The sequence below is a fragment of the Oncorhynchus nerka genome, linkage group LG15 (genome assembly GCF_034236695.1).
Source record: "Oncorhynchus nerka isolate Pitt River linkage group LG15, Oner_Uvic_2.0, whole genome shotgun sequence".
Lineage (NCBI taxonomy): Eukaryota > Metazoa > Chordata > Actinopteri > Salmoniformes > Salmonidae > Oncorhynchus > Oncorhynchus nerka.
This window is the reverse complement of record NC_088410.1, coordinates 7,708,479-7,770,419: the sequence shown is the minus strand read 5'-3', so window position 1 is coordinate 7,770,419 and position 61,941 is coordinate 7,708,479. Positions and strand designations below refer to the sequence as shown.

The window sequence follows — 61,941 nt, the reverse complement described above, 5'->3', positions numbered from 1 at the left end:
GTTGATTGATTGGACATGATTTGGAAAGGCACACACCTGTCTATATAAGGTCCCATAGTTGACAGTGCATGAGAGAGCAAAAAAAACAGCCATGAGCTCGAAGGAATTGTCCATAGAGCTCTGAGACAGGATTCTGTCGAGACATACATCTGGGGAAGAGTACCAAAACATTTCTGCAGCATTGAAGGTCCCCAAGAACACAGTGGCCTCATCATTCTTAAATGGAAGAAGTTTGGAACCACCAAGACTCTTCCTAGAGCTGGCCACCCGGCCAAACTGACAACCATCTCTGCTGCACTACACCAATCAGGCCTTTATGGTAGAATGGCCAGACAGGATGCCACTCCTCAGTAAAAGGCACATGACAGCCCGCTTGGAGTTGGCACCTAAAGGGCTCTCAGACCATGAGAAACAGGATTCTCTGGTCTGATGAAACCAAGATTGAACTCTTTGGCCTGAATGCCAATCGTCACGTCTGGAGGAAACCTGGCAGCATCCCTACGGTGAAGCATGGTGGTGGCAGCATCATGCTGTGGGGATGTTTGTCAGTGGCAGGGACTGGGAGACTAGTCAGGATCGAGGGACAGATGAACGGAGCAATGTATAGAGAGATCCTAATGAAAACCTGCTCCAGATCACTGAGGACTTCAGTCCGGGGTTGAAGGTTCACCTTCCAACAGGTCAACAACCCTAAGCACACAGCCAAGACAAAGCAGGAATGACAACGGGACAAGACTTTGAATGTCCTTGAGTAGCCCAGCTAGAGCCTGGACTTGAACCCTGTGCAGCAACGCTCCCCATCCAACCTGACAGAGATTGAGAGGATCGGCAGAGAAGAATGTGAGAAACTCCCAAAATACAGGTGTGCCAAACTTGTAGCGTCTTACCCAAGAAGACTCGAGGCTGTAATCGCTGCCAAAGGTGCTTCAACAAAGTACTGAATAAAGGGTCTGAATACTTATGTCAATGTATTATTTACGTTTTTTAGTTTTAATAAATGTGCAAAATTTTCTAGAAACCTGTTTTTGCTTTGTCATTATGGGGTATTATGTGTAAATTGATGTGGGAAAAGTCAAGGGGTCTGAATACTTTTACGAATGCTCTGTACACAATCCACGTCTCAATTGTCTCAAGGCATCAAATTTCATCTTTAACTTGTCTCCTCCCCTTCATCTACACAAGTGACATCAATAAGGGTTCATAGCTTTCACCTGGTTTCACCTGGATTTATTTCACCAGTCTATGTAGGCCATCATTGAAAAATAAGAATTTGTTCTCAACTGACTTGCCGAGTTAGATAAAGGTTACACGTGTCAAATTTCACCTGGATTTATTTCACCAGTTTTTGTCATGGAAAGAGCAGGTGTTCCTAATGTTTTGTACAATGGATTGGGTGGAGTAGAAGGACAGCAACACGCCATATAATTGAGTCTCCCATGAAATGGTACCCTATATACATTCTACAGACCCTACTGAGTATTCCCTAGTGCAGCGCCTAGAATAGTTTTCACTCTACCAGCCAATATGTATTTCATATACCGGCTCTGGGCTCGGGGGCCTGATGGGTGTCACACGTTTTCCCTATCCCTAGCGTTTAGACACTTTTCCCCTATCTCTAGCGTTTAGACACTTTTCCTAGCGTTTAGACACTTTTCCCCTATCCCTAGCGTTTAGACACTTTCCCCTGTCCCCCTGCCCCTAGCGTTTAGACACTTTTCCCCTATCCCTAGCGTTTAGACACTTTTCCCCTATCCCTAGCGTTTAGACACTTTCCCCCTATCCCTAGCGTTTAGACACTTTTCCCTTATCCCTAGCGTTTAGACACTTTTCCCCTATCCCTAGCGTTTAGACACTTTTCCCTTATCCCTAGCGTTTAGACACTTTTCCCTTATCCCTAGCGTTTAGACACTTTTCCCTTATCCCTAGCGTTTAGACACTTTTCCCCTATCCCTAGCGTTTAGACACTTTTCTCTATATCACAACTAAATACAGGTTATTGACACTTTTCTACTATTACATGGGGGGACTTTATTTTTTGAAAGTTTCCGAAATTCCGAGACCCGGAAGTACTTCATTGATGTTGCTGACGAGACGCTGATGTCGAGACGCAGGTGGATGATTGATTCTGCTTGCGCTTTCACTGGATCTCATCAACCAAACAAGTAGCCAAAGGAAATCAGTATCAAGTAGCCAAATGAAATCAGTATCAAGTAGCCTACTGCTAACATTTTAAATTTGAGCTTGTAAATTTGGTCTGTAAACTAACGCATTCCATGAATCGTTAGTGGTTGCCGCGGCCTGGCTTTGTTGTTATCCAAACTAGCCCTCCAATCCAACCCTTTTGTGTAGCTAGCTAGCTAACTAGATTCAGTCAGAGTTGAAGTGTGTCTTTTATTTTATATTTAGTCATCTATCATTGCATTGTGGGTAAAATGTCTAGCGAGGAATAAGCTAGCTGGCGACTAGCTAGGTAGTTAGTTAGCTAAATTATCTTGATCAACCGTTGCTAAACTAATTGCCTACCGGGTTGTGTTAATCCCTGTTGGACGGGATGAGTTGTTAGCTATTTTAGCTACATATATATTTTTGGAACTATCCCACGATCAAGGTTAGTGAAAATCCCCCAGAACTTGTTGAGGTCTCCTCTTTTAGATCCACATCTAGCCGACCATGTCTGAGCCGGGATCTGACTGTGGTGATCCGGCCCAGAGAAGCTCACAACAGGGTCCAGAGGTGGTGTCAGTGAAGCTGGAGGACTGCGGTCAAACACTGGAACTCAATGTGATTGTGAAAGAGGAGGAGGAGAGAGAAATCAAGGAGGAAGAAAACAGTGACTCGGGTGACTCCGGTAAATTCAAGCTAACCACATCTTTGTTTTAGAGTGCTATACAAATCAGGATCAATGAGTTAACCAGCTTTGATAAACAACCCCACATTACAGTTGATTTTCTGGTACATTAAGAAATCTAAATTTATGTGTGTTTTGGGTTGTTGAGTCAAATTAGACCAATATGAAGCTTCAAGTTATTTCTGAATATTTAGGCAAGTTTGTATTTATTATGGATCCCCATTAGCTGCTGCCTTGGCAAAATGAAGGCAGTTACACATTTTTAAAAACATTACAATACATTCATAAGAGATTTCACAACATATGACGTGTGTGCCCTCAGGCCTCTACTCCACTACCACATATCTACAACACAAAATACATGTGTACATGTGTGTAAGCGTGTGTCTATGATTGTTGCGTCACAGTCCCAGCTGTTCAATAGGGTGTATTTGTATCCGTTTTTAAAAATTATTTCAGTGAAATTCGGAACCGTTCCGTATTTTATCTAACGGGTGGCATCCATAAGCCTAAATATTGCTGTTACATCGCACAACCTTCAATGTTATGTCATAATTATGTAAAATTCCGGCAAATTAGTTTGCAACGAGCCAGGCGGCCCAAACTGTTGCATATACCCTGACTCTGTGTGCAATGAACGCAAGAGAAGTGACACAATTTCACCTGGTTAATATTGCCTGCTAACATTAATTTATTTTAAATATGGAGGTTTAAAAATATATACTTCTGTGTATTGATTTTAAGAAAGGCATTTATGTTTGGGTACATTCATGCAACGATTGTGCTTTTTTTCGCAAATGCACTTTTGTTAAATCATCCCCCATTTGGCGAAGTTGGCTGTCTTTGTTAGGAAGAAATGGTCTTCACACAGTTCGCAACGAGCCAGGCGGCCCAAACTGCTGCATATACCCTGACTGCTTGCACAGAACGCAAAAAGAGAAATGACACAATTTCCCTAGTTAATTAAAATAAATTCATATTAGCAGGCAATATTAACTAAATATGCAGGTTTAAAAATATATACTTGTGTTTTGATTTTAAGAAAGGCGTTGATGTTTAGGGTTAAGTACACATTGGTGCAATGACAGTGCTTTTTTTGCGAATGCCGTGCTGCCCTGTTCTGAGTCAATTGCAATTTTTCGAAGACCATTTTTGTGGCACCTGACCACATGACTGAACAGTATTCAGGGGCGATAAAACTAGGGCCTGTAGGACCTGCCTTGTTGATAGTGTTGTTAAGAAGGTAGAAACTAGGGCCTGTAGGACCTGCCTTGTTGATAGTGTTGTTAAGAAGGTAGACACTAGGGCCTGTAGGACCTGCCTTGTTGATAGTGTTGTTAAGAAGGTAGACACTAGGGCCTGTAGGGACCTGCCTTGTTGATAGAGTGCTGTTAAGAAGGTAGAAACTAGGGCCTGTAGGACCTGCCTTGTTGATAGTGTTGTTAAGAAGGTAGACACTAGGGCCTGTAGGACCTGCCTTGTTGATAGTGTTGTTAAGAATGAAGAGCAGTGCTTTATTATGGACAGACTTCTCCCCATCCTAGCTACTGTTGTATCAATGTGTTTTGACCAGGACAGTTTACAATCCAGGGTTACTCCATGCAGTTTAGTCTCCTCAACCTGCTCGATTTCCACACTATTCATTACAAGATTTAGTTGAGGTTTAGGATTTAGTGAACGATTTGTCCCAAATACAATGCTTTTGGTTTTTGATTCCTTGCCACCTATTCTGAAACTAACTGCAGCTCTATGTTAAGTGTTGCTGTCATTTCAGACGCTGTGGTAGCTGACGTGTACAGTGTTGAGTCACCCTCATACATAGACACACTGGCTTTACTCAAAGTCAATTAGACCATGCCAATATCAAGCTTAAAGTTATTTCTGAATATTTAGGCAAGTTAGCTGGCTTAACTCATTGATCCTGCTTTGTAGTATAAACCCTCAGGCTTCTGAATGTGGGAGGATGAGCGCCAAAACAAATGACTGTCCAGTAACTCACCAGTGTGCAATGCATTGTAATTTATCTCTGTGTGATGCAAAGCAACAAGCCCCTTGTAAAGTCTTTTTATTCATCTGTTAATATTACACACACTCCAGCTCACATCCCACCAAATTCATGTTGAAATCTGCATTTTTAAACCCAAAATCCTTTGTTCCTCTTTCTGTTTCTTACCCAATATGTGTTCATATTCTAACAGGAGAGAGCTCCAACCCAGACTCAGACATCAAGCCCAGTCCCATAGCATCAGGAAACCGCAGACAGAAGCCCCAACCCGGCTGTAGCGACAGTTTTATTTATCCAACTCGCCACAAATCACACCAACAAACTCCCAAAATAAATAAGACTTACCTTTGCCGTCAATGTGGGAAGAGTTTTCAGACACCAAGCAAGCTAAAGGCTCACCAGAGAATGCACAATGGAGAGAATCCTTACCCCTGCTCCCAGTGTGAGAAGAGCTTCAATCATTCAGGAAGACTTAAGGACCATCAAAGAGTACATACTGGGGAGAAGCCTTACCACTGCTCTCTTTGTGGGAAGAGTTTCAGTCAGTTAGGAAACCTGAAGACTCATCAGAAAAATCACAAGCCTTACCACTGCTCACAATGTGGGAAGAGTTTCAGTGAGAAAGTAAAACTTACGGGACATGAGAGAGTACACAGTGGAGATAAACCTTACCACTGTACCCAATGTGGGAAAAGCTTCAATTATTATTCAGTACTTAAGGAACATCAAAGAGTACATACAGGGGAGAAGCCTTACCACTGCACACTTTGTGGGAAGAGTTTCAGTTGGGCAACAAACATAAGGAATCATCAGTTAAGACACATTGGAGAGAAACCTACATGTACTCTCAATGTGATTGTCAAAGAGGAGGAGGGCGAACAGAGACACATTAAGGCAGAAGAGCGAGAAGTTGAGGTAGAGGAGAGAGAGGTGAAGGAAGAGGCTACATAAGCTAACTCCATAGGAATTGCATTGCGGGGGGGGGACAATGGATGGGGGCGGAACACAAAGTGCAGCTGGATATATACGACACAATCCCTTTCAAAAACGAAACATATTTGGTTGGTAGAGACAATGAATTATTTCCAACCTACTTTAACTGAGGAGACAGGTCCTACAGACAGGGCCTACAGACAGGGCCTACAGACAGGGCCTACAGACAGGGCCTACAGACAGGTCCTACAGACAGGGCCTACAGACAGGTCCTACAGACAGGGCCTACAGACAGGTCCTACAGACAGGTCCTGCAGCCCAATATTTCAACATTGTATTTTTCAATATTGGTCCTAAAAAGTTGTATTTGAAGCTATTTTCTTCCATAAGTAACTTATTGCATTTTCTTATTAGCACAATAAAAGGTGGCCATTGATTAAAATGGAATATTATGAATCTGTTATTGATGTTGAAATGCAGGCTTTTATGTTGAAGTTTTTTTTTATAGAAATGTTTTTTTTTTTTGTGTGTGTGAAATAAGGTGTCAAGAATGTGTATTTTAATTGACCTGCCTGATAAAGTTAAGGTAAATAAACTCATTATATGAGAGTGATGTCATTGTTTGTGCTGCTGGCAGAACAAAGGTCAAACTGTGGTTTGTAATGATTCTGTGAACTCGTAGATCAAATAGCCAAAAGTGTGATAGAACATGATTCAATAGATGCTCCACTGGGTCGAGCTGAGGCTCAATGTAAGATCAGAGACATGTTGGTAGATGTGTGGCAGAAGGGTTTGGATTCAGAGACCAAGGGCTGGCATTTATAATCCCTCCGAAGGAAGGTTGGAGGACCAAGATTCCAAGGTCAGACTAGGAAAGAAGAGGTGGCTCCCTCCAAAGGACGGTTGGTAGACCAAGATTCCAACCATGTTTTTAGAAATGTTTGCAAATTTAGTGAAAATGACATTTCAGATAAGCCTCCATTTTGTTTTACATGTTGAATGTCTCAGTAGTATAGGGCCAACACCGTGTGTAGCCTACTGAAAGAAGTAGACAAATGTTCACTCTGCTATCATTAATCAGATAGACTTCCATTTTGTTTTACATGTTGAATGTCGCACTAGTATAGGATCAAAACCGTGTAGCCTTCTAAAGTAGACAAATGTTGATTTGATATATTTGGTGATGTATACAGCTACATTTCAGATCCATTTTTTTGTACATTTCAACAGCAGTAGGACCAATATACCTTGTTTTATTAGGGCTCTAAAGCAATTCTAGTTGTGCCTTCCCCCCCATGGATTTAAAATGCCCCCTCAGGCGTGTCATCCTGGAGCCGTGCCTGGTTGCACCTCTACCCTGCTCCAAGGAGGAGGACAGATGATAACAGAAGGTCAGTGGAGCTCTGCAGCAGGCCTTAATGTTTTGTTTTTTCAAACCTGTTTTGGAATACTGACTGTCCAAACAGGAAGTTACAAGTGACGAAATCAGATTTGTGTGTGTTCAGACAGCAGTCATTGGCTGACATGGTTACGCTAGTTGTCATAACAGCAGGAGTGTGTGTGGAGTGGTGGAGGCTGATTGGTGATGGTGCTCCTGCTTCCTATCACTCAGAAGTTATGTACCAAGTCACGGTGACAACGCCTGCCATGGACGTTTCCAATGCTTTGAATGACCAAAATCATAGTGTAAGAAACACTTTTAAAGCCTCAAGGGATAAGATGATCTAACGTTCAAAACAACTCCTTTTTTTGGCTAGCCACTACAGTCAAATAGCTAGCCGCAGCAGTCAGCTAGCTAGCCACAGCAGTCCACTAGCTAGCCGAATCAGTCAGCTAGCCAGCCACAGCAGTCAGCTAGCCAGCCACAGCAGTCAGCTAGCCAGCCACAGCAGTCCACTAGCTAGCCACAACAGTCCACTAGCTAGCCGCAGCAGTCAGCTAGCTAGCCACAACAGTCCACTAGCTAGCCACAACAGACAGCTAGCTAGCCACAACAGTCCACTAGCTAGCCGCAGCAGTCAGCTAGCCAGCCACAGCAGTCCGCTAGCTAGCCGCAGCAGTCCACTAGCTAGCCACAACAGTCCACTAGCTAGCCACAACAGTCCACTAGCTAGCTACAGCAGTCCGCTAGCTAGCTATGTAGCTGTTTAGCTTTCTAGCACATTCACTCATTGTTTGTAAATAATCAAACAAGCTAGTTAGCTACCACATGTTCTTGTCAAACTGTCAATAGAGTAGATAAGTAACAGTCTAAAAACACTTGAGGGCAAATACATCTGATCTGTACGGTTCAGACACAAATCGCATTGCCAGGAATCAGATTTGTATCTGACTTCAAAACACCTTATGAAGGTGGTTTGAAATGTGGCTTGAATTATCAGATTCCATGTGCTTTTTTTGGCTGTTCAGACTGCAGGAAAAATAACAGATTCTAGTCGGATATGCAAAAAAAATTGGATTTCAGTCGCTTCAAACTGCCAATGTGAACAAGGCTTTAGACCAGCAGCAGCCAAACATAGTAGGGAAGTGAAGACACAGAGACAGCAACGGAGGAGTAGATGATGGAGACACCAGACAAGACACAGAGACAGCAACGGAGGAGTAGATGATGGAGACACCAGACAAGACACAGAGACAGCAACAGAGGAGTAGATGATGGAGACACCAGACAAGAGACAGCAACGGAGGAGTAGATGATGGAGACACCAGACAAGACACAGAGACAGCAACAGAGGAGTAGATGATGGAGACACCAGACAAGACAGAGACAGCAACGGAGGAGTAGATGATGGAGAGAGGCAACAGACAGCAACAGAGAAGACAGAGAAAGTGACAGAAGAGGGCAGATGGAGAGACACAGACAGCAACTGAGAAGACAGAGAAAGTGACAGAAGAGGGCAGATGGAGTGAGACACCAGAGAAGAGAACAGAGAAAGTGTCATAAGAGGGCAGATGGAGTGAGACACCAGAGAAGAGAACAGAGAAAGTGTCATAAGAGGGCAGATGGAGAGAGAATATAGGTGGGTTGAGTACAGTAACAGTATTACTTCAAGCTGCTCTATAGATTCTAATTACACTGAACAAAAATATGAATGAAACATGTAAAGTGTTGGTCCCGTGTTTCATGAGCCGAAGTAAAATATCCCAGACGTTTACCGCAATCAGATTGGCTCATTCGACAAGCCAGAGTCTATATTTGAAGTCTTTTTGGCAATATACTGTAGAGTAAAGAGGAGATAGTTTTCCAGAATAGAGAGACCCATAGTAGCTCCTGTAATTGGTCGTTTCTGCTGTGGCAGGTGGGAAGGTGCAAAATTACCTGAAAAAGATCTAATCTCTCAAAGTTAATCTCAAAGTGCACCAAATTCATGCATTTAGCTGTTGAAATTCCTTATTTTTCTTGTCGGGGTAGAATGCCTCCGGACTCCCCTACTGGCTTTGGGCTAAGACCCCAATGTCTTCAAATCCTATATATTTATTAAATTAACCTTTATATAACTAGGCAGGTCAGTTAAGAACAAATGATTATTTACAATGACGGCCTACCCCAGCCAAACCTGGGCCAATTGCACACCACCCTATGGGACTCCCAATCACGACCAGTTGTAATACAGCCTGGATTCGAACCAAGGTGTCTGTAGTGACACCTCTAGCACTGAGATGCAGTGCCTTAGACCACTGCGCCACTCAGGTGCTGCAAGAGGTTTCACTCTCTTCAACATCTGTCCACTTGGTAATACAGCATTATTCAATGCGTTTATATATTTTTTTATTTAACTAGGCAAGTCAGTTAAGAACAAATTCTAATTTACAATGATGGCCTACCGGGGAACAGTGGGTTAACTGCCTTTCGGTTACTGGCCCAACACTCTAACCACTAGGCTACCTGCGGTATGTGTTAATTGTAGGGGTGCCCATGAGGCTGGGCATCAGAAATGTGAGAGAGAGGCAGGTTGAGGTTTCCAGGGTTAGATTAGTGCAGAAGTTGTAATATGCTGAGGCAGTAAAGGAAGTAGAGGAAGATGGGTCAAGGGGAGGGATCCCGAGAGGAGTGGTGTGAGTAGTAGATCTGTAACAGTACAGAGGGAGGGATCCTGAGAGGAGTGTTATGTTTCAGTAAGATTGGATTTTTAGAATTTATAGCAGTGGTTATTAACTGTACTGCAGGGATGGAATATAAGTCGCAGAAAATTGAAGTTGTGGTGGCAGCTGCAGAGAAGTATTTGGTTGAATGACGTTTGACATCAGAAGAGTTACAGGGTGTGTTGAGTGGTGGTGTCCTTTCGGCTGTTGGCCTGAGCGATGACTACATAGATTTAGTGGAGTAGGGTGGTGGGTTTTTAATTAGTGTAGGGTTAGATGGTAGGGTATTTGTTCATTTATTAACTTTAAAAAAAGCAAACTATAAGGGTGTTTTACTCCAGTCTAGTAGGTGGCGGTAATGCAACATGTGTTGGATGCCACCCGCCGTTAAACCACATCGAAGAAGAAGACGATTCCGTCATACAGATGTGTATAGATATAGAATAATACATTGAACGATTCTAATCGCTCCCACAGGATCTCATAATTTGCATTTACAGCCAAACAATTACAGAAAAGTAACTGTTCAGGTATTTACATTTTTAAATGTGACCTTGTAGTTGGGTATGTAGACTAACGCATTCCATGAATCTGCAGTGGTTTCCGCGGCCTGTCTTTGTTATTGTTTTTCCCAGCAAGTTAGCCATTAGTCAGCTAGATAGTTCGCTAGTTACAACCTCCAATCTGTTACTATAGCTGATGTTAGTTAGTTAACTACAGTTCAGGATAACGGTTTAAGTGTGACTTGCTTTTGGTAGCCAGCTAACGTCTCATTGTGAGCAAAATGACTTAGCGAGGAATTAGCTAGCTAGCTAAATTAGCTGGACCAACCGTTGCTAATGGCTACCGATTTATGCTAAAAAAAATCCCTGTTGGACGTTATGTGTGGTTAGCTCGTTTAGCAAACGTTACATATTTGTGTTGTCTTTTCTGTAGCAATCACACGAAAGATCCATCTGTGAAAACCATCCTGAACTTGTTGAGGTCTCCTCTTTTAGATCCACCTCCAGCCGACCATGTCTGAGCCGGGTTCTGACTGTGGTGATCCGGCCCAGAGAAGCTCCCAACAGGGTCCAGAAGTGGTGTCAGTGAAGCTGGAGGACTGCGGTCAAACACTGGAACTCAATGTGATTGTGAAAGAGGAGGAGGAGAGAGAAATCAAGGAGGAAGAAAACAGTGACTCGGGTGAGTCCTGGCTGTCTTTTCCCACCAGCGCAGACTTTGATTATATCTATTTTATTGAGGAGACATCTACTTACTATGATTGAGAAATATGGTGGTGTCACCTACTTAAGATGGATGCACTAACTGCAAGTCGCTCTGGTTAAGCGCGTCTGCTGAAGGACTAAAATGGAAAATGTCCAGACTTACATCCTCTTTGACTTGAGTTCAGGCTGTGTTCCGTAGGGAGGGAGGACAAACATGATACTATTTTATATATTTATTTTGTGTTATATCACTGTGTGATTCAAAGCAACAAGCCCCTTGTAAAAGCCTTTCTTTCAATGTTCTGTTAATGTACCAGCCTCTGGCTGACATCCCTACATATTAAAGAGCAACTTAATGCAAAATCCACTTTCAATATTGACTAAAGAAAGTGTAAGTAGGATCATTTTGGTCATAAACTTTATTCCAAAACAGTTGTGAGATTTGTGTAACTGAGGTCATCATGACGTACATGAGGGTTGTGTTTGGATTCCAATCGTCCCCCACTAACACAACAGACCTGATCACTGACAACGATGAGACAGCCTGTAGGGAGGAGGTCAGAGACCTGACCGTATGGTGCAAGGACAACAACCTCTCCCTCAATGTGATCAAGACAAAGGAGATGATTGTGGACTACAGGAAAAAGGATGACCGAGCCACGCCCCCATTCTCATCGACGGGGCTGTGGTGGAGCAGGCTGAGAGCTTCAAGTTCCTTTGGCGTCCACATCACCAACAAACTAACATGGTCCAAGCACACCAAGACAGTCGTGAAGAGGGCACGACAAAACCTATTCCCCCACAGGAGACACAAAGATTTCAAATCAAAATCAAATAAAATTTTATTTGTCACATACACATGGTTAGCAGATGTTAATGCGAGTGTAGTGAAATGCTTGTGCTTCTAGTTCCGACAATGCAGTAATAACCAACAAGTAATCTAACTAACAATTCCAAAACTACTGTCTTATACACAGTGTAAGGGGATAAAGAATATGTACATAAGGATATATGAATGAGTGATGGTACAGAGCAGCATAGGCAAGATACAGTAGATGGTATCGAGTACAGTATATACATTTGAGATGAGTATGTAAACAAAGTGTCCGCCCCCCATCTAGCTTCAGAGTTTGTTCTGTTAGGTGACCTAAACTGGGATATGCTTAACACCCCGGCAGTCCTACAATGTAAGCTAGATGCCCTCAATCTCACTCAAATCATCAAGGAACCCACCAGGTACAACCCTAACTCTGTAAACAAGGGCACACTCATAGACGTCATCCTGACCAACTGGCCCTCCAAATACACCTCCGCTGTCTTCAACCAGGATCTCAGCGATCACTGCCTTATTGCCTGTATCCGCTACGGAGCCGCAGTCAAACAACATTTACATTTCATTTCACAACCACCCCTCATCACTGTCAAACGCTCCCTAAAACACTTCTGTGAGCAGGCCTTCCTAATCGACCTGGCCCGGGTATCCTGGAAGGACATTGACCTCATCCCGTCAGTTGAGGATGCCTGGTCATTCTTTAAAAGTAACTTCCTCACCATTTTAGATAAGCATGCTCCGTTCAAAAAATGCAGAACCAAGAACAGATACAGCCCTTGGTTCACTCCAGACCTGACTGCCCTCGACCAGCACAAAAACATCCTGTGGCGGACTGCAATAGCATCGAATAGCCCCCGTGATATGCAACTGTTCAGGGAAGTCAGGAACCAATACACGCAGTCAGTCAGGAAAGCTAAGGCCAGCTTCTTCAGGCAGAAGTTTGCATCCTGTAGCTCCAACTCCAAAAAGTTCTGGGACACTGTGAAGTCCATGGAGAACAAGAGCACCTCCTCCCAGCTGCCCACTGCACTGAGGCTAGGTAACACGGTCTCCACCGATAAATCCACGATTATCGAAAGCTTCAATAAGCACTTCTCAACGGCTGGCCATGCCTTCCGCCTGGCTACTCCAACCTCGGCCAACAGCTCCGCCCCCCCGCAGCTCCTCGCCCAAGCCTCTCCAGGTTCTCCTTTACCCAAATCCAGATAGCAGATGTTCTGAAAGAGCTGCAAAACCTAGACCCGTACAAATCAGCTGGGCTTGACAATCTGGACCCTCTATTTCTGAAACTATCTGCCGCCATTGTCGCAACCCCTATTACCAGCCTGTTCAACCTCTCTTTCATATCGTCTGAGATCCCCAAGGATTGAAAGCTGCCGCAGTCATCCCCCTCTTCAAAGGGGGAGACACCCTGGACCCAAACTGCTATAGACCTATATCCATCCTGCCCTGCCTATCTAAGGTCTTCGAAAGCCAAGTCAACAAACAGGTCACTGACCATCTCGAATCCCACCGTACCTTCTCCGCTGTGCAATCTGGTTTCCGAGCCGGTCACGGGTGCACCTCAGCCACGCTCAAGGTACTAAACGATATCATAACCGCCATCGATAAAAGACAGTACTGTGCAGCCGTCTTCATCGACCTCGCCAAGGCTTTCGACTCTGTCAATCACCATATTCTTATCGGCAGACTCAATAGCCTCGGTTTCTCGGATGACTGCCTTGCCTGGTTCACCAATTACTTTGCAGACAGAGTTCAGTGTGTCAAATCGGAGGGCATGCTGTCCGGTCCTCTGGCAGTCTCTATGGGGTGCCACAGGGTTCAATTCTCGGGCCGACTCTTTTCTCTGTATATATCAATGATGTTGCTCTTGCTGCGGGCGATTCCCTGATCCACCTCTACGCAGACGACACCATTCTATATACTTTCGGCCCATCATTGGACACTGTGCTATCTAACCTCCAAACGAGCTTCAATGCCATACAGCACTCCTTCCGTGGCCTCCAACTGCTCTTAAACGCGAGTAAAACCAAATGCATGCTTTTCAACCGATCGCTGCCTGCACCCGCATGCCCGACTAGCATCACCACCCTGGATGGTTCCGACCTTGAATATGTGGACATCTATAAGTATCTAGGTGTCTGGCTAGACTGCAAACTCTCCTTCCAGACTCACATCAAACATCTCCAATCGAAAATCAAATCAAGAGTCGGCTTTCTATTCTGCAACAAAGCCTCCTTCACTCACGCCGCCAAGCTTACCCTAGTAAAACTGACTATCCTACCGATCCTCGACTTCGGCTATGTCATCTACAAAATGGCTTCCAACACTCAGCAAACTGGATGCAGTCTATCACAGTGCCATCCGTTTTGTCACCAAAGCACCTTATACCACCCACCACTGCGACTTGTATGCTCTAGTCGGCTGGCCCTCGCTACATATTCGTCGCCAGACCCACTGGCTCCAGGTCATCTACAAGTCCATGCTAGGTAAAGCTCCGCCTTATCTCAGTTCACTGGTCACGATGGCAACACCCATCCGTAGCACGCGCTCCAGCAGGTGTATCTCACTGATCATCCCTAAAGCCAACACCTCATTTGGCCGCCTTTCGTTCCAGTACTCTGCTGCCTGTGACTGGAACGAACTGCAAAAATCGCTGAAGTTGGAGACTTTTATCTCCCTCACCAACTTCAAACATCAGCTATCCGAGCAGCTAACCGATCGCTGCAGCTGTACATAGTCTATTGGTAAATAGCCCACCCATTTTCACCTACCTCATTCCCATACTGTTTTTATACTGTTTTTTTTATTTTTTATTTATTTACTTTTCTGCTCTTTTGCACACCAATATCTACCTGTACATGACAATCTGATCATTTATCACTCCAGTGTTAATCTGCAAAATTGTATTATTCGCCTACCTCCTCATGCATTTTGCACACATTGTATATAGACTGCCCATTTTTTTTTTTTTTCTACTGTGTTATTGACTTGTTAATTGTTTACTCCATGTGTAACTCTGTGTTATCTGTTCACACTGCTATGCTTTATCTTGGCCAGGTCGCAGTTGCAAATGAGAACTTGTTCTCAACTAGCCTACCTGGTTAAATAAAGGTGAAAAAAAAAAAAAAAAAAAAAAAAAGGCATAGTTAAAGTGGCTAGTGATACATGTATTACATAAGGATGCAGTCGATGATATAGAGTACAATATATACGTATGCATATGAGATGAATAATGGTAGCTTTGTTTAAAGTGGCTAGTGATATATTTACATCATTTCCCATCAATTCCCATTTTAAAGTGGCTGGAGTTGTGTCAGTGTCAGTGTGTTGGCAGCAGCCACTCAATGTTAGTGGTGGCTGTTTAACAGTCTGATGGCCTTGAGATAGAAGCTGTTTTTCAGTCTCTCGGTCCCAGCTTTGATGCACCTGTACTGACCCCGCCTTCTGGATGATAGCGGGGTGAACAGGCAGTGGCTCGGGTGGTTGATGTCCTTGATAATCTTTATGGCCTTCCTGTAACATCGGGTGGTGTAGGTGTCCTGGAGGGCAGGTAGTTTGCCCCCGGTGATGCGTTGTGCAGACCTCACTACCCTCTGGAGAGCCTTACGGTTGAGGGCGGAGCAGTTGCCGTACCAGGCGGTGATACAGCCCGCCAGGATGCTCTCGATTGTGCATCTGTAGAATTTTGTGAGTGCTTTTGGTGACAAGCCGAATTTCTTCAGCCTCCTGAGGTTGAAGAGGCGCTGCTGCGCCTTCTTCACGATGCTATCTGTGTGAGTGGACCAATTCAGTTTGTCTGTGATGTGTATGCCGAGGAACTTAAAACTTGCTACCCTCTCCACTACTCTTCCATCGATGTGGATAGGGGGGTGTTCCCTCTGCTGTTTCCTGAAGTCCACAATCATCTCCTTAGTTTTGTTGACGTTGAGTGTGAGGTTATTTTCCTGACACCACACTCCGAGGGCCCTCACCTCCTCCCTGTAGGCCGTCTCGTCGTTGTTGGTAATCAAGCCTACCACTGTTGTGTCGTCCGCAAACTTGATGATTGAGTTGGAGGCGTGCGTGGCCACGCAGTCGTGGGTGAACAGGGTGTACAGGAGAGGGCTCAGAACGCACCCTTGTGGGGCCCCAGTGTTGAGGATCAGCGGGGAGGAGATGTTGTTGCCTACCCTCACCACCTGGAGGCGGCCCGTCAGGAAGTCCAGTACCCAGTTGCACAGGGCGGGGTCGAGACCCAGGGTCTCGAGCTTGATGACGAGCTTGGAGGGTACTATGGTGTTGAATGCCGAGCTGTAGTCGATGAACAGCATTCTCACATAGGTATTCCTCTTGTCCAAATGGGTTAGCCTTACAATGAATGCAGCCTCCAGATAAATGGTTTCCAGTTTGCAAAGAGTTAAATAAAGTTTGTTCAGAGCCATCGATGTGTCTGCTTGGGGGGGGATATAGACGAGAATTCTCTTGGTAGATAATGCTGTCTACATTTGATTGTGAGGAATTCTAAATCAGGTGAACAGAAGGATTTGAGTTCCTGTATGTTTCTTTCATCACACCATGTCTCGTTAGCCATGAGGCATACGCCCCCGCCCCTCTTCTTACCAGAAAGATGTTTGTTTCTGGTGGCGCGATGCGTGGAGAAACCCGTTGGCTGCACCGCCTCGGATAGCGTCTCTCCAGTGAGCCATGTTTCCGTGAAGCAAAGAACGTTACAGTCTCTGATGTCCCTCTGGAATGCTACCCTTGCTCGGATTTCATCAACCTTGTTGTCAAGAGACTGGACATTGGCAAGAAGAATTCTAGGGAGTGGTGCACGGTGTGCCCGTCTCCGGAGTCTGACCAGAAGACCGCCTCGTTTCCCTCTTTTTCGGAGTCGTTTTTTTGGGTCGCTGCATGGGATCCATTCCGTTGTCCTGTTTGAGAGGCAGAACACAGGATCCGCGTTGCGAAAAACATATTCTTGGTCGTACTGATGGTGAGTTGACGCTGATCTTATATTCAGTAGTTCTTCTCGACTGTATGTAATGAAACCTAAGATGACCTGGGGTACTAATGTAAGAAATAACACGTAAAAAAACAAAAAACTGCATAGTTTCCTAGGAACGCGAAGCGAGGCTGCCATCTCTGTCGGCGCCGGCATGGGTCATCAGATTTTTACAGCTACACCATCGAGAGCATCCTGACGGGTTGCATCCCTGCCTGGTATGGCAACTGCTCGGCCGCAAGGCACTACAGAGGGTAGTGCGTACAGCCCAGTACATCACCAGGGCCAAGTCTCCTGCCATCCAGGACCTCTATACCAGGCGGTGTCAGAGGAAGGACCTAAAAATTGTCAAAGACTCCAGCCTCCCTAGTCATAGACTGTTCTCTCTGCTACCGCACAGGAAGCAGTACCAGAGCGCCAAATCTAGGTTCAAGAGACGCCCATCAAAGTCCAGGACCAAGTTGCACAGGGCGGGATCGAGACCCAGGGTCTCGAGCTTAATGATGAGTTTGGAGGATACTATGGTGTTAAATGCTGAGCTGTAATCGATGAACAGCATTCTTACATAGGTATGTATTCCTCTTGTCCAGACGGGATAGGGCAGAGTGGTTGCGATTGCGTTGTCTGTGGACCTATTGGGGCGGTAAGCAAATTGGAGTGGGTCTAGGTTGTCAGGTAGGGTGGAGGTGATATGATCCTTGACTAGTCTCTCAAAGCACTTCATGATGAAAGAAGTGAGTGCTACAGGGTGATAGTCATCTAGTTCAGTTACCTTAGATTTCATGGGAACAGGAACAATGGTGGCCCTCTTGAAGCATGTGGACACAGCAGACTGGGATAGGGATTGATTGAATATGTCCGTAAACACAACAGCCAGCTGGTTTGCGCATGCCCTGAGGACGCGGCTGGGGATGCCGTCTGGGCTTTTAACACGTTTAAATGTTTTACTTACGTTGGCTGCGGTGAAGGAGAGCCCGCATGTTTTGGTAGTGGGCCGTGTCAGTGGCACTGTATTGTCCTCAAAGCGAGCAAAGAAGTTGTTTAGTTTGTCTGGGAGCAAGACATTGGTGTCCACGACGGGGCTGGTTTTCTTTTTGTAGTCCGTGATTGACTGTAGACCCTGCCACATACATTTCGTGTCTGAGCCGTTGAATTGCAACTCTACTTTGTTTCTATACTGACTCTTAGCTTGTTTGATTGCCTTGTGGAGGGAATAGCTACACTGTTTGTATTCAGTCATCTTTCCGGTCGCCTTGCCACGATTAAAAGCAGTGGTTCGCGCTTTCAGTTTTGCACGAATGCTGCCATCAATCCACGGTTTCTGGTTGGGGAAGGATTTAATCGTCACCGTGGGTACCACATCACTGAAGCACTTGCTAATAAACTTGCTCACCGAATAAGCGTATACGTCAATGTTATTGTCCGATGCTATCCGGAACATATCCCAGTCCACGTGATCGAAGCAATCTTGAAGCGTGGAATCAGATTTGGTCGGACCAGCATTGAACAGACCTGAGCATGGGCGTTTCCTGTTTTAGTTTCTGTCTATAAGCTGGGAGCAACAAAATGGAGTCGTGGTCAGATTTGCCGACGGAGGGCTTTGTATGCGTCACAGAAATTAGAGTAGCAATGATCCAGAGTGTTGCCAGCCCGGGTCGCGCATTCAATATGCTGATAAAATTTAGAGAGCCTTGTTTTCAGATTAGCCTTTTTAAAATCCCCAGCTACAATAAATGCAGCCTCAGGATATGTGGTTTCCAGTTTACATAGAGTTCAATGAAGTTCTTTCAGGGCCGTCGAGGTGTCTGCTTGAGGGGGAATATACACGGCTGTGATTATAATCGAAGAGAATTCTCTTGGTAGATAATGCGGTCGGCATTTGATCGTAAGGAATTCTAGGTCAGGTGAACAAAAGGACTTGAGTTCCTGTATGTTGTTATGATCACACCACGACTCGTTAATCATAAGGCATACACCCCCACCCTTCTTCTTCCCAGAGAGATGTTTGTTTCTGTCGGCGCGATGCACAAAGAAACCGGGTGGGCTATAAGCTCAGCAATGTGAACACGGCAGTAGGCTATAAGCTCAAATGTTCCAAATTACATTTAGCATTTATGGTTAAATAGTTTAAAAATGTTGACTGCCTCCGCTCAGATTGCAAGGTGGGTGATGTTGCCGTGCGCAACAGTCATTGGCCTTTCTCTCCTGTCTGAATGAACAGTCTCTCCTGTCTGAATGAACAGCCTCTCCTATCTGAATGAACAGTCTCTCCTATCTGAAGAGCTAGTGTTTTTCTTTTCAAATCAATTTAATTGTCTATTTTGTTTAATTGCCTTGGTGCTCTAGCAGATGGCCTTGGTGCTCTAGTAGATTGCCTTGGTGCTCTAGCAGATGGCCTTGGTGCCCTAGCAGATGGCCTTGGTGTCCTAGCAGATGGCCATGGTGCCCTGGCAGATTGGGCACCTCTTGGAAGGCCAAATGGCCTTGCCCCTAACATCAGGGAACTCCAGGCCTGGTGATCACTCCAGTCTGCCATTGTTTTGGGCAAATGGGGAATTAAGACAATGCGCACTTGTCAATATTCCAAAATTCCCATTCACAAACATCTTGTGTCCCGCCGCAACCTGTTTTATAACATGATTTGCTATGAAACACTGCCAGACTTACAACTTTCTCTCTCTCCATTACCAGAGTGTGTAAGAAACAAAACGGTACTGAAGCACATGTGTCGCCAGTGACTTGATAAGCTGATTGAGCTAATGTGGCCTGCCTGCTCAATGTACCTGCTTCATTGACAAACACAGAGATGGAACTTGGCTGGCTGGCTAGTGATTTTAGGAACTAATAAATGTTGTTGCTGAAGGGTATGGAACCCTGGTCTCTGGTGGGGAGTCTTAAATGTGATTGATGTAGGGGAGTTTTATCACTACATCACGGCTCTACGCTAATTACAGATTTCTTGATTGATCTGAGATTATTTCGGACTATTTTGAGGAATTGGTAGGATATGTTGTTGCTTCCGTGACTAGTTTTTTAGCCATTATTTAAGGTGAAATCCTGCATTTTTAAGCCTAAAAGCCTTTGTTCCTCTTTCTGTTTCTTACCCAATATGTGTTTATATTCTCACAGGAAAGAGCTCCAACCCAGACTCAGACAGCAAGTCCAGGCCCACAGCATCAGGAAATCATAAACAATGCAGACAGAAGCCCCAACCCTGCTGTAGCGACAGTTTTATTTGTCCAACTCACCTCAAATCACTCAAACAGACTCCCAAAATAAAGAAGACATACCTCTGCTCCCAATGTGGGAAGAGTTTCAGTCGGACAGGAGACCTAAAGAGTCACGAGAGATCACACAGTAAAAAAAAGCCTTACCACTGCGCTCGATGTGGGGAGGGATTCACTCAGCTTGGAAGTCTAAAAAGTCATCAGAGAATACATACAGGGGAGAAGCCTTACCACTGCTCCCAGTGTGGGAAGAGCTTTAATCGTTCAGGAAATCTTACAGAACACCAAAGAATACATACAGGGGAGAAGCCTCACCACTGCACCCAATGTGGGAAGAGTTTCAGTCGGGCAGGAATTCTAAAGACTCATAAGAGAACTCACACAGGAGAGAAACCTTTCCACTGCTCTGCTTGTGGGAAGAGTTTTACAAGAGAAGTAAGCCTAAAGAATCATCAAAGAGTACACACTGGAGAGAAACCTTTCCACTGCGCCACATGTGGAAGGGGTTTCAGTGAGAAAGTAAATCTTAATAGACACGAGCGAGTACATAGTGAAGAGAAGCCTTACCACTGCACCACATGTGGGAAGAGCTTTAATCACTCAGGAAGCCTTAAGGAACACCAGAGAATACATACAGGGGAGAAACCTTACCACTGCACTGAGTGTGGAAAGAAATTCCGTTTTGCGGGAGATCTAAAGAATCACCAGAGATCACACAGCAGGGAGAAGCCTTACCACTGCTCTCTTTGTGGGAAGAGTTTCAATCAACCCGGAAACCTAAAGAGTCATCAGCGAATACACATAGAAGAGAAGCCTACCAGTACTGTCAATGTGATTGTCAAAGAGGAGGAGGGTGAGAGGAAAATCAATGATAAGGTAAAGAGAGAAGTTGAGGAAAGTAATGGTGTAGTTGACTCAGGTACATCAAGTCTACCTGGTCGTGGGAGTTACCCCTGTCCTCAATGTGGGAAGAATTTTAGTTCCTCAAGTAATCTAAAGAATCATCAAAGAGTACACACTGGAGAGAAACCTTTCCACTGCTCAGTATGTGGGAAGCGTTTCCGTGAGAAAGCACACCTTAAGAGACATGAGAGGGTACATAATGGAGAGAAGCCTTACAACTGCTTCGAATGTGGGAAGAATTTCCGTGTGGAAGAGACCCTACAGAAACACCAGAGAATCCACACAGGAGAGAAGCCTCACCACTGCTCTCTTTGTGAGAAGAGCTTTAATCATTCAGGAAGCCTTAAAGAACATCAAAGAATACATAGTGGAGAAAAGCCTTACCACTGCTCTCTTTGTGGGAAGAGCTTCCATCATTCAGGAACCTTTAAGAAACATCAGCAAAGACACATTGGAGTGAAACCTACCTGTAATCTCAATGTGATTGTCAAAGAGAAGGATGATGACTGTACTCTCAATGTGATTGTCAAAGAGGAGGATGATGACTGTACTCCCAATGTGATTGTCAAAGAGAAGGATGATGACTGTACTCTCAATGTGATTGTCAAAGAGGAGGATGATGACTGTACTCTCAATGTGATTGTCAAAGAGGAGGATGATGACTGTACTCCCAATGTGATTGTCAAAGAGGAGGATGGTGACTGTTCTCTCAATGTGATTGTCAAAGAGGAGGAGGATGACCCAGATACATCAAGACTACCTGATTGTGGTCGTTACCCCTGTCCTCAATGTGGAAAGAATTTTAGTTCCTCGAGTAATCTAAAGAATCATCAAAGAGTACACACTGGAGAGAAACCTTTCCACTGCTCTGCATGTGGGAAGAGTTTCAGTGAGAAAGCAAACCTTAAGAGACATGAGAGAGTACATGAGAAGGAAAAGAGAGAAGTTGAGGAAGAGGAGAAAACTGGTAGTGTAGTTGACCCAGGGACATCAAGACTACCTGGCCGTGGGAGTTACCCCTGTCCTCAATGTGGGAAGAGTTTCAGTTCCTTAGGTAATCTAAATAATCACCAAAAAGTACACACGGGAGAGAAGCCTTACCACTGCACCCAATGTGGGAAGAGCTTCAGTGAGAAAGCAAACCTAAAGAGACATGAGATAGTACATAGTGGAGAGAAGCCTTACCACTGCACCCAATGTGGGAAGAATTTCCGTGCGGCAGATACCCTACAGAAACACCAGAGAATCCACACAGGAGAGAAGCCTAACCACTGCTATTTTTGTGGGAAGAGCTTTGATAATTTAAGCAGCCTTAAGGAACATAAAAAAATACATAATGGAGAGAAGCCTTACCACTGCACTCAATGTGGGAAGAGCTTCAATTACTCAGGAAATTTTAAGAAACATCAAAGAATACATATTGGAGAGAATCCTACCTTTATTCTCAATGTGATTGTCAAAGAGGAGGAGGAAGATGGAAAAGAGAGAGAAGTTGAGTTCGAGGAGAGAGAAGTGAAGGAAGAGGCTACATAAGCTAACTAGGAAGGGAGAGTTATACCTCATATCTTTGCAATGCTGTCTTCTGTGTCAGTATGGGATTGGGCAGCACCATTGAGGGCGATCTCCTTTTTAAAATAGTCCACATTTTCTACTTCTATGAGTGTATTGGAAGGTAGCAAATCAACTGAAAAAGTACATACCACCTATTTTGGTGGAGTGTGTATCATCTGCACAGGATCCCTCCTCCTAATGTACTGCAGTGTGTACAGTCTGAACAGGATACCACCTAATGTACTGCAGTGTGTACAGTCTGAACAGGATCCCACCTCCTAATGTACTGCAGTGTGTACAGTCTGAACAGGATCCCACCTCCTAATGTGCTGCAGTGTGTACAGTCTGAACAGGATCCCACCTCCTAATGTGCTACAGTCTGAACAGGATCCCACCTCCTAATGTGCTGCAGTGTGTACAGTCTGAACAGGATCCCACCTCCTAATGTGCTACAGTGTGTACAGTCTGAACAGGATCCCACCTCCTAATGTGCTGCAGTGTGTACAGTCTGAACAGGATACCACCTCCTAATGTACTGCAGTGTGTACAGTCTGAACAGGATCCCACCTCCTAATGTGCTGCAGTGTGTACAGTCTGAACAGGATACCACCTCCTAATGTGCTACAGTGTGTATAGTCTGAACAGGATCCCACCTCCTAATGTACTGCAGTGTGTACAGTCTGAACAGGTCCAAGGTTGGTGATTTTACTGCTACCTGCAGTTATGGAATGTTATCTCAGGACTATAAATTCATTGGTTAACTCCTTCTGCTGACCTGGATGGAATTATAGCGTCCTTCCTTAACCCACAGGAAGTCCCACCATTTTGACTACTTCAAAATGGTGAAAGTCCTCAATGGTGCTGCTCGTTAGACAATACAGTGGAAAAGCCTCACCATTGCTCTCATTATATAAAATCTCTTATTCACTAAAGCATGTGATAAATATATCTGTATAGAATCTGCGTTCCAGGACACAGATTCATGCTCGGAGTTCATTTGACTGTGGGTTGTCGACAATGCAGCTTTTAAAAAGGCAATTTCCGACTGTGCGAACATATGCAGCATTTACCAAGAATAAGAAATACGCGATAGTGGGAACCTTGCCTTTAAAAGTCGGATTGAATCCCAGCTTCTGTTTAGTCGTGGTAAAAACATTACATCTTTCTTCCATTTATTTTCTTCCATTTAGCAGATCACCCCTTTAAACACTACAGTATCATAACATATTTACATATACCATTACAACAGTAGATCACCCCTTTAAACACTACAGTATCATAACATATTTACATATACCATTACAACAGTAGATCACCCCTTTAAACACTACAGTATCATAACATATTTACATATACCATTACAACAGTAGATCACCCCTTTAAACACTACAGTATCATAACATATTTACATATACCATTACAACAGTAGATCACCCCTTTAAACACTACAGTATCATAACATATTTACATATATCATTACAACAGTAGATCACCCCTTTAAACACTACAGTATCATAACATAACACAGTTTTCCCACGTTGATTCAACGTCATCGCATTGACGTTTTTGGTTGAAATGACGTGGAAACGCGGTTGATTCAACCAGTTTTTTTTTTGCCCAGTAGGATTATGACAGAATTCAGCCATTCTTTTTTAAACTCAGGAGAAGGGCTGGTCTGGATTGACATCAGAAGTAAACTATATGAGTGTATTGTTATGTCATCATCTGGATGTAACCTGTGTGTAAAAATATATTGCCAAGTATCCTCGAATTGAATTATAAATACAAACAGAACAAACTGTCTGTGTAATGCCTCTTCTTCATTGACATTGTATTATGTTGGTTGGCATGGCACCCACAACAATGCCTTTTTGTACACTTTCAGGGAGATCAGGAAAATGGAATCCCTTGAGAGGGCAAGAAGGAGAAGTGTAATATCATAAGGCAGGATTCCCCAAGAAGGAGATGTTAGGAGAAGTATAATATTATCATAAGGCAGGGTTCCCCAACCCCAAGGAGGAGAGGTTAGGAGAAGTGTAATATTATCATAAGGCAGGGTTCCCAGGAGAAGTGTAATATTATCATAAGGCAGGGTTCCCCAACCCCAAGAAGGAGAGGTTAGGAGAAGTGTAATATTATCATAAGGCAGGGTTCCCCAACCCCAAGAAGGAGAGGTTAGGAGAAGTGTAATATTATCATAAGGCAGGGTTCCCCAACCCCAAGAAGGAGAGGTTAGGAGAAGTGTAATATTATCATAAGGCAGGGTTCCCCAACCCCAAGAAGGAGAGGTTAGGAGAAGTGTAATATTATCATAAGGCAGGGTTCCCCAAGAAGGAGAGGTTAGGAGAAGTGTAATATTATCATAAGGCAGGGTTCCCCAACCCCAAGAAGGAGAGGTTAGGAGAAGTGTAATATCATCATAAGGCAGGGTTCCCCAACCCCAAGAAGGAGAGGTTAGGAGAAGTGTAATATCATCATAAGGCAGGGTTCCCCAACCCCAAGAACGAGAGGTTAGGAGAAGTGTAATATCATCATAAGGCAGGGTTCCCCAACCCCAAGAAGGAGAGGTTAGGAGAAGTGTAATATCATCATAAGGCAGGGTTCCCCAACCCCAAGGAGGAGAGGTTAGGAGAAGTGTAATATTATCATAAGGCAGGGTTCCCCAACCCCAAGAAGGAGAGGTTAGGAGAAGTGTAATATCATCATAGGAGAAGTGTAATATTATCATAAGGCAGGGTTCCCCAACCCCAAGAAGGAGAGGTTAGGAGAAGTGTAATATTATCATAAGGCAGGGTTCCCCAACCCCAAGAAGGAGAGGTTAGGAGAAGTGTAATATTATCATAAGGCAGGGTTCCCCAACCCCAAGAAGAGAGGTTAGGAGAAGTGTAATATTATCATAAGGCAGGGTTCCCCAACCCCAAGAAGGAGAGGTTAGGAGAAGTGTAATATCATCATAAGGCAGGGTTCCCCAACCCCAAGAACGAGAGGTTAGGAGAAGTGTAATATCATCATAAGGCAGGGTTCCCCAACCCCAAGAAGGAGAGGTTAGGAGAAGTGTAATATCATCATAAGGCAGGGTTCCCCAACCCCAAGAAGGAGAGGTTAGGAGAAGTGTAATATTATCATAAGGCAGGGTTCCCCAACCCCAAGAAGGAGAGGTTAGGAGAAGTGTAATATTATCATAAGGCAGGGTTCCCCAACCCCAAGAAGGAGAGGTTAGGAGAAGTGTAATATTATCATAAGGCAGGGTTCCCCAACCCCAAGAAGGAGAGGTTAGGAGAAGTGTAATATTATCATAAGGCAGGGTTCCCCAACCCCAAGAAGGAGAGGTTAGGAGAAGTGTAATATCATCATAAGGCAGGGTTCCCCAACCCCAAGAACGAGATGTTAGGAGAAGTGTAATATCATCAGAAGGCAGGGTTCCCTAAGAACGAGAGGTTAGGAGAAGTGTAATATCATCATAAGGCAGGGTTCCCCAACCCCAAGAAGGAGAGGTTAGGAGAAGTGTAATATTATCATAAGGCAGGGTTCCCCAACCCCAAGGAGGAGAGGTTAGGAGAAGTGTAATATTATCATAAGGCAGGGTTCCCCAACCCCAAGGAGGAGAGGTTAGGAGAAGTGTAATATTATCATAAGGCAGGGTTCCCCAACCCCAAGAACGAGAGGTTAGGAGAAGTGTAATATTATCATGAGGCAGGGTTCCCCAACCCCAAGAAGGAGAGGTTAGGAGAAGTGTAATATTATCATAAGGCAGGGTTCCCCAACCCCAAGAAGGAGAGGTTAGGAGAAGTGTAATATCATCATAAGGCAGGGTTCCCCAACCCCAAGAAGGAGAGGTTAGGAGAAGTGTAATATCATCATAAGGCAGGGTTCCCCAACCCCAAGAACGAGATGTTAGGAGAAGTTAAGGCAGGGTTCCCTAAGTGTAATATATCATCATAAGGCAGGGTTCCCCAACCCCAAGAAGGAGAGGTTAGGAGAAGTGTAATATTATCATAAGGCAGGGTTCCCAACCCCAAGAAGAGAGAGAGAAGTGTTAGGAGAAGAACGAGAGGTTAGTGTAATATTATCATAAGGCAGGGTTCCCAACCCCAAGAAGGAGAGGTTAGGAGAAGTGTAATATTATCATAAGGCAGGGTTCCCCAACCCCAAGAAGGAGAGGTTAGGAGAAGTGTAATATTATCATAAGGCAGGGTTCCCCAACCCCAAGAAGGAGAGGTTAGGAGAAGTGTAATATTATAAGGCAGGGTTCCCAACCCCAAGAAGGAGAGGTTAGGAGAAGTGTAATATCATCATAAGGCAGGGTTCCCCAACCCCAAGAAGGAGAGGTTAGGAGAAGTGTAATATCATCATAAGGCAGGGTTCCCCAACCCCAAGAAGGAGAGGTTAGGAGAAGTGTAATATCATCATAAGGCAGGGTTCCCCAACCCCAAGAAGGAGAGGTTAGGAGAAGTGTAATATTATCATAAGGCAGGGTTCCCCAACCCCAAGAAGGAGAGGTTAGGAGAAGTGTAATATTATCATAAGGCAGGGTTCCCCAACCCCAAGAAGGAGAGGTTAGGAGAAGTGTAATATCATCATAAGGCAGGGTTCCCCAACCCCAAGAAGGAGAGGTTAGGAGAAGTGTAATATTATCATAAGGCAGGGTTCCCCAACCCCAAGAAGGAGAGGTTAGGAGAAGTGTAATATTATCATAAGGCAGGGTTCCCAACCCCAAGAAGGAGAGGTTAGGAGAAGTGTAATATTATCATAAGGCAGGGTTCCCCAACCCCAAGAAGGAGAGGTTAGGAGAAGTGTAATATTATCATAAGGCAGGGTTCCCCAACCCCAAGAAGGAGAGGTTAGGAGAAGTGTAATATTATCATAAGGCAGGGTTCCCCAACCCCAAGAAGGAGAGGTTAGGAGAAGTGTAATATTATCATAAGGCAGGGTTCCCCAACCCCAAGAAGGAGAGGTTAGGAGAAGTGTAATATCATCATAAGGCAGGGTTCCCCAACCCCAAGAAGGAGAGGTTAGGAGAAGTGTAATATTATCATAAGGCAGGGTTCCCCAACCCCAAGAAGGAGAGGTTAGGAGAAGTGTAATATTATCATAAGGCAGGGTTCCCCAACCCCAAGAAGGAGAGGTTAGGAGAAGTGTAATATTATCAGTAAGGCAGGGTTAAGGCAGGGTTCCCCAACCCCAAGAAGGAGAGGTTAGGAGAAGTGTAATATTATCATAAGGCAGGGTTCCCCAACCCCAAGAAGGAGAGGTTAGGAGAAGTGTAATATTATCATAAGGCAGGGTTCCCCAACCCCAAGAAGGAGAGGTTAGGAGAAGTGTAATATTATCATAAGGCAGGGTTCCCAACCCCAAGAAGGAGAGGTTAGGAGAAGTGTAATATTATCATAAGGCAGGGTTCCCCAACCCCAAGAAGGAGAGGTTAGGAGAAGTGTAATATTATCATAAGGCAGGGTTCCCCAACCCCAAGAAGGAGAGGTTAGGAGAAGTGTAATATCATCATAAGGCAGGGTTCCCCAACCCCAAGAAGGAGAGGTTAGGAGAAGTGTAATATCCATAAGGCAGGGTTCCCCAACCCCAAGAAGGAGAGTTAGGAGAAGTGTAATATCATCATAAGGCAGGGTTCCCCAACCCCAAGAAGGAGAGGTTAGGAGAAGTGTAATATTATCATAAGGCAGGGTTCCCCCCCAAGAAGGAGAGGTTAGGAGAAGTGTAATATTATCAAGGGTTCCCCAACCCCAAGAGGTTAGGAGAAGTGTAATATTATCATAAGGCAGGGTTCCCCAACCCCAAGAAGGAGAGGTTAGGAGAAGTGTAATATTATCATAAGGCAGGGTTCCCCAACCCCAAGAAGGAGAGGTTAGGAGAAGTGTAATATTATCATAAGGCAGGGTTCCCCAACCCCAAGAAGGAGAGGTTAGGAGAAGTGTAATATTATCATAAGGCAGGGTTCCCCAACCCCAAGAAGGAGAGGTTAGGAGAAGTGTAATATTATCATAAGGCAGGGTTCCCAACCCCAAGAGGAGAGGTTAGGAGAAGTGTAATATTATCATAAGGCAGGGTTCCCCAACCCCAAGAAGGAGAGGTTAGGAGAAGTGTAATATTATCATAAGGCAGGGTTCCCAACCCCAAGAAGGAGAGGTTAGGAGAAGTGTAATATTATCATAAGGCAGGGTTCCCCAACCCCAAGAAGGAGAGGTTAGGAGAAGTGTAATATTATCATAAGGCAGGGTTCCCCAACCCCAAGAAGGAGAGGTTAGGAGAAGTGTAATATTATCATAAGGCAGGGTTCCCCAACCCCAAGGGCAGGGTTCCCCAACCCCAAGAAGGAGAGTTAGGAGAAGTGTAATATTATCATAAGGCAGGGTTCCCAACCCCAAGAAGGAGAGGTTAGGAGAAGTGTAATATTATCATAAGGCAGGGTTCCCCAACCCCAAGAAGGAGAGGTTAGGAGAAGTGTAATATTATCATAAGGCAGGGTTCCCCAACCCCAAGAAGGAGAGGTTAGGAGAAGTGTAATATTATCATAAGGCAGGGTTCCCCAACCCCAAGAAGGAGAGGTTAGGAGAAGTGTAATATCATCATAAGGCAGGGTTCCCCAAGAAGAGAGAGGAGTTAGGAGAAGTGTAATATTATCATAAGGCAGGGTTCCCCAACCCCAAGAAGGAGAGGTTAGGAGAAGTGTAATATTATCATAAGGCAGGGTTCCCCAACCCCAAGAAGGAGAGGTTAGGAGAAGTGTAATATTATCATAAGGCAGGGTTCCCCAACCCCAAGAAGGAGAGGTTAGGAGAAGTGTAATATTATCATAAGGCAGGGTTCCCCAACCCCAAGAAGGAGAGGTTAGGAGAAGTGTAATATTATCATAAGGCAGGGTTCCCCAACCCCAAGAAGGAGAGGTTAGGAGAAGTGTAATATTATCATAAGGCAGGGTTCCCCAACCCCAAGAAGGAGAGGTTAGGAGAAGTGTAATATTATCATAAGGCAGGGTTCCCCAAGAACAAGAGAGGTTAGGAGAAGTGTAATATTATCATAAGGCAGGGTTCCCCAACCCCAAGAGGAGAGGTTAGGAGAAGTGTAATATTATCATAAGGCAGGGTTCCCCAACCCCAAGAAGGAGAGGTTAGGAGAAGTGTAATATTATCATAAGGCAGGGTTCCCCAACCCCAAGAAGGAGAGGTTAGGAGAAGTGTAATATTATCATAAGGCAGGGTTCCCCAACCCCAAGAAGGAGAGGTTAGGAGAAGTGTAATATTATCATAAGGCAGGGTTCCCCAACCCCAAGAAGGAGAGGTTAGGAGAAGTGTAATATTATCATAAGGCAGGGTTCCCCAAGGAGGAGAGGTTAGGAGAAGTGTAATATTATCATAAGGCAGGGTTCCCCAACCCCAAGAAGGAGAGGTTAGGAGAAGTGTAATATTATCATAAGGCAGGGTTCCCCAACCCCAAGAACGAGAGGTTAGGAGAAGTGTAATATCATCATAAGGCAGGGTTCCCCAACCCCAAGAAGGAGAGGTTAGGAGAGGTTAAGAAGGAATATTATCATGAGGCAGGGTTCCCCAACCCCAAGAAGGAGAGGTTAGGAGAAGTGTAATATTATCATAAGGCAGGGTTCCCCAACCCCAAGAAGGAGAGGTTAGGAGAAGTGTAATATCATCATAAGGCAGGGTTCCCCAACCCCAAGAAGGAGAGGTTAGGAGAAGTGTAATATCATCATAAGGCAGGGTTCCCCAACCCCAAGAAGGAGAGGTTAGGAGAAGTGTAATATCATCATAAGGCAGGGTTCCCCAACCCCAAGAAGGAGAGGTTAGGAGAAGTGTAATATCATCATAAGGCAGGGTTCCCCAACCCCAAGAACGAGAGGTTAGGAGAAGTGTAATATTATCATAAGGCAGGGTTCCCCAACCCCAAGAAGGAGAGGTTAGGAGAAGTGTAATATTATCATAAGGCAGGGTTCCCCAACCCCAAGAAGGAGAGGTTAGGAGAAGTGTAATATTATCATAAGGCAGGGTTCCCCAACCCCAAGAAGGAGAGGTTAGGAGAAGTGTAATATCATCATAAGGCAGGGTTCCCCAACCCCAAGAAGGAGAGGTTAGGAGAAGTGTAATATTATCATAAGGCAGGGTTCCCCAACCCCAAGAAGGAGAGGTTAGGAGAAGTGTAATATCATCATAAGGCAGGGTTCCCCAAGAACGAGAGGTTAGGAGAAGTGTAATATTATCATAAGGCAGGGTTCCCCAACCCCAAGGAGGAGAGGTTAGGAGAAGTGTAATATTATCATAAGGCAGGGTTCCCCAACCCCAAGAAGGAGAGGTTAGGAGAAGTGTAATATTATCATAAGGCAGGGTTCCCCAACCCCAAGAAGGAGAGGTTAGGAGAAGTGTAATATTATCATAAGGCAGGGTTCCCCAAGGAGGAGAGGTTAGGAGAAGTGTAATATTATCATAAGGCAGGGTTCCCCAACCCCAAGAAGGAGAGGTTAGGAGAAGTGTAATATTATCATAAGGCAGGGTTCCCCAACCCCAAGAAGGAGAGGTTAGGAGAAGTGTAATATCATCATAAGGCAGGGTTCCCAACCAAGAAGGAGAGGTTAGGAGAAGTGTAATATTATCATAAGGCAGGGTTCCCCAACCCCAAGAAGGAGAGGTTAGGAGAAGTGTAATATTATCATAAGGCAGGGTTCCCCAACCCCAAGAAGGAGAGGTTAAGGCATAAGGCAGGGTTCCCCAACCCCAAGAAGGAGAGGTTAGGAGAAGTGTAATATCATCATAAGGCAGGGTTCCCCAACCCCAAGAAGGAGAGGTTAGGAGAAGTGTAATATCATCATAAGGCAGGGTTCCCCAACCCCAAGAAGGAGAGGTTAGGAGAAGTGTAATATTATCATAAGGCAGGGTTCCCCAACCCCAAGAAGAGAGGTTAGGAGAAGTGTAATATTATCATAAGGCAGGGTTCCCCAACCCCAAGAAGGAGAGGTTAGGAGAAGTGTAATATTATCATAAGGCAGGGTTCCCAACCCCAAGAACGGAGAGGTTAGGAGAAGTGTAATATTATCATAAGGCAGGGTTCCCAACCCCAAGGAGGAGAGGTTAGGAGAAGTGTAATATTATATAAGGCAGGGTTCCCCAACCCCAAGAAGGAGAGGTTAGGAGAAGTGTAATATTATCATAAGGCAGGGTTCCCCAACCCCAAGAAGGAGAGGTTAGGAGAAGTGTAATATTATCATAAGGCAGGGTTCCCCAACCCCAAGAACGAGAGGTTAGGAGAAGTGTAATATTATCATAAGGCAGGGTTCCCAACCCCAAGAAGGAGAGGTTAGGAGAAGTGTAATATCATCATAAGGCAGGGTTCCCCAACCCCAAGAAGGAGAGGTTAGGAGAAGTGTAATATCATCATAAGGCAGGGTTCCCCAACCCCAAGAAGGAGAGGTTAGGAGAAGTGTAATATCATCATAAGGCAGGGTTCCCCAACCCCAAGAAGGAGAGGTTAGGAGAAGTGTAATATCATCATAAGGCAGGGTTCCCCAACCCCAGAAGTGTAATATCATCATAAGGCAGGGTTCCCAACCCCAAGGAGGAGAGTTAGGAGAAGTGTAATATTATCATAAGGCAGGGTTCCCCAACCCCAAGAAGGAGAGGTTAGGAGAAGTGTAATATTATCATAAGGCAGGGTTCCCCAACCCCAAGAAGGAGAGAGGTTAGGAGAAGTGTAATATTATCATAAGGCAGGGTTCCCCAACCCCAAGAACGAGAGGTTAGGAGAAGTGTAATATTATCATAAGGCAGGGTTCCCCAACCCCAAGAAGGAGAGGTTAGGAGAAGTGTAATATTATCATAAGGCAGGGTTCCCCAACCCCAAGAAGGAGAGGTTAGGAGAAGTGTAATATTATCATAAGGCAGGGTTCCCCAACCCCAAGAAGGAGAGGTTAGGAGAAGTGTAATATTATCATAAGGCAGGGTTCCCCAACCCCAAGAAGGAGAGGTTAGGAGAAGTGTAATATCATCATAAGGCAGGGTTCCCCAACCCCAAGAAGGAGAGGTTAGGAGAAGTGTAATATTATCATAAGGCAGGGTTCCCCAACCCCAAGAACGAGAGGTTAGGAGAAGTGTAATATTATCATAAGGCAGGGTTCCCCAACCCCAAGAAGGAGAGGTTAGGAGAAGTGTAATATTATCATAAGGCAGGGTTCCCCAAGAACGAGAGGTTAGGAGAAGTGTAATATTATCATAAGGCAGGGTTCCCCAACCCCAAGGAGGAGAGGTTAGGAGAAGTGTAATATTATCATAAGGCAGGGTTCCCCCCCAAGAAGGAGAGGTTAGGAGAAGTGTAATATTATCATAAGGCAGGGTTCCCCAACCCCAAGAAGGAGAGGTTAGGAGAAGTGTAATATCATCATAAGGCAGGGTTCCCCAACCCCAAGAAGGAGAGGTTAGGAGAAGTGTAATATTATCATAAGGCAGGGTTCCCCAACCCCAAGAAGGAGAGGTTAGGAGAAGTGTAATATCATCATAAGGCAGGGTTCCCCAACCCCAAGAACGAGAGGTTAGGAGAAGTGTAATATTATCATAAGGCAGGGTTCCCAACCCCAAGAAGGAGAGGTTAGGAGAAGTGTAATATTATCATAAGGCAGGGTTCCCCAACCCCAAGAAGGAGAGGTTAGGAGAAGTGTAATATTATCATAAGGCAGGGTTCCCCAACCCCAAGGAGGAGAGGTTAGGAGAAGTGTAATATTATCATAAGGCAGGGTTCCCCAACCCCAAGAACCCCAGGAGAAGTGTAATATTATCATAAGGCAGGGTTCCCAACCCCAAGAAGGAGAGGTTAGGAGAAGTGTAATATCATATCATAAGGCAGGGTTCCCCAACCCCAAGAAGGAGAGGTTAGGAGAAGTGTAATATTATCATAAGGCAGGGTTCCCAACCCCAAGAAGGAGAGGTTAGGAGAAGTGTAATATCATCATAAGGCAGGGTTCCCAGGGTTCCCCAACCCCAAGAAGGAGAGGTTAGGAGAAGTGTAATATTATCATAGAAGGCAGGGGTTCCCCAACCCCAAGGAGGAGAGGTTAGGAGAAGTGTAATATTATCATAAGGCAGGGTTCCCCAACCCCAAGAAGGAGAGGTTAGGAGAAGTGTAATATTATCATAAGGCAGGGTTCCCCAACCCCAAGAAGGAGAGAGTTAGGAGAAGTGTAATATTATCATAAGGCAGGGTTCCCCAACCCCAAGAAGGAGAGGTTAGGAGAAGTGTAATATTATCATAAGGCAGGGTTCCCCAACCCCAAGAAGGAGAGGTTAGGAGAAGTGTAATATTATCATAAGGCAGGGTTCCCCAACCCCAAGAAGGAGAGGTTAGGAGAAGTGTAATATTATCATAAGGCAGGGTTCCCCAACCCCAAGAAGGAGAGGTTAGGAGAAGTGTAATATTATCATAAGGCAGGGTTCCCCAACCCCAAGAGGAGAGAGGTTAGGAGAAGTGTAATATCATCATAAGGCAGGGTTCCCCAAGAACGAGAGGTTAGGAGAAGTGTAATATCATCATAAGGCAGGGTTCCCCAACCCCAAGAACGAGAGGTTAGGAGAAGTGTAATATTATCATAAGGCAGGGTTCCCCAACCCCAAGAAGGAGAGGTTAGGAGAAGTGTAATATTATCATAAGGCAGGGTTCCCCAACCCCAAGAAGGAGAGGTTAGGAGAAGTGTAATATCATCATAAGGCAGGGTTCCCCAACCCCAAGAAGGAGAGGTTAGGAGAAGTGTAATATTATCATAAGGCAGGGTTCCCCAACCCCAAGAAGGAGAGGTTAGGAGAAGTGTAATATTATCATAAGGCAGGGTTCCCCAACCCCAAGAAGGAGAGGTTAGGAGAAGTGTAATATTATCATAAGGCAGGGTTCCCCAACCCCAAGAAGGAGAGGTTAGGAGAAGTGTAATATCATCATAAGGCAGGGTTCCCCAACCCCAAGAAGGAGAGGTTAGGAGAAGTGTAATATCATCATAAGGCAGGGTTCCTCAACCCCAAGGAGGAGAGGTTAGGAGAAGTGTAATATCATCACAAGGCAGGGTTCCCCAACCCCAAGAAGGAGAGGTTAGGAGAAGTGTAATATTATCATGAGGCAGGGTTCCCCAACCCCAAGAACGAGAGGTTAGGAGAAGTGTAATATTATCATAAGGCAGGGTTCCCCAACCCCAAGAAGGAGAGGTTAGGAGAAGTGTAATATTATCATAAGGCAGGGTTCCCCAACCCCAAGAAGGAGAGGTTAGGAGAAGTGTAATATTATCATAAGGCAGGGTTCCCCAACCCCAAGAAGGAGAGGTTAGGAGAAGTGTAATATCATCATAAGGCAGGGTTCCCCAAGAAGGAGAGGTTAGGAGAAGTGTAATATCATCATAAGGCAGGGTTCCCCAACCCCAAGAAGGAGAGGTTAGGAGAAGTGTAATATCATCATAAGGCAGGGTTCCCCAACCCCAAGAACGAGAGGTTAGGAGAAGTGTAATATCATCATAAGGCAGGGTTCCCCAACCCCAAGAAGGAGAGGTTAGGAGAAGTGTAATATTATCATAAGGCAGGGTTCCCCAACCCCAAGAAGGAGAGGTTAGGAGAAGTGTAATATTATCATAAGGCAGGGTTCCCCAACCCCAAGAAGGAGAGGTTAGGAGAAGTGTAATATTATCATAAGGCAGGGTTCCCCAACCCCAAGAAGGAGAGGTTAGGAGAAGTGTAATATTATCATAAGGCAGGGTTCCCCAACCCCAAGGAGGAGAGGTTAGGAGAAGTGTAATATCATCATAAGGCAGGGTTCCCCAACCCCAAGAAGGAGAGGTTAGGAGAAGTGTAATATCATCATAAGGCAGGGTTCCCCAACCCCAAGAAGGAGAGGTTAGGAGAAGTGTAATATTATCATAAGGCAGGGTTCCCCAACCCCAAGAAGAGAGGTTAGGAGAAGTGTAATATTATCATAAGGCAGGGTTCCTCAAGCCCAAGAAGGAGATGTTAGGAGAAGTGTAATATTATCATAAGGCAGGGTTCCCCAACCCCAAGGAGGAGAGGTTAGGAGAAGTGTAATATTATCATAAGGCAGGGTTCCCCAACCCCAAGAACGAGAGGTTAGGAGAAGTGTAATATTATCATAAGGCAGGGTTCCCCAACCCCAAGAAGGAGAGGTTAGGAGAAGTGTAATATTATCATAAGGCAGGGTTCCCCAACCCCAAGAACGAGAGGTTAGGAGAAGTGTAATATTATCATAAGGCAGGGTTCCCCAACCCCAAGAAGGAGAGGTTAGGAGAAGTGTAATATTATCATAAGGCAGGGTTCCCCAAGGAGGAGAGGTTAGGAGAAGTGTAATATCATCATAAGGCAGGGTTCCCCAAGAACGAGAGGTTAGGAGAAGTGTAATATCATCATAAGGCAGGGTTCCCCAACCCCAAGAAGGAGAGGTTAGGAGAAGTGTAATATTATCATAAGGCAGGGTTCCCCAACCCCAAGAAGGAGAGGTTAGGAGAAGTGTAATATTATCATAAGGCAGGGTTCCCCAACCCCAAGAAGGAGAGGTTAGGAGAAGTGTAATATTATCATAAGGCAGGGTTCCCCAACCCCAAGAAGAGAGGTTAGGAGAAGTGTAATATTATCATAAGGCAGGGTTCCCCAACCCCAAGAAGGAGAGGTTAGGAGAAGTGTAATATTATCATAAGGCAGGGTTCCCAACCCCAAGAAGGAGAGGTTAGGAGAAGTGTAATATTATCATAAGGCAGGGTTCCCCAACCCCAAGAAGGAGAGGTTAGGAGAAGTGTAATATTATCATAAGGCAGGGTTCCCCAACCCCAAGGAGGAGAGGTTAGGAGAAGTGTAATATTATCATAAGGCAGGGTTCCCCAACCCCAAGAAGGAGAGGTTAGGAGAAGTGTAATATTATCATAAGGCAGGGTTCCCCAACCCCAAGGAGGAGAGGTTAGGAGAAGTGTAATATCATCATAAGGCAGGGTTCCCCAAGAACGAGTTCCCCAACCCCAAGAAGGAGAGGTTAGGAGAAGTGTAATATTATCATAAGGCAGGGTTCCCCAACCCCAAGAAGGAGAGGTTAGGAGAAGTGTAATATCATCATAAGGCAGGGTTCCCCAACCCCAAGGAGGAGAGGTTAGGAGAAGTGTAATATTATCATAAGGCAGGGTTCCCCAAGAAGGAGAGGTTAGGAGAAGTGTAATATTATCATAAGGCAGGGTTCCCCAACCCCAAGAAGGAGAGGTTAGGAGAAGTGTAATATTATCATAAGGCAGGGTTCCCCAACCCCAAGAAGGAGAGGTTAGGAGAAGTGTAATATTATCATAAGGCAGGGTTCCCCAACCCCAAGAAGGAGAGGTTAGGAGAAGTGTAATATTATCATAAGGCAGGGTTCCCCAACCCCAAGGAGGAGAGGTTAGGAGAAGTGTAATATTATCATAAGGCAGGGTTCCCCAAGAACGAGAGGTTAGGAGAAGTGTAATATTATCATAAGGCAGGGTTCCCCAACCCCAAGAAGGAGAGGTTAGGAGAAGTGTAATATTATCATAAGGCAGGGTTCCCCAAGGAGAGGTTAGGAGAAGTGTAATATCATCATAAGGCAGGGTTCCCCAACCCCAAGAAGGAGAGGTTAGGAGAAGTGTAATATTATCATAAGGCAGGGTTCCCCAACCCCAAGAAGGAGAGGTTAGGAGAAGTGTAATATTATCATAAGGCAGGGTTCCCCAACCCCAAGAAGGAGAGGTTAGGAGAAGTGTAATATTATCATAAGGCAGGGTTCCCCAACCCCAAGAAGGAGAGGTTAGGAGAAGTGTAATATTATCATAAGGCAGGGTTCCCCAAGGAAGAACCCCAAGAGATGTTAGGAGAAGTGTAATATCATCATAAGGCAGGGTTCCCCAAGAACGAGAGGTTAGGAGAAGTGTAATATTATCATAAGGCAGGGTTCCCCAACCCCAAGAAGGAGAGGTTAGGAGAAGTGTAATATTATCATAAGGCAGGGTTCCCCAACCCCAAGAAGGAGAGGTTAGGAGAAGTGTAATATTATCATAAGGCAGGGTTCCCAACCCCAAGAAGGAGAGGTTAGGAGAAGTGTAATATCATCATAAGGCAGGGTTCCCAACCCCAAGAACGGAGAGGTTAGGAGAAGTGTAATATTATCATAAGGCAGGGTTCCCCAACCCCAAGAAGGAGAGGTTAGGAGAAGTGTAATATTATCATAAGGCAGGGTTCCCCAACCCCAAGAAGGAGAGGTTAGGAGAAGTGTAATATTATCATAAGGCAGGGTTCCCCAACCCCAAGAAGGAGAGGTTAGGAGAAGTGTAATATTATCATAAGGCAGGGTTCCCCAACCCCAAGAAGGAGAGGTTAGGAGAAGTGTAATATTATCATAAGGCAGGGTTCCTCAACCCCAAGAAGGAGAGGTTAGGAGAAGTGTAATATTATCATAAGGCAGGGTTCCCCAACCCCAAGGAGGAGAGGTTAGGAGAAGTGTAATATTATCATAAGGCAGGGTTCCCCAACCCCAAGAAGGAGAGGTTAGGAGAAGTGTAATATTATCATAAGGCAGGGTTCCCCAACCCCAAGAAGGAGAGGTTAGGAGAAGTGTAATATTATCATAAGGCAGGGTTCCCCAACCCCAAGAAGGAGAGGTTAGGAGAAGTGTAATATTATCATAAGGCAGGGTTCCCCAACCCCAAGAAGGAGAGGTTAGGAGAAGTGTAATATTATCATAAGGCAGGGTTCCCCAACCCCAAGAACGAGAGGTTAGGAGAAGTGTAATATTATCATAAGGCAGGGTTCCCCAACCCCAAGAAGGAGAGGTTAGGAGAAGTGTAATATTATCATAAGGCAGGGTTCCCCAACCCCAAGAAGGAGAGGTTAGGAGAAGTGTAATATTATCATAAGGCAGGGTTCCCCAACCCCAAGAAGGAGAGGTTAGGAGAAGTGTAATATCATCATAAGGCAGGGTTCCCCAACCCCAAGAACGAGATGTTAGGAGAAGTGTAATATCATCATAAGGCAGGGTTCCCCAAGAACGAGAGGTTAGGAGAAGTGTAATATCATCATAAGGCAGGGTTCCCCAACCCCAAGAAGGAGAGGTTAGGAGAAGTGTAATATTATCATAAGGCAGGGTTCCCCAACCCCAAGAAGGAGAGGTTAGGAGAAGTGTAATATTATCATAAGGCAGGGTTCCCCAACCCCAAGAAGGAGAGGTTAGGAGAAGTGTAATATTATCATAAGGCAGGGTTCCCCAACCCCAAGAAGGAGAGGTTAGGAGAAGTGTAATATTATCATAAGGCAGGGTTCCCCAACCCCAAGAACGAGAGGTTAGGAGAAGTGTAATATTATCATAAGGCAGGGTTCCCCAACCCCAAGAAGGAGAGGTTAGGAGAAGTGTAATATTATCATAAGGCAGGGTTCCCCAACCCCAAGAAGGAGAGGTTAGGAGAAGTGTAATATTATCATAAGGCAGGGTTCCCCAACCCCAAGGAGGAGAGGTTAGGAGAAGTGTAATATTATCATAAGGCAGGGTTCCCCAACCCCAAGAAGGAGAGGTTAGGAGAAGTGTAATATTATCATAAGGCAGGGTTCCCCAACCCCAAGAAGGAGAGGTTAGGAGAAGTGTAATATTATCATAAGGCAGGGTTCCCCAACCCCAAGAAGGAGAGGTTAGGAGAAGTGTAATATTATCATAAGGCAGGGTTCCCCAACCCCAAGAAGGAGAGGTTAGGAGAAGTGTAATATTATCATAAGGCAGGGTTCCCCAACCCCAAGGAGGAGAGGTTAGGAGAAGTGTAATATTATCATAAGGCAGGGTTCCCCAACCCCAAGAACGAGAGGTTAGGAGAAGTGTAATATTATCATAAGGCAGGGTTCCCCAACCCCAAGAAGGAGAGGTTAGGAGAAGTGTAATATTATCATAAGGCAGGGTTCCCCAACCCCAAGGAGGAGAGGTTAGGAGAAGTGTAATATCATCATAAGGCAGGGTTCCCCAAGAACGAGAGGTTAGGAGAAGTGTAATATTATCATAAGGCAGGGTTCCCCAACCCCAAGAAGGAGAGGTTAGGAGAAGTGTAATATTATCATAAGGCAGGGTTCCCCAACCCCAAGAAGGAGAGGTTAGGAGAAGTGTAATATTATCATAAGGCAGGGTTCCCCAACCCCAAGAGGTTAGGAGAAGTGTAATATTATCATAAGGCAGGGTTCCCAACCCCAAGAAGAGAGGTTAGGAGAAGTGTAATATTATCATAAGGCAGGGTTCCCCAACCCCAAGGAGGAGAGGTTAGGAGAAGTGTAATATTATCATAAGGCAGGGTTCCCCAACCCCAAGAAGGAGAGGTTAGGAGAAGTGTAATATTATCATAAGGCAGGGTTCCCCAACCCCAAGAACGAGAGGTTAGGAGAAGTGTAATATTATCATAAGGCAGGGTTCCCCAAGAACGAGAGGTTAGGAGAAGTGTAATATTATCATAAGGCAGGGTTCCCCAACCCCAAGAAGGAGAGGTTAGGAGAAGTGTAATATTATCATAAGGCAGGGTTCCCCAACCCCAAGAAGGAGAGGTTAGGAGAAGTGTAATATTATCATAAGGCAGGGTTCCCTAACCCCAAGAAGGAGAGGTTATGAGAAGTGTAATATCATAAGGCAGGATTCCCCAACCCCAAGAACGAGAGGTTAGGAGAAGTGTAATATTATCATAAGGCAGGGTTCCCAAGAAGAGAGAGTTAGGAGAAGTGTAATATTATCATAAGGCAGGGTTCCCCAACCCCAAGAAGGAGAAGTGGGGTTCCCTCCCCAGAGGTTAGGAGAAGTGTAATATTATCATAAGGCAGGGTTCCCCAACCCCAAGAACGAGAGGTTAGGAGAAGTGTAATATTATCATAAGGCAGGGTTCCCCAACCCCAAGGAGGAGAGGTTAGGAGAAGTGTAATATTATCATAAGGCAGGGTTCCCCAACCCCAAGGAGGAGAGGTTAGGAGAAGTGTAATATTATCATAAGGCAGGGTTCCCCAACCCCAAGGAGGAGAGGTTAGGAGAAGTGTAATATTATCATAAGGCAGGGTTCCCCAACCCCAAGAACGAGAGGTTAGGAGAAGTGTAATATTATCATAAGGCAGGGTTCCCCAACCCCAAGAAGGAGAGGTTAGGAGAAGTGTAATATTATCATAAGGCAGGGTTCCCAACCCCAAGAAGGAGATGTTAGAAGGAGAGAAGTGTAATATTATCATAAGGCAGGGTTCCCCAACCCCAAGGAGGAGAGGTTAGGAGAAGTGTAATATCATCATAAGGCAGGGTTCCCCAAGAACGAGTTCCCCAACCCCAAGAAGGAGAGGTTAGGAGAAGTGTAATATTATCATAAGGCAGGGTTCCCCAACCCCAAGGAGGAGAGGTTAGGAGAAGTGTAATATCATCATAAGGCAGGGTTCCTCAACCCCAAGAAGGAGATGTTAGGAGAAGTGTAATATCATCATAAGGCAGGGTTCCCCAAGAACGAGAGGTTAGGAGAAGTGTAATATCATCATAAGGCAGGGTTCCCCAACCCCAAGAACGAGAGGTTAGGAGAAGTGTAATATTATCATAAGGCAGGGTTCCCCAACCCCAAGAAGGAGAGGTTAGGAGAAGTGTAATATCATCATAAGGCAGGGTTCCCCAACCCCAAGAAGGAGAGGTTAGGAGAAGTGTAATATTATCATAAGGCAGGGTTCCCCAAGGAGGAGAGGTTAGGAGAAGTGTAATATTATCATAAGGCAGGGTTCCTCAACCCCAAGAAGGAGAGGTTAGGAGAAGTGTAATATCATCATAAGGCAGGGTTCCCCAACCCCAAGAAGGAGAGGTTAGGAGAAGTGTAATATCATCATAAGGCAGGGTTCCCAACCCCAAGAAGGAGATGTTAGGAGAAGTGTAATATTATCATAAGGCAGGGTTCCCCAACCCCAAGGAGGAGGTTAGGAGAAGTGTAATATTATCATAAGGCAGGGTTCCCCAACCCCAAGAAGGAGAGGTTAGGAGAAGTGTAATATTATCATAAGGCAGGGTTCCCCAACCCCAAGGAGAGAGGTTAGGAGAAGTGTAATATTATCATAAGGCAGGGTTCCCAACCCCAAGAAGGAGAGGTTAGGAGAAGTGTAATATTATCATAAGGCAGGGTTCCCCAACCCCAAGGAGGAGAGGTTAGGAGAAGTGTAATATTATCATAAGGCAGGGTTCCCCAACCCCAAGGAGGAGAGGTTAGGAGAAGTGTAATATTATCATAAGGCAGGGTTCCCCAACCCCAAGGAGGAGAGGTTAGGAGAAGTGTAATATTATCATAAGGCAGGGTTCCCCAAGAACGAGAGGTTAGGAGAAGTGTAATATTATCATAAGGCAGGGTTCCCCAACCCCAAGGAGGAGAGGTTAGGAGAAGTGTAATATTATCATAAGGCAGGGTTCCCCAACCCCAAGGAGGAGAGGTTAGGAGAAGTGTAATATTATCATAAGGCAGGGTTCCCCAACCCCAAGAAGGAGAGGTTAGGAGAAGTGTAATATTATCATAAGGCAGGGTTCCCCAACCCCAAGAAGGAGAGGTTAGGAGAAGTGTAATATCATCATAAGGCAGGGTTCCCCAACCCCAAGGAACGAGAGGTTAGGAGAAGTGTAATATCATCATAAGGCAGGGTTCCCCAAGAACGAGAGGTTAGGAGAAGTGTAATATCATCATAAGGCAGGGTTCCCCAACCCCAAGAAGGAGAGGTTAGGAGAAGTGTAATATTATCATAAGGCAGGGTTCCCCAACCCCAAGGAGGAGAGGTTAGGAGAAGTGTAATATTATCATAAGGCAGGGTTCCCCAACCCCAAGGAGGAGAGGTTAGGAGAAGTGTAATATCATCAGAAGGCAGGGTTCCCTAAGAACGAGAGGTTAGGAGAAGTGTAATATCATCATAAGGCAGGGTTCCCCAACCCCAAGAAGGAGAGGTTAGGAGAAGTGTAATATTATCATAAGGCAGGGTTCCCTAACCCCAAGAAGGAGAGGTTATGAGAAGTGTAATATCATAAGGCAGGATTCCCCAACCCCAAGAACGAGAGGTTAGGAGAAGTGTAATATCATCAGAAGGCAGGGTTCCCCAACCCCAAGGAGGAGAGGTTAGGAGAAGTGTAATATTATCACAAGGCAGGGTTCCCCAACCCCAAGGAGGAGAGGTTAGGAGAAGTGTAATATTATCATAAGGCAGGGTTCCCCAAGGAGGAGATGTTAGGAGAAGTGTAATATCACAAGGCAGGGTTCCCCAACCCCAAGGAGAGGTTAGGAGAAGTGTAATATTATCATAAGGCAGGGTTCCCCAACCCCAAGAAGAGGTTAGGAGAAGTGTAATATTATCATAAGGCAGGGTTCCTCAACTGGGCATCCCACAGGTGGTTTTATTTGGCCCCCAAGTAAAATGTTTATCAGCTCCAAACTATTTTAATTTCAAATCAAATCTGTTCCCAAGTATTCCCACGCATAATAGAGAGAAACGTGATCGTAGACAAATGTAAGAAAGGCTTGAAGTTGTTTGCCAAACATCTCTGTTTGGGCTTCTTGCGGTCAATTTGCAAATATGTTTCGGCCCACAGCTGAATGTAGTTCATGATCCCTGTCATAAGGAGACGTATACTTGAAATACGGAAGGAGGAATGGAGGGGAAAAGAAAGGCAGAGGAGGTCAAAGAAAGAGAGAGAGGAAGAGGGGGGAAGAGGTGGAGCTTGAAGCGGTTTAAAAATGGCGGGGGAAAAAGGGAGATGGTTTGTTCGAAGTAGAATGATAGAAAGTGTAAGCAGAGTGAGCTGTATGCCGGATCAAACTCTGGAGGAGAAATGGACATGTGAAAGTGGACCAACTGAAGGGGAAGACTCCCAGTGTTCATGATGTTTTGTTGTTATGGTGCGACGCAGACAGGGTGGAGAAACAGAAGAGTCATCGTCTGTCGTTCTGATATGGAGTCTTTGCCCAACCAAGTGATGTTAGGATATTTCAGTTATCCTGTACAAGCTTTTGTACCAAATACATTATGGTTGTTACAGGTATCAAGCTTATGGGCAGCAGTGTGTAGGAGGGAGGTTCCTAGGTGGCAGCAGTGTGTAGGAGGGAGGTTCCTAGGTGGCAGCAGTGTGTAGGAGGGAGGTTCCTAGGTGGCAGCAGTGTGTAGGAGGGAGGTTCCTAGGTGGCAGCAGTGTGTAGGAGGGAGGTTCCTAGGTGGCAGCAGTGTGTAGGAGGGAGGTTCCTAGGTGTGAGAAGGGCATGAGACAAAGGAATGTGTAGCATTGGGGAAAGTAGTGGTATGTGGTTATTGTAGGGGTGCCCATGGGGTCTGGGGATCAGAAATGTCCCCGTGAGAGAGAGGCAGGTTGAGGTTTCCAGGGTTAGAGTAGTGCAGAAGTTGTCATATGCTGCGGCAGTGAAGGAAGTAGAGGAAGATGTGTCAAGGGGAGGGATCCTGAGAGGAGGGGTGTTAGTAGTAGATCTGTACCAGTACAGAGAGAGGGATCCTGAGAGGAGTGGTGTTAGTAGTAGATCTGTACCAGAACAGAGGGAGGGATCCTGTTGAAAATGTGTGGACAGAACTAAAAAAGCATATGGAGCAAGGAGGCCTATAAACCTGACTCAGTTACACCAGCTCTGTCAGGAGGAATGGGCCAGAATTCACCCAAATTATTGTGGGACGCTGGTGGAAGGTTACATGAAACGTTTGACCCAAGTTCAACAATTTAAAGGCAATGCTACCAAATACCAATTGAGTGTATGTAAACTTATGACCCACTGGGAATGTGATGAAAGAAATAAAAACTGAAATAAATCACTCTACTATTATTCTGACATTTCACATTCTTAAAATAAAGTGGTGATCCTAACTGACCAAAAACAGGGATTTTTTTACTAGGATTAAAATGTCAGGAATTGTGAAAAACTGAGTTTAAATGTAATTTACTAAGGTGTATAAACTTCCGACTTCACCTGTAAACGGATTTGGTGCACTTCGAGATTAGAATATTGAGAGATCAGATATTTTTCAGGTAACTTGTACCTGCCACAGCAGACACTGCCAGTACTAAATTACAGTAGCTACTGTGGGTCTCTCTACTTTTAAACACAAGTCTACAGTGTATTGCCAAAAAAACTCCATACCACTCAACAACTTCAAACACACTCTGACCTGTCTAACGAGACAAACTGATTAAAGAATCCCAGAGTACCCAAACACCCTCTGACCTGTCTAACAAACCAAACTGATTAAAGAACCCCACAGTACCCAAACACCCTCTGACCTGTCTAACAAACCAAACTGATTAAAGAATCCCAGAGTACCCAAACACCCTCTGACCTGTCTAACGAGACAAACTGATTAAAGAATCCCACAGTACCCAAACACCCTCTGACCTGTCTAACGAGACAAACTGATTAAAGAAAACCCAGAGTACCCAAACACCCTCTGACCTGTCTAACGAGACAAACTGATTAAAGACTGATCCCATCCCAGAGTACCCAAACACCCTCTGACCTGTCTAACGAGACAAACTGATTAAAGAATCCCAGAGTACCCAAACACCCTCTGACCTGTCTAACAAACCAAACTGATTAAAGAATCCCAGAGTACCCAAACACCCTCTGACCTGTCTAACGAGACAAACTGATTAAAGAATCCCAGAGTACCCAAACACCCTCTGACCTGTCTAACGAGACAAACTGATTAAAGAATCCCAGAGTACCCAAACACCCTCTGACCTGTCTAACGAGACAAACTGATTAAAGAATCCCACCCTCTGTACCAAACTGAAAAGAATCACCCAAACACCCTCTGACCTGTCTAACGAGACAAACTGATTAAAGAATCCCAGAGTACCCAAACACCCTGACCTGTCTGACCTGTCTAAAGAATCCCAGACAAACTGATTAAAGAATCCCAGACCCAAACACCCTCTGACCTGTCTAACGAGTGATTAAAGAATCCCAAACACCCTCTGACCTGTCTAACAAACAAACTGATTAAAGAATCCCAGAGTACCCAAACACCCTCTGACCTGTCTAACGAGACAAACTGATTAAAGAATCCCAGAGTACCCAAACACCCTCTGACCTGTCTAACGAGACAAACTGATTAAAGAATCCCAGAGTACCCAAACACCCTCTGACCTGTCTAACAGACAAACTGATTAAAGAATCCCAGAGTACCCAAACACCCTCTGACCTGTCTAACGAGACAAACTGATTAAAGAATCCAAACCCAAACACACCTCTGACCTGTCTAACAAACACCCTCTGAAACAAACTGATTAAAGAATCCCACAGTACCCAAACACCCTGACCTGTCTGAAAGAATCCTGTCCCAAACACCCTCTGACCTGTCTAACGAGACAAACTGATTAAAGAATCCCAGAGTACCCAAACACCCTCTGACCTGTCTAACGAGACAAACTGATTAAAGAATCCCAGAGTACCCAAACACCCTCTGACCTGTCTAACGAGACAAACTGATTAAAGAATCCCAGAGTACCCAAACACCCTGACCTCTGACCTGTCTTAAAGAATCCCAGAGTACCCAAACACCCTCTGACCTGTCTAACGAGACAAACTGATTAAAGAATCCCAGAGTACCCAAACACCCTCTCTCTCACATACAGTACCAGTCACAAGTTTGGACCACATTCAAGGGTTTTTTCTTTATTTTTACTATGTTCTACATTGTAGAATAATAGTGAAGACATCAAAACTATGAAATAACACATATGGAATCATGTAGTAACCATAAAAGTGTTAAGCCCTCTTCTGTCCCCTAGTCCTCTATGCATTACTGTGTGCACATGTGATTTTGGACCCTTCTGGCAAAGTAGTATTTTCTTTTTTTTTAGATTAGAACACAATATCCCAGAACCCCCAGCTCTCATTGTTAGTCCCTGCTGAGACTTTGTGGCAACTAGTGACAACCCAACAGAGTCGGGATGTTTGAGACTGTGGATGCCGATGTGATAAGATTAAAAATGATTCAATTACATTTTTTGCAACAATGTCTCCAGAACAGGTACAAAATATTACACACAGGGTATAATTCTCATTTTTACATTGTGATATAAAAAAAATTCACCTTGTCAGTAATGTCAAGGTAGGTGGCTAGCTAGCTACATAGTTGATGATAGCTACCGTGAATTATTCTAAAATGGAATAGATTGAGAAGAAACCATCTACACACAATACCCCAAACTGACAAAGCAATTTTTATTTTTTTTTTTTTTTATACACATTTAAGCACATTTATAAAAAATAAATAACAGAAATACCTTATTTACATAAGTATTCAGACCCTTTGCTTTGGGACATGAAATTGAGCTCAGGTGCATCCTTTTTCCATTGATCATCCTTGATATTTCTACAACTTGGAGTCCACCTGTGGTAAATTCAATTGATTGGACATGATTTGGAAAAGCACACACCCATAAAAATAAGGTCCCCCAGTTGACAGTGCATGTCAGGGCAAAAACCAAGCCATGAGGTTGAAGGAATTGTCCATAGAGCACCAAGACAGGATTGTGTCGAGGTCAGGGGAAGGGTACCAAAACATTTCTGCGGCATTGAAGGTCCCCAAGAACACAGTGGCCTCCATCATTCTTAAATTGAAGAAGTTTGGAACCACCAAGACTCTTCCTAGAGCTGGCCGCCTGGCCAAACTGAGCAATCAGGGGAGAAGGGCCTTGGTCAGGGAGGTAACCAAGAACCCAATGGTCACATTGACAGAGTTCCTCTGTAGGGATGGGAGAACCTTCCAGAATGACAACAATCTGTGCAGCACTCCACCAATCAGGCCTTTATGGTAGTGTGTCCAGACGGAAGCCACTCCTCAGTAAAAGGCACATGACAGCCCGCTTGGAGTTTGCCAAAAGTCACTTAAAGGACTCTGACCATGAGAAACAAGATTCCCTGAATGCCAAGCGTCACGTCTGGAGGAAACATGGTACGACCCCCCTACGGTGAAGCGTGGTGGTGGCAGCATCATGGTGTGGGGATGTTTTTCAGCAACAGGGAGACTAGTTAGGATCGAGGGAAAGATGAACAAAGCAAAGTACAGAGAGATACTTGATGAAAACCTGCTCCAGAGTGCTCAGGACCTCAGACTGGGGTGAAGGTTCACCTTTCAACAGGACAACGTGTACCAGTCAAGTGGTGAGTAGAGACCCTAAAGCACACAGCCAAGACAACGCAGGAGTGCCTTCGGGACAAGTCTCTGATCGTCCATGAGTGGCCTGGAACCCGATCAAACATCTCTGGAGAGACCTGAAAATAGCTGTGCAGCGACGCTCCCTATCCAACTTGGCAGAGTTTGAGAGGATCTACAGAGAAGAATGGGAGAAACTCACCAAATACAGAGGTGCCAAGCTTGTACCGTCATACCCAAGAAGACTCGAGGCTGTAATCGCTGCCAAAGGTGTTTCAACAAAGTACTGAGTAAAGGGTCTGAATACTTATGTAAATGTCATCAGTTTTATTTTTTATACATTTGCAAAAAAATAAAAATCTACAAATAAAAAAATCTGTTTTCCTTTGTTATTATGGGGTATTGTGTGTAGATTGATAAAAAAAAAGTTGAATCCATTTTAGAATAAGGCTGTAACGTCAGTCATGGAAAAAGTCAGTCATGGTGAGTAGAGACATCATGTCAATAGGTAGGGGGCAGACATGTCAATAGGTACCAGTCATGGTGAGTAGTGAGGTACCAGTCATGGTGAGTAGAGACCTCATGAATAGGTACCAGTCATCATGTCAATAGGTACCAGTCATGGTGAGTAGAGAGAGACCTCATGTCAATAGGTACCAGTCATGGTGAGTAGAGACCTCATGTCAATAGGTACCAGTCATGGTGAGTAGAGAGAGACCTCATGTCAAGTAGGTACCAGTCAATGGTACCAGTCATGGTGAGTAGAGAGAGACCTCATGTCAATAGGTACCAGTCATGGTGAGTAGAGACCAGTCATGGTACCAGTCATGGTGAGAGAGACCTCATGTCAATAGGTACCAGTCATGGTGAGTAGAGACCTCATGTCATGGTGAGTAGAGACATGTCAATAGGTACCAGTCATGGTGAGTAGAGAGAGACCTCATGTCAATAGGTACCAGTCATGGTGAGTAGAGACCTCATGTCAATATACCAGTCATGGTGATAGGTACCAGTCATGGTGAGTAGAGACCTCATGTCAATAGGTACCAGTCATGGTGAGTAGAGACCTCATGTCAATAGGTACCAGTCATGGTGAGTAGAGACCTCATGTCAATAGGTACCAGTCATGGTGAGTAGAGAGAGACCTCATGTCAATAGGTACCAGTCATGGTACCAGTCATGGTACCAGTCATGGTGAGAGATCCTCATGTCAATAGGTACATGGTGAGTAGAGACTCATGTCAATAGGTACCAGTCATGGTGTCATGTGAGAGACATCATGTCAATAGGTACCAGTCATGGTGAGTAGAGAGAGACATGGTGTCATGGTGAGAGAGAGAGACCTCATGTCAATAGGTACCAGTCATGGTGAGTAGAGACCTCATGTCAATAGGTACCAGTCATGGTGAGTAGAGACATCATGTCAATAGGTACCAGTCATGGTGAGTAGAGACATCATGTCAATAGGTACCAGTCATGGTGAGTAGAGACATCATGTCAATAGGTACCAGTCATGGTGAGTAGAGACCTCATGTCAATAGGTACCAGTCATGGTGAGTAGAGACCTCATGTTAGACCAGTCATGTCAATAGGTACCAGTCATGGTGAGTAGAGACCAGTCATGGTCATGTCAATAGGTACCAGTCATGGTGAGTAGAGACCTCATGTCAATAGGTACCAGTCATGGTGAGTAGAGACCTCATGTCAATAGGTACCAGTCATGGTGAGTAGAGACCTCATGTCAATAGGTACCAGTCATGGTGAGTAGAGACATCATGTCAATAGGTACCAGTCATGGTGAGTAGAGACATCATGTCAGGTTTAAATGTATTATTGTCATAATGCATAGTGTGTCATATCATGCCATACATAATCATATCATCCTGTCAATTCATATCTGACATTAAGATACTCTACATAAACTGTATTGAGGTTGTATCTCACAGACTGAATAGCTAGTGGTTAGTTTGGTAATACAACCTCAGAGTTTCTGTAGAGTATCACTAAACTAACCACTAGCTGTTCTATCATGGTGAGTGATGTCTAATGGAACATTTAGAGTACAATTACATGGATGCATGTAGGGGGGGGGGACTTTTATTTTGAAAAAAAACATGTCCTCAATGGGAGCAGCAGGTAAAACCACCAGCAGGCCTCGACTATTTCTCAATTCATCATTCCCCGATTCCTCTTTCTCTTCGTCTCCTCCTCAAAATGGAGAATAAAGTCAGAGAGGAGGGACCTCGGAACTTCTCTTCTATTACAGTTGAGAGGAGAGTGGAGCGAGGAATCACAGAAAGACAGTCTTTTCCTATCTCCCGTCAAACTAGACGGTAGTCTCTTTCATATGTTTCTGTTGGTGTGTCTTTAGTGCTTTCGGTACAATGAACCCTTTCCCACACAGGCTACAGACGTACGGCTTCTCCCCTGTATGAAACCTCCTCATGTGCACCTTCAGACTCCCAGAGGTGGTGAACCCCTTATCACAGACAGTACAAGGGTACGGTCTCTCTTTAGTGTGCTTGATCTGATGCACTCTCAAGTTCCCCGATTGGGCGAAACTTTTCCCGCATATGGCGCAGACAAAGGGTTTCTCTCCGGTGTGTGTTCTCTGGTGACTCTTTAGATCCCCGTCCCGTAGGAACATTCTCCCGCAGTATGAGCAGCAGTACTTCTTTTCCAGGCTCTTGTAGTGCATTCTCGCGTGCACCTCCAACCGCTTCATGTCAGGGAAACTCTTCCCGCACTCGCACATGTGATGGCGGACCTCTGCCATGTGTATCCTCTTGTGTTTCTTCAGGCTTTCGCTTCTGGCAAAACGTTGGCCACACACAGAGCACTGGTGCGGTTTTTCCTTGGTGTGGATCAGTATGTGGGTCGCCAAGGACGTTTTCTGAGTGAAGCCCCTCCCACAGTAAGAGCAGTGGAGGAGGTTCTCCCCTGTGTGGATTGACCGGTGGGTCTTCAGGGTGTAGAAGTGGGTGAACGTCTGGCCGCATTGGTCACAAAGGTACGGTTTCTTGTTATTGTGTGTCTGCTTGTGCTCCCTGTACTCCAACAGGTTGCCAAAGCTCTCTGGGCACTTGGAGCAGTGGTACGGTTTCTCTCCTGTATGGGTGCGCTGGTGAGTCTTTAGGTCCTGCAGCAGAGTGAAGGTCTTCCCACATGGTTGGCAGATGTGCTTGGTCTTCTCTCCTGTGTGGATCGTCACATGAATGTTCAAGTCGTCGAGCTTCAAGAAACTCTCCTCGCAGACAGAGCACTGGTGGGGTTTTTCTGTGCTGGCGCCCTCTCCTGTTTCAATGACAACATTACAAGACAGAGAGGAGAAATTAATTGGTGCAGAAACAAAGCATTTCTTACTGGAAAAGATCTGGTAGACCATCCCTGTTTCTGCCAGTTTGCTTCAGTGTGGTTTCCTAGTAAACATGACTCAGGTGTGTGGGTCTCTCTTACCTTTGTGGATCACCTGGTGTCTCTTCAGGTCCTGGTATCGCAGGAAACACTTCCCACAGACGGAGCACTGGTGGGGTTTCTTTCCACTGTGCGTCATTGTGTGTGTCTTCAGGCTGCTGGCTGCAGTGAACCTCTTACCGCACTGGGAGCAGAAATATGGCTTCAGCTCCTGGTCAGGATCCCCTGGACTGTCAGGGTCAGAGCTGGTGCCCTCTCCTGTTTCAATGACAACATTAGAAGGGTTTAACACAGGAGGAAAGTGATAAGGATAGCGCAACTCCAACCTGGTGTTCCTCTCACCTTTATGGGTCACCAGGTGTCTTTTAAGGTCGTAGGGTCGAAGGAAGGCCTTGCCACAGACGGAGCACTGGTGGGGTTTCTCTCCGCTGTGGATCTTCATGTGTGCCTTAAGCCTGAAGGCTGCGGTGAACCTCTTACCACACACAGAGCAGGGGAACGGTCTCTCCGGATCTGCTTCCCCTGGGCTGTCTGGGTCAGAGTTGTTGCCCCCTTCAATGACAACATTACAGGGGTTAAAATGCTGCACTGTCAATAAATGACAGTTTAATACAGACTAATACACATATAAATACCCATCTACTTTATGGAAAGAAGCACTGCTGTGGATATGTTGCTGTTTCTTCAAGTCACCTGTCTTCCAGCAGAGATCTCGGGGTCCTTTTTCATTACTGCAAATTACTGTTGCAAAATGTTTTGCAAACGGAAAACAAGTGTATTATTATTGGATAGTCCCTCCCACTTCGGGCCCATTTGTTTCTGTTTGGTTCCTAATGAATATGACCCAAGTGTGTGAGCATAGACTTCAGGGGTGTATTCACTAGGAACAAAAATGGAAGCAAACAGAACAAAATGGAGAAGAAACCTGAATTTGTCCAATAGAATTTTTGCGCAAAAATGTTTCCCTTTCCGTTGCAAAACGTTAGCTACAGTGAATCAGTGTGTTTGAGTATCTCCTGGAGTCTCCCTCTCACCTTTGTGGATCTCCCGGCGCCTCCCTCTCACCTTTGTATCTCCCGGTGTCTCGCTCTCACCTTTGTGGATCTCCCTGGTGTCTCTCTCACCTTTGTGGATCTCCCTGGTGTCTCTCTCACCTTTGTGGATCTCCCTGGTGTCTCTCTCACCTTTGTGGATCTCCCTGGTGTCTCTCTCACCTTTGTGGATCTCCCTGGTGTCTCTCTCACCTTTGTGGATCTCCCTGGTGTCTCTCTCACCTTTGTGGATCTCCCTGGTGTCTCTCTCACCTTTGTGGATCTCCCGGTGTCTCTCTCACCTTTGTGGATCTCCCTGGTGTCTCTCTCACCTTTGTGGATCTCCCGGTGTCCCTCTCACCTTTGTGGATCTCCCGGTGTCTCTCTCACCTTTGTGGATCTCCCTGGTGTCTCTCTCACCTTTGTGGATCTCCCGGTGTCTCTCTCTCACCTTTGTGGATCTCCCGGTGTCTCTCTCACCTTTGTGGATCTCCCGGTGTCTCTCTCACCTTTGTGGATCTCCCGGTGTCTCTCTCACCTTTGTGGATCTCCCGGTGTCTCTCTCACCTTTGTGGATCTCCCTGGTGTCTCTCTCACCTTTGTGGATCTCCCGGTGTCTCTCTCACCTTTGTGGATCTCCTGGTGTCTCTTGAGGTCCTGGAACAGCAGGAAACACTTCCCACAGACGGAGCACTGGTGGTGTATCTCCCCACTGTGAGACTTCATGTGAGACTTTAGTAAAGGCGCTGTGGTGAACCTCTTGCCACACTCTGAACAGAGGTGAAGTCTTTTAGGGTCCAGGTACGGCTTCTGCCCCTGTTCGGGATCCCCTGGGCTGTCTGGGTCCGAGGTGGCGCTCTCTCCTGCTTCAATGACCACGTCACAGGGTTTAGAACACATCGAGACAGAAGCAAGAACAGCAAGTACACATACAGTAGACTTACACCCTATGGTAACTGTCCTCTGAGCCTCTATAACCACACCCTATGGTAACTGTCCTCTGAGCCTCTATAACCACACCCTATGGTAACTGTCCTCTGAGCCTCTATAACCACACCCTATGGTAACTGTCCTCTGAGCCACCATAATCACAACCAGTCGGACAGTACTGTTTCCGTTGAATTGAACGATGCACCGTTCTGTCATTCTGAACACGATCCTGGGGCTTGCGAAGGTCACGTTCTATCAACGAGCCACACAGGACGTGTCTTCCAGCAGAGAGATGTTTCTCTCACCTTTGTGCACCACCTGGTGTCTCTTCAGAACACACAGCCACAGGAAACGCTTCCCGCAGACGGAACACTGGTGAGGTTTGTCTTCGCTGTGGATCTTCAGGTGGATCCTCAGGCTGGTGGGCGAGGTGAACGTCTTGCCGCACTCCAAACAGCGGTACGGTCTGTCCGAGGTGACTGCTTTAATGACAACATCACAGAGGTTAAACCGCTGCAGTACACAAAGGAGAGAACAGCACCACCAGCGCATACAGGATTAGGCATATATGGGCAAATACATTTGAACTGAATGGAGACAGATTTTTGTTTTATTTTTTAGGTAAAATGTATGCTCTACTAAAAAACAAAAAAAAACTAGATTTTTAACAAACATACAACTTTATGCACAAGGACTACGTTTACACTGAACATTTGACCCCCAAAAAACACATTTACTGGAAGAACTGTGAGGGAGTTTGGTAGGAGTTTTGAGGAGTTTGGTAGGAGTTTTGAGGGAGTTTGGTAGGAGTTGTGAAGGAGTTTGGTAGGAGTTGTGAGGGAGTTTGGTAGGAGTTGTGAGGGAGTTTGGTAGGAGTTGTGAGGGAGTTTGGAAGCTGAATTTCAGTGAAATCTCCCTCAGTTGATTATTTACGTGACCCGGTTTTCTTAAAGACTCTGCATAAAGAACGGCGTGTCGGTTTATGACAGGACACATTGAGCTTGAAGGAAGTGAGTGAAGTGGATTTACACCCGGTAACAGATCTCTACAAAAAAGGGTGTAAATATCCAACATCCTCCTCTACATATGTGGGGAGAAACATCCTCCTCTACATCTGTATATTGATACAACCTCCTCCTCTACATTTTGGGTTTTCCCTCCTCCTCTACAAATTATGCAACCTCCTCCTCTACATATGTCTGTAACCTCCTCCTCTACATATGGTACATGATCAACATCCTCCTCTACATATGTGGGTATTATGAATCCAAAATCAAAAATCCACATATGAAAATCACATTGTTGGTATGATTTTTATATGTAATTAATTTTACATTTTATTGCATGACATAAATTATGATCAACATCCCCCTCTACATATGTGGGTATTATTACCCAACATCCTCCTCTACATATGTGGGTATTATGATCCAACATCCTCCTCTACATATGTGGGTATTATGATCCAACATCCTCCTCTACATATGTTGGTATTATGATCCAACATCCTCCTCTACATATGTGGGGAGAACAAGTATTTGATACACTGCCAATTTTGCAGGTTTTCCTACTTACAAAGCATGTATCTGATTTCCAACATCAACTGTGAGAGACGGAATCCAAAACAAAAATCCAGAAAATCACATTGTATGATTTTTAAGTAATTAATTTTCATTTTATTGCATGACATAAATGCAACATCCCCCTTTACATATGTGGGTATCCAACATCCTCCTCTACATATGTGGGTATTATGATCCAACCTCCTCCTCTACATATGTGGGTATTATGATCCAACATCCTCCTCTACATATGTGGGTATTATGATCCAACATCCTCCTCTACATATGTTGGTATTATGATCCAACATCCTCCTCTACATATGTGGGTATTATGATCCAACATCCTCCTCTACATATGTTGGTATTATGATCCAACATCCTCCTCTACATATGTGGGTATTATTACCCAACATCCTCCTCTACATATGTGGGTATCCAACATCCTCCTCTACATATGTTGGTATTATGATCCAACATCCTCCTCTACATATGTGGGTATTACATTTACATTACATTTAAGTCATTTAGCAGACGCTCTTATCCAGAGCGACTTACAAATTGGTGCATTCACCTTATGACATCCAGTGGAGCAGCCACTTTACAATAGTGCATCTAAATCTTTTAAGGGGGGTGAGAAGGATTACTTTATCCTATCCTAGGTATTCCTTAAAGAGGTGGGGTTTCAGGTGTCTCCGGAAGGTGGTGATTGACTCCGCTGTCCTGGCGTCGTGAGGGAGTTTGTTCCACCATTGGGGGGCCAGAGCAGCGAACAGTTTTGACTGGGCTGAGCGGGAACTGTACTTCCTCAGTGGTAGGGAGGCGAGCAGGCCAGAGGTGGATGAACGCAGTGCCCTTGTTTGGGTGTAGGGCCTGATCAGAGCCTGGAGGTACTGAGGTGCCGTTCCCCTCACAGCTCCGTAGGCAAGCACCATGGTCTTGTAGCGGATGCGAGCTTCAACTGGAAGCCAGTGGAGAGAGCGGAGGAGCGGGGTGACGTGAGAGAACTTGGGAAGGTTGAACACCAGACGGGCTGCGGCGTTCTGGATGAGTTGTAGGGGTTTAATGGCACAGGCAGGGAGCCCAGCCAACAGCGAGTTGCAGTAATCCAGACGGGAGATGACAAGTGCCTGGATTAGGACCTGCGCCGCTTCCTGTGTGAGGCAGGGTCGTACTCTGCGGATGTTGTAGAGCATGAACCTACAGGAACAGGCCACCGCCTTGATGTTAGTTGAGAACGACAGGGTGTTGTCCAGGATCACGCCAAGGTTCTTAGCACTCTGGGAGGAGGACACAGTGGAGTTGTCAACCGTGATGGCGAGATCATGGAACGGGCAGTCCTTCCCGGGAGGAAGAGCAGCTCCGTCTTGCCGAGGTTCAGCTTGAGGTGGTGATCCGTCATCCACACTGATATGTCTGCCAGACATGCAGAGATGCGATTCGCCACCTGGTCATCAGAAGGGGGAAAGGAGAAGATTAATTGTGTGTCGTCTGCATAGCAATGATAGGAGAGACCATGTGAGGTTATGACAGAGCCAAGTGACTTGGTGTATAGCGAGAATAGGAGAGGGCCTAGAACAGAGCCCTGGGGCACACCAGTGGTGAGAGCACGTGGTGAGGAGACGGATTCTCGCCACGCCACCTGGTAGGAGCGACCTGTCAGGTAGGACGCAATCCAAGCGTGGGCCGCGCCGGAGATGCCCAACTCGGAGAGGGTGGAGAGGAGGATCTGATGGTTCACAGTATCGAAGGCAGCCGATAGGTCTAGAAGGATGAGAGCAGAGGAGAGAGAGTTAGCTTTAGCAGTGCGGAGCGCCTCCGTGATACAGAGAAGAGCAGTCTCAGTTGAATGACTAGTCTTGAAACCTGACTGATTTGGATCAAGAAGGTCATTCTGAGAGAGATAGCGGGAGAGCTGGCCAAGGACGGCACGTTCAAGGGTTTTGGAGAGAAAAGAAAGAAGGGATACTGGTCTGTAGTTGTTGACATCGGAGGGATCGAGTGTAGGTTTTTTCAGAAGGGGTGCAACTCTCGCTCTCTTGAAGACGGAAGGGACGTAGCCAGCGGTCAGGGATGAGTTGATGAGCGAGGTGAGGTAAGGGAGAAGGTCTCCGAAATGGTCTGGAGAAGAGAGGAGGGGATAGGGTCAAGCGGGCAGGTTGTTGGGCGGCCGGCCGTCACAAGACGCGAGATTTCATCTGGAGAGAGAGGGGAGAAAGAGGTCAGAGCACAGGGTAGGGCAGTGTGAGCAGAACCAGCGGTGTCGTTTGACTTAGCAAACGAGGATCGGATGTCGTTGACCTTCTTTTCAAAATGGTTGACGAAGTCATCTGCAGAGAGGGAGGAGGGGGAGGAGGATTCAGGAGGGAGGAGAAGGTGGCAAAGAGCTTCCTAGGGTTAGAGGCAGATGCTTGGAATTTAGAGTGGTAGAAAGTGGCTTTAGCAGCAGCGACAGAAGAGGGAAATGTAGAGAGGAGGGAGTGAAAGGATGCCAGGTCCGCAGGGAGGCGAGTTTTCCTCCATTTCCGCTCGGCTGCCCGGAGCCCTGTTCTGTGAGCTCGCAATGAGTCGTCGAGCCACGGAGCGGGAGGGGAGGACCGAGCCGGCCTGGAGGATAGGGGACATAGAGAGTCAAAGGATGCAGAAAGGGAGGAGAGGAGGGTTGAGGAGGCAGAATCAGGAGATAGGTTGGAGAAGGTTTGAGCAGAGGGAAGAGATGATAGGATGGAAGAGGAGAGAGTAGCGGGGAGAGAGAGCGAAGGTTGGGACGGCGCGATACCATCCGAGTAGGGGCAGTGTGGGAAGTGTTGGATGAGAGCGAGAGGGAAAAGGATACAAGGTAGTGGTCGGAGACTTGGAGGGGAGTTGCAATGAGGTTAGTGGAAGAACAGCATCTAGTAAAGATGAGGTCGAGCGTATTGCCTGCCTTGTGAATAGGGGGAAGGTGAGAGGGAGAGGTCAAAAGAGGAGAGGAGTGGAAAGAAGGAGGCAGAGAGGAAAGAGTCAAAGGTAGACGTGGGGAGGTTAAAGTCGCCCAGAACTGTGAGAGGTGAGCCGTCCTCAGGAAAGGAGCTTATCAAGGCATCAAGCTCATTGATGAACTCTCCGAGGAACCTGGAGGGCGATAAATGATAAGGATGTTAAGCTTGAAAGGGCTGATAACTGTGACAGCATGGAATTCAAAGGAGGCGATAGACAGATGGGTAAGGGGAGAAAGAGAGAATGACCACTTGGGAGAGATGAGGATCCCGGTGCCACCACCCCGCTGACCAGAAGCTCTCGGGGTGTGCGAGAACACGTGGGCGGACGAAGAGAGAGCAGTAGGAGTAGCAGTGTTATCTGTGGTGATCCATGTTTCCGTCAGTGCCAAGAGGTCGAGGGACTGGAGGGAGGCATAGGCTGAGATGAACTCTGCCTTGTTGGCCGCAGATCGGCAGTTCCAGAGGCTACCGGAGACCTGGAACTCCACGTGGGTCGTGCGCGCTGGGACCACCAGATTAGGGTGGCCACGCGGTGTGGAGCGTTTGTATGGTCTGTGCAGAGAGGAGAGAACAGGGATAGACAGACACATAGTTGACAGGCTACAGAAGAGGCTACGCTAATGCAAAGGAGATTGGAATGACAAGTGGACTACACGTCTCGAATGTTCAGAAAGTTGAGCTTACGTAGCAAGAATCTTATTGACTAAAATGATTAAAAATGATGCAGTACTGCTGAAGTAGGCTAGCTGGCAGTGGCTGCGTTGTTGATTCGGCAGTGGCTGCGTTGTATTATTACCCAACATCCTCCTCTACATATGTGGGTATTATTCTACACACGGGCAATTATTTAAATCTGCTCTGCAGTAAAACCACATTTGGTTCATCAGAAGCTAAATCTGCACGAATGTTTTACAAGTTTGGATATCAAAGCACAGTAGAGTTCAGTAGAGTACAGTACAGAATAGTTCAGTAGAGTATAGTAAAGTTCAGTAGAGTATAGTAGAGTTCAGTAGAGTATAGTAAAGTTCAGTACAGTATAGTATAGTAGATTTCAGTAGAGTATAGTACATTTCAGTAGAATATAGTAGATTTCAGTCCAGTATATTAGAGTATAGTAGAGTTAAGCACAGTAGATTTAAGTAGAGTTCAGTACAGTACAGTTTAGTAGAGTATAGTAGAGTACAGTAGAGTAGAGTTCAGTAGAGTACAGTATAGTAGATTTCAATACAGTTCAGTAGAGTATAGTAGAGTTCAGTAGAGTACAGTACAGTTCAGTAGAGTACAGTAGAGAAGAGTTCAGTAGATTTAAGTAGTGTATAGTACATTTCAGTAGAGTTCAGTACAGTAGATTTCAATAGAGTACAGTATTCTAGAGTTCAGTAGAGTACAGTATAGTAGATTTCAGAACAGTAGAGAAGAGTTCAGTAGATTTCAGTAGAGTACAGTACAGTTCAGTTCAGTAGAGTACAGTAGATTTCAGTAGAGTACAGTTCAGTAGAGTACAGTAGATTTCAGTAGAGTACAGTACAGTTCAGTAGAGTACAGTAGATTTCAGTGGAGTACAGTACAGTATAGTAGAGTTCAGTATAGTAGAGTTCAGTATAGTAGATTTCAGTAGGGTTCATTACAGTAGATTTCAGTACAGTAGAGTAGACTTCAGTAGAGTAGAGTTCAGTAGAGTACAGTACAGTTCAGTGGAGTACAGTACAGTACAGTAGAGTTCAGTACAGTTCAGTGGAGTACAGTACAGTATAGTAGAGTTCAGTACAGTAGAGTTCAGTACAGTACAGTTCAGTAGAGTACAGTAGAGTTCAGTACAGTAGAGTTCAGTACAGTAGAGTTCAGTACAGTAGAGTATAGTACAGTACAGTAGAGTTCAGTACAGTGCAGTTCAGTAGAGTAGAGTACAGTACAGAATAGATTAGTATAGTAACGTTCGGCACAGTAGAGTATAGTTCAGCACAGTTCAATATACTCAACTCTAGTGTGCTCTACTGTGTACTATACTCCACCGTACAGGACTGTATGGTACTATACTGAACTATACTCCACCGTACAGGACTGTATGGTACTATACTGAACTATACTCCACAGTACAGGACTGTATGGTACTATACTGAACTATACTCCACAGTACAGGACTGTATGGTACTATAATGAACTATACTCCACAGGACTGTATGGTACTATACTGAACTATACTCCACAGGACTGTATGGTACTATAATGAACTATACTCCACAGTACAGGACTGTATGGTACTATACTGAACTATAATCCACAGTACAGGACTGTATGGTACTATAATGAACTATACTCCACAGGACTGTATGGTACTATACTGAACTATACTCCACAGGACTGTATGGTACTATACTGAACTATACTCCACAGTACAGGACTGTATGGTACTATACTGAACTATACTCCACAGTACAGGACTGTATGGTACTATAATGAACTATACTCCACAGGACTGTATGGTACTATACTGAACTATACTCCACAGGACTGTATGGTACTATACTGAACTATACTCCACAGTACAGGACTGCATGGTACTATACTGAACTATACTCCACAGGACTGTATGGTACTATACTGAACTATACTCCACAGGACTGTATGGTACTATACTGAACTATACTCCACAGGACTGTATGGTACTATAATGAACTATACTCCACAGTACAGGACTGTATGGTACTATACTGAACTATACTCCACAGTACTGTATGGTACTATACTGAACTATACTCCACAGGACTGTATGGTACTATACTGAACTATACTCCACAGTACAGGACTGTATGGTACTATACTGAACTATACTCCACATGACTGTATGGTACTATAATGAACTATACTCCACAGTACAGGACTGTATGGTACTATACTGAACTATAATCCACAGTACAGGACTGTATGGTACTATACTGAACTATACTCCACAGTACAGGACTGTATGGTACTATACTCCACAGGACTGTATGGTACTATACTGAACTATACTCCACAGTACAGGACTGTATGGTACTATACTGAACTATACTCCACAGGACTGTATGGTACTATACTGAACTATACTCCACAGGACTGTATGGTACTATAATGAACTATAACTCCACAGTACAGGACTGTATGGTACTATACTGAACTATAATCCACAGTACAGGACTGTATGGTACTATACTGAACTATACTCCACATGACTGTATGGTACTATACTGAACTATACTCCACAGTACAGGACTGTATGGTACTATACTGAACTATACTCCACAGGACTGTATGGTACTATACTGAACTATACTCCACAGTACAGGACTGTATGGTACTATACTGAATTATACTCCACAGGACTGTATGGTACTATACTGAACTATACTCCACAGGACTGTATGGTACTATAATGAACTATACTCCACAGTACAGGACTGTATGGTACTATACTGAACTATACTCCACAGTACTGTATGGTACTATACTCCACAGGACTGTATGGTACTATACTGAACTATACTCCACAGTACAGGACTGTATGGTACTATACTGAACTATACTCCACAGGACTGTATGGTACTATACTGAACTATACTCCACAGTACAGGACTGTATGGTACTATACTGAACTATACTCCACAGTACAGGACTGTATGGTACTATACTGAACTGTACTCCACAGTACAGGACTGTATGGTACTATACTGAACTATACTCCACAGGACTGTATGGTACTATACTGAACTATACTCCACAGTACAGGACTGTATGGTACTATACTGAACTATACTCCACATGACTGTATGGTACTATACTGAACTATACTCCACAGTACAGGACTATATGGTACTATACTGAACTATAATCCACAGTACAGGACTGTATGGTACTATACTGAACTATACTCCACAGGACTGTATGGTACTATACTGAACTATAATCCACACCAACACTACCTTACAGAGCACCAACACTACCTTACAGAGCACCAACACTACCTTACAGAGCACCAACACTACCTTACAGAGCACCAACACTACCTTACAGAGCACCAACACTACCTTACAGAGCACACACCTTACACACTAACCTACCTTACAGAGCACCAACACTACCTTACAGAGCACCAACACTACCTTACAGAGCACCAACACTACCTTACAGAGCACCAACACTACCTTACAGAGCACCAACACTACCTTACAGAGCACCAACACTACCTTACAGAGCACCAACACTACCTTACAGAGCACCAACACTACCTTACAGAGCACCAACACTACCTTACAGAGCACCAACAC

The 61,941-nt window shown here is 45.1% G+C and overlaps 3 protein-coding genes across 7 annotated transcripts in view; 2 read left to right on the top strand and 1 right to left on the bottom strand.

Moving 5' to 3' along the window:
- The first annotated feature begins 1,695 nt into the window (after window positions 1-1,695).
- LOC135560363 (zinc finger protein 239-like) lies at window positions 1,696-6,395 on the top strand. Its single transcript, XM_065002257.1, has 2 exons — window positions 1,696-2,848; window positions 5,047-6,395. The coding sequence occupies exons 1-2, from the start codon at window positions 2,671-2,673 to the stop codon at window positions 5,802-5,804; spliced, it is 936 nt and encodes a 311-aa protein (XP_064858329.1). The 5' UTR covers window positions 1,696-2,670; the 3' UTR covers window positions 5,805-6,395.
- A 3,879-nt stretch (window positions 6,396-10,274) lies between these two features.
- LOC115119494 (zinc finger protein 345-like) lies at window positions 10,275-24,377 on the top strand. Its single transcript, XM_065002201.1, has 3 exons — window positions 10,275-10,399; window positions 10,868-11,054; window positions 20,023-24,377. Exons 2-3 carry the CDS (start codon window positions 10,886-10,888, stop codon window positions 22,554-22,556), a joined length of 2,703 nt encoding a protein of 900 aa, XP_064858273.1. The 5' UTR covers window positions 10,275-10,399; window positions 10,868-10,885; the 3' UTR covers window positions 22,557-24,377.
- Window positions 24,378-49,364: 24,987 nt separating this feature from the next.
- Window positions 49,365-61,941, bottom strand: part of LOC115118522 (zinc finger protein 345-like) — a 25,152-nt gene continuing 12,575 nt past the window's right edge. For 4 of the 5 annotated variants that reach the window (XM_065002202.1, XM_065002205.1, XM_065002203.1 and 1 more), the window contains 5 exons: window positions 53,403-53,579; window positions 52,794-53,033; window positions 51,479-51,688; window positions 51,179-51,394; window positions 49,365-51,016 (listed from right to left, as the gene is read on the bottom strand). In XM_065002202.1, the coding sequence (XP_064858274.1) occupies window positions 50,049-51,016; window positions 51,179-51,394; window positions 51,479-51,688; window positions 52,794-53,033; window positions 53,403-53,579 (1,811 nt within the window). In that variant the 3' untranslated portion in view covers window positions 49,365-50,048. The remainder of the gene's footprint in view (window positions 51,017-51,178; window positions 51,395-51,478; window positions 51,689-52,793; window positions 53,034-53,402; window positions 53,580-61,941) is intronic. The other variant, XM_065002204.1, reaches the window with a different exon arrangement.

Excerpts from the sequence above, each read along its gene's own strand:
- LOC135560363 (XM_065002257.1), top strand. The coding sequence starts at position 2,671 with ATGTCTGAGCCGGGATCTGACTGTGGTGATCCGGCCCAGAGAAGCTCA. Across the intron at positions 2,849-5,046 it reads CAGTGACTCGGGTGACTCCG|GAGAGAGCTCCAACCCAGAC; the intron begins GTAAATTCAAGC and ends ATATTCTAACAG.
- LOC115119494 (XM_065002201.1), top strand. The coding sequence starts at position 10,886 with ATGTCTGAGCCGGGTTCTGACTGTGGTGATCCGGCCCAGAGAAGCTCC. Across the intron at positions 11,055-20,022 it reads GGAAGAAAACAGTGACTCGG|GAAAGAGCTCCAACCCAGAC; the intron begins GTGAGTCCTGGC and ends ATATTCTCACAG.